This window comes from Trachypithecus francoisi, unplaced genomic scaffold, assembly GCF_009764315.1.
Source record: "Trachypithecus francoisi isolate TF-2019V2 unplaced genomic scaffold, Tfra_2.0 Lachesis_group8, whole genome shotgun sequence".
Lineage (NCBI taxonomy): Eukaryota > Metazoa > Chordata > Mammalia > Primates > Cercopithecidae > Trachypithecus > Trachypithecus francoisi.
In genome coordinates, this window is record NW_022681473.1 from 116240482 (window position 1) to 116312570 (window position 72089).

The window sequence follows — 72089 nt, forward strand, 5'->3', positions numbered from 1 at the left end:
AGTACCTCATCATGAGATTTGTGTATACCAGAGATAAAGAGAAGTTCTAACATCTTACACAGAAAGAGGAAATAAAGAAAGAAAAAACCACAATGTGAGAATCATAAAATAAAAATTTAATTAGACTTCTGAACAGTGTTACTGGAAGCTAAAAGGTATTAGAACAAGGCCTTGTTCAAGATTCTGAGGGAAACTGATTTTTAGTCTAAAATTCTATAACCACAAACCTAACACATCTGACAGAAGAAAAGCAATGTTTTCACATATTAAAAATCTAAAAACAAATTAAAGAAAAAAATACAGAAAGCCTAGCTTCTAATCCTATATTTCTGGAAAAGTGGCTGTAAATATGGCTACAGCATAGTGAGGGAGACTGTGTGTATATGGGGGCAGGGGCATATGCAGTATCTCTGTGCCTTTCTCTCAATTTTGCTGTAAACTTAAATGTGTTCTAAAAATCGTCTTAAAACTTTGCTTAGGAAAAGTGACTTAGTCTTTATACATTCCGCTAGAAGGCTAAAAATCCATCCTAGTAAAAAGAATACACCACTATAGTTTAAAGGGCTCATATCCTAGTAGAAATATTTATGCTCCAACATGCCTCAGATCTTGCTAGTAAAAAAAGTCTGAAGCACCACAAAGTTGACTTTCTTATTAAGGTCCTTAGAAGAGGTAAGCTGATGCACAAACACCTTTAAACTTCTTTCCTAGACAGATGGCAGGTTGCAAAACATCAGGTTAGCTTTGAGGCCGATTAATTCAGGTGGTGTCAACATAAATAGCTGTTGACTTGTTGTGGAAAACCAAACTCCAAAGCAAGACCCAAATATTTTATTATATGTAATTTTGTTTTCAGATCATATTTCCTGTGTTATTCCTGCACCCTGTTTTTCTTTTTTGTTATTACTACCAATATTTGCATGTAAACAGGATCTCCGTTGCTTAGCAATTCATTACTTCTGTTTTTTTCTTCTCTGCTGAAATTGGCTTATTTTTGTAGTAGAGAAGAGAGCTGTCTGATTTCTCTCCCATCTACAAAGTTTATCCCATTTTGAATTCTGAACATAAAGTTTGTTTGTAGAACAAGTCACTCAAATGTTCTTCAGACTTTTGTTTGTATTTCAGTTCTCACTGGAAAGGGATTGAAAATATCATCGCTTTTGACCACTGCTGCTTTCTGCCAATTTTATAGTTACTCTATACCTACATCAGTCAATGAAGATCCCTGAAAGGCATTCATTAAAATATGCTTAATAATTGGGAAAAATTAGAAGAAAACAGATTCCATGAACAGGGGCTAGATGTGTATTGAGTCCATGATACAAATGTCCAATGCAACCCTTGTAGAGCTATTAACCATGAGATAGACCTACGTGAGTTAAAATGGAAAAATGGCCAGAATATATTTAAAAGTAGGGAAGTAAAAGCAAGTGGAAATACAAAATGTATAGTATGATCTCATTTATATATATATAAGTTGGGTGATGAAGGGACCTATTCAGACCTTTTATTTTATACTCTGTGTCCTGTTGAGAGTGTGTGTGTGTGGGTGTGTGTGGGTGTGTGTGTGTGTATGTGCTTTTCCTCCACAATGAACTTGTATTGCTTTTATAACTAAAACAAAAAATACCCAATACAATCACTGACAGGCTGTTATTTTCTATCTTTCTGAGTTTTGATAGCTGTCATGACAGCAGGAGAAACAGCAAAGCATAAAGTTATGGGAAGTCATTCTTGGCATCCTTCAGAGTGATAGCCTCAAGGGGATTCTTTGTCTCTCAACAAGTCTCACTGACACATGAATATCTCATCTGCAAGATTCCCCTGGAAATGAGAATCCAAGGTTTAGAATATAGCCTCTTATGTTATAGAGTATACTTTCTAATGGCAGTGAACACTGGCTTCAGTACCAGCAAAAGGAAATGACAAGCAAGATACCTGCTCTTCAATAACTTCACAGGCCCATGCTTTTTCCTTTCATGTTCAAATAAAATAACATTTTTAGGCATCTTAGATAATATATGAAAATCAATTGCTCAACCACCCAAAAGAAGTACCCTTCCCCCCTACCCAAAGAGAATCAACGCATCATGTTTGCTAGTCTGAATATTTTTGTCTCCACAAAATGCATATGTTAAAACCTAATCCCCAAAGAGATGTGTTAAGATCACTTAATAAGAAGTGATTAGGCCTTTGGGAGGTGATTAGGTCATGGGGGCTCCACCCTCATGAATGAGATTAGTGCCCTTATAAAAGAGGTCTAAGGGACTTGTTCATACCTTCTACCATGTGAGGACACATGAAAGGTGCAATGTCTTAGAAACAGGCCCTCACCAGACATTAAATCTGCCATAGCCTTGACGTTGGACCTCCTAGCCTCCAGCACTGTGAGCAATAAACTTCTGTTGTTTGTAAATAACCCAGACTAAGAGATTTTTTTGTTATAGCAACCCAAACAGACTCAGGCAATGTTCAAGCAGAAAAATTTCTGTGCAAATGAACTCAGCTCAAACTAAACCAAGATCTTTATCTAGCAAAGTGACACTGCAGATTGATGCCCAGTGCTACTTTCCACTCTACGGACCTCTTCTGAATTCTAAGCTGACATAAATTGGCTGGAGGTATAAAGACTACCATGACCATTGTACAACTCTCTGGTGTTATATCACTGGGTATCTGCTGAAGAGAAGGAAGGCTTTGTGGTACTGGAGAAAAAACTTTGGACTAAGAGTCAAGTGAAATGAGTTCTCCTGGCCTTACCAATGTGAGTGAATGTGAGCTAGACATCATTATTTTCCTAGGCCTTAAGAATTTTTCATTTGAAAAATGTAGAACTAGAACAGATGATGTTATCTATTCCTTACAATTCTATAGAAACTTGGTTATGATGATTTCACAGGGTCTGTGTTGGTTGCACAAAATCCCCTTACATATAGTCTATTACTTGGTGGAATGCCTATGTGACATAGCAAAATTTCTACCCCACCCTCTCTCTGCTTATCTTGTAAAGATAGGACGCTTGCTATGAGACGTTCCCTTTGTACTCACACCAGTTGAGACTGGTTAGAACCAAGATAGCCAACCAACGACTTCAAAAAGACCTCAGACTTCATTAGAATCTCATTTCCATACTAAATGACATTCTCCTCGCACCACGACAATTGACAATCACCCATAACAGTGACTGGAAGAAGCTGTAAAAGAACAAAAAGGAAGGCAACACTACTTGTTCCAAGAAGTTCACTGCCTATTCCTGGAAAATACATGAATATTCCTCCCCTCATTTTTAATGTCCAATCCCTTCATTAAAGAAGCCATATCTTTAATTTTTTAATTGTTTTATTTTTATTTTTAAACTTTTAAGTTCAGGGGTATATGTGCACATGTGCAGATTTGTTACATAGGTAAACTTATGTCACAGGTGCTTGTTGTACAGACTAGTTTGTCAACCAAGTAGTATGCCTAGTACCCAATAGTTATTTTTTCTGATATTCTCTCTCCTCTCACCCTCTACCCTCCAGTAGGCTCCAGCGCCTGTTGTTCCCCTCTTTGTGTCTGTGTGTTCTCATCATTTAGTTCCCACTTTTAAGTGAGAACATGCAGTATTCGGTTTTCTGTTCCCGCATTAGTTTGCTACAGATAATGGCCTCCAGCTCCATTCATGTTTCTGTAAAGGAAATAATTTCGCTCTTTTTTTTATGGCTACATAGTAGTCTGTGGTGTATACGTACTACGTTTTCTTTATCCAATCTGCAATTGATGGACATTTAGCTTGATTCCATGTTTTTACTGTTGTGAACAGTACTGCAATAAACATAAACATGCATATGTCTTTATGGTAGAACAAATTGTATTACTTTGGGTATATACTCAGTAATGTTATTGCTGGGTTGAATGGTAACTCTGTGTTTAGCTCTCTGAGGAATCACCACACTGCTTTCCACAATGGAAACTGTATATTTTAACCCACTCACACTTCACTAGTCGAGATGTTGATTGGTGAGCCACCTTCCCGCTTCTCCATTACCTGGCCAGCAAATAAAGCTTGCTGTTACTGACATTCACTTTCAATTTTGTATATTGACTCTGCAACACCGAATGGGGAAAGAGCCCACCTTTTGGAGCTACCAAGGTTCTGGTAACAGGACTACACTCAGCTCTAGTTTCCACAGGCAGGTTACCGGTGGGTTCAGGACATGCTACCCAAAATATGGCACCTGAGAAAACAGCAGAAGGGTAGCCTTTACCTTCCCCTTACTCTTCTCCCCTGAAGCAGGTTATAAGCCCTTTTCAAGTGGTACTCTCCCTATACCCAAAGGAAACGAGCATCCTTATCTCTGAAGACACAGGGATACAAGGAAGAAACTGAACAAACAGACTTTGCTGAGTTCCTCCCAGCATATTATGATTAGATTAGACCCTTTGTCCTCCGTCACATTTCCCCATGACTGCCACTCTTCATCAGACAGAAGGAAAATGCACAGGCTTCCCTGTTTCTCTGGTTATCCATTTCTGAAGGCCTCTGAGTCACACAAAGCTTATGTTAAATAAATTCGTATGCTTTCCTTTCGTTAATCTGACTTTTGTTATGGAGTCTCACTCACAAACCTGGTGATGAGAAAGATGTTTCTCTTCCCCTATAATGCTAAGTTCCAAAGTTACCCTTTTCCCCACATACTCATATACCCTCTTCTTGCCATTAAACTCTCATTCTCAGTTATACTCAGTCAGTTATCTTGCAGATTAAATCTGCTAAATCAGGTCATAATAAGTTGCTTGCCAGTAGGAAGCAGAGTCCTCTCCTCTTTAAAATAATTAAATTAAAGTGAATCAGTTCTTGAAGTCTCATTTTCCAATAAGATACTATTAATATAAGTGTACTGATGGCTTTTATGCATTCAAATCAAAAGAATAAATAAAAATTGAGCAGTAGGCTTTTGATAGGGTGGAGCACTTATGCACCGTATGATGTTAACCCAACTTTGAAAGATAGGAGCACTAAAGGAAGTAAGAAATATTATTGAAAAATTAATCACTTAAAAGCAACAATTAAAAAACATTGGAGATCATCTACCTTTGGCCTGATGATCGATTCTGAGGCCAGCTTATTGCCATTGTTTCCACAAACAGGCTGTTCCAGACTGCCACAGGGAGGCTGTCTGGTGTGTAAAGACTTTGGCGGGTGCAGGGCCCACTCTTGTTCACTGGTTTGCTTTTTTTTTCTTTTTACTTCAAGAACCTTCACAAACCTTTCTTCACCTTAGCAAAGCGCCTTAACACAGGTGAATTTAGTTGCCTCCTTCCTTCTCCTTCCATTTTTTGTTTCCTTTGACAAGCATGAGCCTCCCCACTCAGCTCCCTCCTCTCCATGGAGGTAATGGGAGAAGGGAGGTTATTGTTGAATGTTTTGCTGTGACATCTAAAATCTAGGGAACAATTTGGAAGAGAGCAAACCACTTTGACTCTCTCCCTTAGACCACCACAAAATAGTGTCCCTTCGTGTTCTTAGGTGGCTTGTACAATTTCAGTTGGAGAGGATCATTCTTCAGTTGCTTTTGATAAGGATGAGAACGAATCATCCAAGCACCAGGATTTAAATATTTTTGATGGTTATAACTATGTCACTACCCAGAAAAATGTATGGGCATATGTACATATGCATGTATATCTATCCATCTATGTCTTTTTTATTCAAATGTGTGTGCGTGTGTGTGTGCATCTGTGTATGTGCACCTTAGAATGTTACCCTATCGTCCATCATCCCTTTGCCCATGAGCTTCCGTTGACTTGTAACTTCCACATAAAACACCTTGATGATCTCTTCATTAGCAACACAGTATAGCCCAGACTCCCATCTCCTTGTTTACAAGCTTGAAAGGGGGAAAGATAATCTATCTGATCACTAAAGAAACTAAATTTAGGCCCGGAGTCTTTGCAGAAGAGTGAGAATTGTTCTATGGCCATGATATGGTTAGGCTTTGTGTCCCCAACCAAATCTCATCTTGAATTATTATCCCTATAATCTCATAATTCCCATGTATCCAGAGACCAGGTGGCAGTAATTGGATCGTGGGAGTAGTTTCCCCCATACTGTTCTTGTGATAGTGAGTGAGTTCTCAGGAGATCTGATGGTTTTATCAGTGTTTGATAGTTCCTCCTGCGTTCACTCTCCTTCCTGCTGCCTTGTGAAGAAGGTGCCTTACTTCCCCTTTGCCTTCCGCTATGATTCTAAGTTTGCTGAGGCCTCCCCACCCATGCTGAACTGTGAGTCAATTAACTCTCTTTCCTTTATAAATTACCCAATCTCAGGCAGTTCTCTATAGCACCGTAAAAATGGACTAATACAGGCTGACAGTATTTCTATCAGAAGACATAGCACTAAACCACTACATTCTACTTATGGTTTTATATTCCCCTCATGTTACCTTCAAACTTTGGATGTTATGGTATTTCAAATGCACAATAGAATCACCTGTAATCCCAGCACTTTGGGAGGCCAAGACAGGTGAATCACAAGGTCAGGAGTTCAAGACCAGCCTGGCCAACCTAGTGAAACCCCCGTCTCTACTAAAAATACAAAAACTAGCCAGATTTGAAGAGGGATTCTCATAATAATAAATGGTCAGTTCAAAAGGGTTTCAAAGCATTCTCAAGTAAATTATGATAATTAATATGTCATGTTTTTGTTATGCCCTTTTAATAAGATTTAATATCATAAATTTACTTCTTTCCCAAATTAACAGAGCCGTTATGGTCCAAAAAAAAAAAAAAAAAACCCAAAAACACCAACAGGTATTTTGTGAAATTTAAAAAGTAATTTTAAAATTCTTTTGAAAATCTAATATCAAGAATAACAGGCCGGGTGCGGTGGCTCAAGCCTGTAATCCCAGCACTTTGGGAGGCCGAGACGGGCGGATCACGAGGTCAGGAGATCGAGACCATCCTGGCTAACACGGTGAAACCCCGTCTCTACTAAAAACTACAAAAAAACTAGCCGGGCGAGGTGGTGGCGCCTGTAGTCCCAGCTACCCGGGAGGCTGAGGCAGGAGAATGGCGATAACCTGGGAGGTGGAGCTTGCAGTGAGCTGAGATCCGGCCACAGCACTCCAAACTGGGTGACAGAGCAAGACTCCGTCTCAAAAAAAAAAAAAAAAAATAACAAAGCCACTCCTTAAGAAGAAATAAGATTGGCCTTCTGGATATCAAGGTACAAAGCCAGGTGTAAAACAAAATCATTAAGATAATTGGCCAAGGAACATATGATGAAACAGAACTGCAGAACACACATATAAACACTTAAATATGACCAAAATTATATTACAGATCAGTGAGAAAGTTTGGATAATTCAATAAATGGGGCTAAGGTAATTGCTTTTTTATAAAGGAGAAAACAAAATTGGATATTTAATTGATACCATACATTAAAATAGATTCCATGTTTCTCAAAAGTTTAAATTTGAAAGTCGGAGCTTAAAATCTTTTAACATTAGAGAATACTCTTACTACCACAGGACTGAAGATAATTTTTAAGACATCTAATCTGGAAATCTATGTGGCAATACATGTTTGTCTACATTAAAATTTAAACATATTCATCAAAGAGGCCATGAGTAGAGTGGAAAGATAAGCCATAAACTTGGAAATTTTTAAAATACATATAACCAAAAAGATACTTTTTCCCAAAATAGATTACATTGAACCATATGAAATTGCCTCCTTTGTCTACCTAAACTAATAGAATATTGCTATTTCTTATGGTTCAACCTAACAAAAGAATTTCTATGAATCATTCAGAATAAAGATAAATAGACCAATAGAAAAATAAGCAAAAGAGATAAACCAGCTCTTCTCAGAAGAAGAAATAAATAGCTAACAAATATTTTAATAGATGCCAATTTCACTAGAATCATAGAATTGTAAAATAAACCATAATTACATATAATTTCACATCCACTAAATTGACAAAATGTATACAATCTGACAATGTCTGAAATTCCACTGTGTTCTAAGCATCGTCAATGATGTGGGACAAAAAACACTGCATTCACTCTGGTTTTCCTTCTTGGAATCATGCAGGATTAAGTGCACCCTGTCACCCTCTCAGTGTCCTCTCTTTTCATTATAACAACACACAGCTGAGAGTTTTCCTGGGTAAACTATTTACCCTTGTGAATTTGAGCCATGTCTACATTTGCACTGTAAACTTTCATCCCCGGCACTCCTCAATCCTTCATGCAAATCTGTGATTCCAGTGACTATCATTCTTCTTCAGCTGGAAGAACTTCCTTTGATATTTCCTTCAGTACAGGGCTGCTGGTGATGAATTTTCTCAACATTTTTTGTTTGTTTGTTTGAAGACACCTTTATTTCCCTTTGTTTCTGAATGATAGTTTTGATTGATATGGAATTGTTACATGACAATTTTTTTTTTCTTCCAGCACTAAAAATGTGGCTCACTATCCTTCGGCTTTCATTATTTCCGATGGATTTTCCCGTATAGGTAAGTCATCTTTTTCTCTGGCTTCTTTTAAAATATTCTCTTTATCATTGGTGTGTCTTTCATTCACACAAATTTTTGGTCTGTTCATTTTGTTTTTGAGCAAACTAACATTTTACATTTTTCTATTATTACCATTTATCTATCAACTCAATAATTTTGGAGCAGAAGCAGGGAATCTGAAAGTATTTACTTATTAAGCCACCTTTCCTGAAGTTGTAAGTACACGTGTCACCAATTCCATACTACTTTAAGTATTACTGCTTTATATAAATCTTAATATTTGATAGAGTTGGTGAATTCTGGTTGTTCCTCTTTTTCAAAAATCTTCTTTAATTATTTTATCAAATTATTTTTAAAGAAATATTAATACAAAAAGACTTAGGCTGAATGTTTTTGGAATCATACTATATTTATAAATTAATATATGGATTTTACATGTTTGAGATATTTCATCTTTATTCCCAGAAACATGGTGAGATTCCCTGCTTCTGCTCCAAAATTACTGAGTTGATAGATAAATCATAACAACAGAAAAATGTAAAATGTTAGCTTGCTCAAAAACAAAATGAACAGACCAAAATGTTGATTCCAGGTTAATCTAGAATGGTTAAAAACACATTTATGTGGATTCATACCCAAATGCTTTTTGTTGCTGTAGCAAACTAGATCACATAGTAAATGTCTATGGTTGTCCAGTGGTTTGTCTCAGAGCCCTTCCCACAATCTTGTTCTTTTTAATAAGTTTATCAGAAATAAAAAATAATTTTAGGTTTATCAAAAAACATAAAAGATGTGTGTCTGCTGAGGAATAACTAATATACCAAATTACAAATCACTTTCACAATGGTGAATATCTTGGTTTCAGGAAAAAGAGATCTGGACTTGGGCAATTCTTTTCAGTAAATGCTTGGTACCATTTAGAGGACAAAAGGCTATTTTATCTAGTAAATACTATTTTCACTCTGAAGATTCAGCCCATCAGAGAGGTGGAGAATCAACGTTAGTCATTGTTGGGGTTTTCTTCCATCTCTTGGGTTACACTGAGGCTCTGGGGTCTTATTTAAGACCAGGATGACATTAAGACCTCCTTGCGCATCCATCCATAGATTTATTCCTGAGTTCCCATTATTCCTGCAGGCATATTCCTTTTAGGTTTGTGTGTTGTAACTTCTCTGCCAACTTACGGCACTGAATGTTTATCTGGAAAGAGCTTCTTTAGTTAATTTGTGTGTCTGCTAGAATTTTATTCACCTTCATTTTTAAAGTATATTTTTGCTAAGCTGAGAATTCTGAATAGCAAGGTTTTTGTTTTTGTTTTTCCTTTCAGCACCTTAAAGATCTTATTTTATTGTCATCTGGGTTTTATTGTTCAATTGGCATGTTCAGCATTATCCTTATGCTTGTTCCTTTAAAGGTAATGCACATATTTGTAATCTGTCTGCTTTTGAAATTTTCTCTTGGTCTTTGCTTTACAGAAGTTATAATACCATGGCATAGAATATTATGAATAGGGTTTCCTGAGTTTCTTGAATCTCTTTCTTGACGCCTTTAGTCAATTTGGAAAATTCTCTGCCAATATTTCTTCAAATATTGCTTCTGTTTCATACTCCTCCCCCTCTCCTTCTGGGACTCCGAGAGCAGATATGTCAGTCTTTTTTTTTTCTTTTTCCACCATGACTCACTTATCTCTTATGCTCTTTTCTTCAGTTCTCACCCTGTCTTCTTGCTGGCATTCAAATTGTGTACTTTCTACTATTCTGTCTTCAGTGTAAAGATCTTCTGGTTTTGCTGTGTCTAATTTTCCATCAGATCCATCTATTGAATTCTTTATTTATTATGTCTTTCAATTCTAGAGTTTACATTTGATTTGTATTCATGGATTGAAGTTTTTACTGAAATTCTCCATTTTACCCTCCTTTTTCTAAACACAATCATCATAATATTTTACAGTCCCTCTCTAATAGGTTCAATCCTGAACCTTTGGGGATATATTTCTATTGCTTTAGATGGTGTTTTCTTCCTCTAAAGAGGGCTGTGTTGTTTTGTTTTGTTTTTGTTGTCATTTGTTTGCTGGTTTGTTTTTCTTGTAGGCAGGTAGGGTACATAGGATCACTGTAACCCTTTTTATAATGGTAGGTAAATACATTGTGAGGTGTGCAGATCAACTCAGTAGAAACTAAGCTGATTTAAGACTTCATATTAAATTTAGCCAGGCTAAGCCTGTTTCTAGCTCACCTCTTTCTTATGGTGTTAATCAGGGCTTTTAACCAAGAGCTTGTGTGTTCACCAGGTCTCCTCTTCCGGTTAGATTTGTCTTCTCTCATTAGCAGAGTGGAATCCTCTTCTTTTTGGAGGTTTCTAACTTAGCTCTTTAGTGTTCCATCCCACACGGCTTTGTAATTCAGTGTCCATATCAAAGACTGGTCTAGATGTGTGTTTAAGGCACCTTAAGTCTTCCATCTTGTCACTGTAGCCCAAAGCTTCGATAATTACTCTGCCTCCAGCCATATATCACTTCCCTGACTCAAGCCTAGGGTTGCTAGGGGAAAAATTACAGAATACACAGTTAAATTTGAATTTTAGGTAAACAACAAGTTTATCTGCACCAGAATCAGAAACTACTTCCCAAAGTACCTGAAGATGATGAGCTCACCTCCCTGCAATTCCTCCTCTCCAGAACCTTCTTCTCTGACGACTTTGTTGCATCCACCGCTCCCTACCTTTAAATGTTTTTTTTATTTTAATCTGGCTTTTTAAGTTATAATTTATTAGAAACATTGCTTTGCCATTCATTATTCCATCTTACTGGAAGTTAAAATTTACCCTTACATTTTTAACTTACATACTCATATACACATTCTTTTCCTAACAAGATGTTTTTTGATGTCTCTGTCCTTCTCTGACAATAACAGAAAAATTAGCATGCTTCATATTCCCCCTCTCCTATCACATCCTTGTTGCCCTAGCAGCATGGGTTTTAAGCCCATGGAACCCCTGGGACTGCCTTCAAGAAGCAGAGTTTATATTAGCAGTTTACACACGCTGTTCCATTGTGATATGGGTGAAATTTTCAACCTGGTTCATGAGCCAGAGAGCAGCTGACGGTGACTGTCCTCCCATTCCTATGCTTAAGTCATAACCAGCAAATAGAGCTATTTTTGTTCATTCTTATTTCATAAGCTTTTTGTCCCACCCCTGCTGTTAAATCATAAGCAATGCTCTGGCATCCACAATGCATAGGGCAATCGCAATCCCCAGAACCCCAAATGAGCTTTAAAAATCCAAAGAAATGTTCCCACCCCACCCCAAGCTATCACACACAGCAGACTTCAGACTTCAGCCCAGTCACTGCTCATTATTTTCTCATTGATTTCTAAACTCTCTTTATACATGTTTATTCTGCTTTCTCTCTTTCTTGTTAAGCTATTTTAATTTTATCTGTTACTGCTAAGTGTTAGCAACGCAGAAGGTTTCTCAAATTACAAAATAACACTATATTTTTTTTTTTTTTTTTTTGAGACAGAGTCACTCTTGTCTTCCAGGTTGGAATGCAATGGTGCAACTTTGGCTCATTGTAACATCTGCCACCCTGGTTCAAGTGATTCTCTTGCCTCAGCCCCTTGAGTAGCTGGGACTACAGGTGCCTGCCACCACTCCTGGCTAATTTTTGTATTTTTAGTAGAGACAGGGTTTCACCATGTTGGCCAGGCTGTCCTCGAACTCCTGGCCTCAGGGGATCTGCCCACCTCCACCTCCCAAAGTGGTGGGATTACAGGCATTGAGATACTGCGCCTGGCCTAAAATAACACTACATCTTTTTGTTGTTGTTCTTCGGAAAAAAATATTTTATTACAGGTATAAACTATTTTAAAGAGAAAGTGGATCATTTAAACAGATACAGCTATTTATGGGCAGTGCCAAGATCAGAGCTGGATCTTCTGACTTCTAACTCCTAGTCTATTGTACCATGTAATAGGGCTGAAAATAATACTACATATTGACTGTAAGTTCAATAGAGTTTACTTTCTTTTATTCCTTTGCTGACTTGAAAGACATATATTCTACTTCTATTTTGTTGGAGTTTACATTTTTAAAATTAACAATTGGATCTTCTACTTTTACTAACAAAAATAAATTATTTTTTATCTTCCCTGTGAAGAAGGTAGTGACTTTAGAGTACATTAATGTTTCCCCTAAACCCTCTCTTTATATCTCCTAAGCTGTATCTGTCTAATGTTTTATTTCAATCCTGATTTTAAGCAGAAACCATTATTTTTACATTCTATATGAGTTTAGATTGATTAATATGTTTTAACCAATATTTTTATCTACCATTTCTCTATGAAATCCATTTTTTCTCTTCCTAATTTATTTTCTTCTTGCTGTAGTATAACTTTAATCATTCTTTAACTGAAACTTTATGAATTTTTAGATGTCTAAACATTTCTTCATCTTTTTCTCATGTTTAAGGCTCAATTAGGTAGGTATACAATTTTAGTTTCAAAGCTATTAACACATTAAATGTATCCTTTCTTTATTTCTATCATTCAGAGTTCTTTAGGAGAAGTTTTATATTCTCCCTTTATAGGTAATATTTCTTTTCTCCGTTGTAGTTTTTAATACTTTGTTTATCTTTGATATTCTTATATTTTATTGTAATGCCTACAATGTGGACTGTTAAAAATTTGTCTCTATACTTTGGGCACTTTTCAAATGTGAATATTCATGTCTTCAAATCTGAAAAATTCTCATTATTTAGCTTTTCAAATATTGCTTCTTGCCTATTCCCTGTGCACTCTTTCTGGAATATCTACAAAAGAGTGCTGGATTTTCTGTACGATGTATTTCCTAACTTCTGTTTCATTTAGAAAAACTTGTTGATGTGGATTTTGGATGATCTCTTCATGTCTATCATTTAATTCTCTAATTCTTTTTCAATATGTAAAAAGTCTCCATTTTCTAACCCATCTATTGAGTTTTCACTTTTGATGACAACATTTTCCAACTTTAATATCTTTCTTGGTCCTTTTCTATATTTGTTTATCCCTTCTTATAATATTCTTCTTGTTTTATGAATTGTATTTCTTCCAGTATTTTTGATTTATTATAAAGTCACATATCTCTAGGTCTTTGAATGTAAATTATTCTGTTTATTGGATCAGTAGACTGTATTTTCAGGTACAGTCATTCCCTGTTATTTGTGTCTTCGTCAACTCACTAAAATTTATTTGTAACTCCAGAGTCAATCAATATTAAAGGCAGTTTTGCCACGATCCATAAACATGTGCCTGTGGCAAGCAGAGAGAAATAGGAGTCGCCCGACATCTATGCTTCCAGCTGAAGTCACAAAGGGTGTGACGCTCTGCCTTCTTGTTTGAACTTGCCTACTGCCAACAAATGTCCTTTTCACAGAGTATTTAGTTCTATGCTCTTTGCGTTTTGTGCTTCTTGTTAGTCATTACTCTGTTTTAAATGGCCCTTAGTCTGTGCTGAGGTGCTGTGCAGTGTTCCTAAGTCAAGAAAGCGGTGATGTGCCTTATGAAGAAATACGTGGGTTAGAAAAACTTCCTTCAGGCATGAGTTAGAGTGCTACTGGCCATGTGTTTAATGTTAAAGAGTTAAGAGTGTATATTAAGTAAGGTGTCTTTAAATAGAAACATACATAAAACAAGGTTATATATTGTTTAGTTGACAAAAAAAATGTGACCAGCAGCTCAGAGTAACTAATCCTATATTTCCCCTATGGTCAATAATTCAGTATTCAGTAATGTGGTGTTTGTGGCTACTTCATAGAAAATAACTACCGTGACAAGTGGATAAAGAAACTGTGGTATATATATACAATGGAATACTACTCAGCCTTAAAAAGGAATGAATTCATGGCATTTGCAGCAACCTAGATGGGATTGGAGACTATTATTCTAAGTGAAGTAACTCAGGAATGGAAAACCAAACATCCTATGTTCTCACTCATAAGTGGGAGCTAAGCTATGAGGTTGTAAAGACATAAGAATGATACAATGGGCCGGGCGTGGTGGCTCACGTCTGTAAACCCAGCACTCTGGGAGGCCAAGGCGGGTGGATCACGAGGTCAGGAGATCGAGACCATCCTGGGTAACACAGTGAAACTCCGTCTCTACTAAAAATAAAAAAATAAAAAATAAAAAATTCAGCCAGGTGTGGTGGCAGATGCCTGTAGTCCCAGCTACTCGGGAGGCTGAGACAGGAGAATCACTTGAACCCAGGAGGCGGAGGTTGCAGTGAGCCAAGATTGCACTACTGCACTCCAGCCTGGGTGACAGAGTGAGACTCCATCTCAAACAAACAAAAAAAGAATGATACAATGGACTTTGGGGACAGGGTGGGAAGGGAATGAGGGGTAAAAGACTATAAATTTGGTTCAGTGTATACTACTCAGGTGAGGAGCGCACCAAAATCTCACAAATCACCGCCAAAGAACTTACTCATGTAACCAAATACCACCCGTTGCCCGAAAACTTATGGAAATTAAAAATAGCTATATTTAAGACTGTAAAAAGAACATAACTGGCATGAATAAAAATAATCAACTGTGTTAGATTTCTCTATATACATTAAGGATTTTTGCTTAAGTGTTTATCTTCTATTGGTACCATCTGCCATAAGGGTCATGTAGAGTCCCAGATAGTGATATTCCTTAGGGGACACTTTTACAGTTTTCCTGGGCTGGGTCCTTTGTATTTCAGGAGACCTGGACCAGTACTGAGGTGAGTTTCTCAGCTCAGACTTTCCCCACCTCAATATTGTTGTGAATTGAGACCTTAAATCTTCTCATAATACAGAAAACAGATTCTGGTTTCCCATGAGTGGTTCTATTTCCATCTGTGGTCTAGAATGGGTGGCTTGCATCTTAGCTAAGGTTTCAGCCCAGTTCTTAAAGATATTTCAATCTCAGTTTACAGACAAGCCAATATTTTACCTTCTCCTGGTTTTATTCAGAGCTCCAGATTCAGAATTCCTGCCACATGAGAGATCTGTGCTTCAGCTTTCATTCCGGATGGAGGTTTACACTCTGGCCCTTAGTAGTATGCGGTCTGTCTGGCTTTTCCCCATGGCTGTGTAGTGCCAGCTCCCTCCCATCACTATCACAATGGATTTTTTCTTCTTAACATGGAATTGTCCATTTATGCTTATAAGGCCAGTTACATTATCTATTTAAAACTTTAAGAAATCTGGCAATGGCATAGCTTTGGAACAGAGTCAGAGAGATTTCTATATCTGCTTAGTCTAAAATCTTTAACAAAAGTCCTGTAAGGCACTTAAAAAAATTCCATAATCAGAGATCAATTATCTGTCTTATATATCTTCCAAAGTACCATGGCAAAAGCTCATATCCTTTCAGGTCATGATAGCTAATACTTTTGAGGACTTATTATGTGCCAGACACCATTCTAAGCACTTTATGTTCTTATTTAGCTTTACAGTAATACCATGAGGTGAACTTTACTCTTGTACTCCATTTTGCAGGTGGGAAAGCTGAGGCACAAAAGGTTGAAACCTTCCCAAGCTTACATAGTTAATAAGGAGTGGTTGTAAAACAACCCAGGCTTTTAAACTGCTAAGCTATCCTGAAAATATATTTTCAGCTTTTTTTTTCTCTCTTTCTGTAGTATCAGTCACCCCATCTGTCCTCCTGTCTTTTACTCATCTATTGAGACCCATCTCCCTGCGGCACATGTCACATCCTCTGCAACTTAAAACAGATACTCTCTCCCTTCTCTGGATTCCATAGTTCTGTGTTCTATTAATCATTTTAGATTGTTATTATCTACTTATAAGTTTGTTTTCCCCATTAAATTTTGAATTCCTCTAAGGCATGGACTTCGTTTCATCTCCTTTGATTGGCAGTGGTCATGCGGTGTATGGCCACAGGGTAAGTCTTTGGCAAATCTTAATTGGATAAAGAAAGTTCTAGAGAAGCAGCTTGCTCAGCCATTTTTACAACCATATTAAATTATTTTAACAGTTCAGATCCAAGTTTATATATGACTGTCAACATAATAATATTATATCACAGTTAAATGTGCTAGGAAACACACAGATTTTTGGAATCAGGCTGATTCCAAATGGACACATTGATTTTTGCTCCATTTCTGAGAGCCATGGATTTGGGTAAATTGAACTCCTGAGAGAGTATCAGTTTCCCATCTGCAGCACGCGCCTCATATGACTCCTCACGTGTGGGAGTCAATCTGTGAGACGGTCCCCAATGGCCCCTACCTTCTGATAGTCATACCCCAGGTACTTCCCCTCCCTTCAGTGTTGGGAGGACTTAGTGACTTGCTTCTAATAAATAGACTACTGTAGCAATGATAGGAAGTCACTTCCAATATTTGTTTATAAGAAAACCATGCCTTCAATCTTAGGTTCTCTCTCAAAACTCTCTTAGATCACTTCAGTTTGGGGGAGGCCAGATACCCTGCCCACTTGGCATGCAGTTGAGGGCTGCTAACAGCCATGTGTGTGATCTTGGAAGTGGATGCTCTCTGAGTGGAGCCTTGAAATGACTGCAACCCTGGCCAACATTTTAGTCACAACCTTTTGACAAGACCCCATGTCCGAACGATGAGGCAAAGCCGGATTCCTGATCCAAGGAAACCCACGGAAAGGAAGTGTTTGTTGTTTTCAATCAACAGCTAAGGTAACAATCAATAACTAATAGCCTATGCCAGTGGTATTCTTATTCAAAACCTATATGCTAAGCCTTTGAGAGAGAAACAGCAAAACAAAACAGAAAGAAGCAGGCCTTGGGAAACTTACAAAATTAGAAAAGAATACAAACACCAATTTATGTCAATTTAGAAACATACTTATTACAACTTGCTCGTAGCTCATCAGTTAGCGAGGTGCCACCCTGCCCTGTGTGTGGGGTTTCAAGAGGAAATGACAGATGTTTCTGTTAAGATTTCCAGGAGAGGCTGAACTAAAGAGAGTGCCTGGCTTCACAGGACAGGATGGTTATCCACTCATTGAAGGACTCATTACCTCGGAGGGTTGCCCAGTAGGTCATCTGAGGTCCTTATTGAATCTCTCTTAATTTTATTTCCACTTTTAAACTTGCATGAATAGTTCTGATGATAATTACCAAATGTTGATATGTATGGAAAATCAGCATTCCACAAATATCCAACTTGGGCAGCTTTCATACACGTGTGGCTGCTTGAAATTCAGCAAATTTCATTAGAATCACATGTTTGCTTAGAGAAATAGTAGCCAAAAGCTGTGCTGGAAACACACACACAAGCACACACACACACAAGCAGATGCAAAAAAGAAGAAATCTTAGGTTGAACATGTGCAAATTGCAATCTCTAAGCTGGATCTTCTGAGGTCCCTCTCTGCCACTCTTTTACGTTGTAAAATCTTGGATCGATCCCTTGATACTCTGCCTCCATAGTTACTGTATTAATGCTTTCACCTACTGTAAGGTGTCTGTCTCACTCCCTACATTTGATTTTTTGTGTACCTATGCTAGCAAGCCCTTTGCTCAACTGCCAAAATATTGTTGTTCATATTGTTAAGGAAATACATTTAATTTTTATCAACTGCTACTATGTATAGAGTCTACCTCCATATCCCTTTCCCAATTATCCATTATCTACTAGCCTTTAGGATGTCATTAGGACATTCAACCTTTGTTCCTTGCAATTTCAATTCAAGTTTGTTGTTTTAGTTTTGGGTTTTTCTTCTCAACCGGCATCCTGCCCGCATCTGTAACAACCTCAAGATATTGAACAAGAACGATATTTACGATTCATATTGCAAGCTAAGTTTCTTTACTCTTAATACTCTGACCTTAAAATCCCTTGGCCTTCATCTGTGCTCTCTTTGTGCCTAGAACCATTTTCAGGATCAGCATTTGAGATCTTAATGTGGCAAAAGAGAATTCCTGATTTTCTATAATACCAATCCTCAACCACTTCAAATCCACTCTGTAGTCTTTCTCATCTCCAAACAGGACCTGCAGCTGTTTGAGCCAAAAGTTTAGAAGTTATCCTTGATGCCTCTGTTACTTTTATCCTCCAATGCTAGAGCATTTCTTGTGATCTCTTATTACATGGTTGCCTCTATCTAGTCATTCGGGTGTTGACTTAACTGCTCTTTGAGACCTTTCTTTCCCAACTGGTATATGGTAACCCCAGCCACCTTCAGTCACATCACTCTTTTTATATCATCATCACCACCTGATATTTCTCTACTAATTTTTTCCATACTGTGTGTTTCTTTCTGCCTCCTGCCATTGCTATAGATCACAGCTCTGTGAGGACAAGGAGCTTGCATGTCGTATTGACTATTAGGATCACAATAGTGAGGTGCAGAGTTGATGAGCAAAACTCACATGCATTCATGCTTTTGGAATTCACCTTAATCTCAGGCCTCCCGCCTTCTGATCACAATAAGTCCGCAGCAGTTTCTCTCCCTTCATTGTGATCTGTTGTCCTTCAATGAATACCTGGTTTCCCATTTTCCTGCCCACTTCTGGTCCTGAAGTGGCCTTGTCAATGCTTCTCTCTTTCAAACGCTGGAATCCTCATGTGCTTGGCTGTTCTTCTTACTTCTAGTTCTATCTTCTGCCTACTGTTTTCTCTTTTCCCACTCCCCAGCAGCCAAGAGTAGCTCAAGAAATTCATAGCATGGTGCTGATTTGATCCATAATAAGCACATGTTATCTAAGGACCCTTCTTCGTTATGCTTTGTCAGCTCTTGTTACTAACAAATGAACTATCTTCAGACCTTCCTCTCACGGTTATCCAGAAAGAGGCTATTTATGGTTCTGGCCTCAATTGTCTTACTATCAATTCATTCATTGACACCTGGCTGTTTTGTTTTACGAAAGCACTTGACTATTTTGGGTTCCTCTAACCTTTGAGTTCTGGCTAAGTCTTGCCTGATAATTTTCTCTAATGTTCTGGTTTGAGTCCACTTTCCTTCTTTTTTCTCCCTTGGATATTGTGCTCACCCCGATGGCTTCAATTACTTTCATTAGAACAATTCCAAAATCTGTATGTGTCACTCGGACTCTCATCCTTAATCTCAATACTAAGCCTACAACTCCTCATTATTTTATTAGGAATGTTCCTTGGATATCTTAAATATGTCAGACTTCACTCCAGACTTACAGTCCTTATTTCAAAGATACCTCTCCTTTTTCTTATTTTTGTTGTTGTTAACGATTCCCTCAAATTCTTGTTCAACTAAGTACAAAACTTGGGAGCCGTCATTTACATCACTTTTTTTTCTTTCAGCCTCCTAATCCATCATGTTTTCAGGTAAGCCTGGAATACACAGGTTGTAAAGTACCAATCTTAGAATAATATCAGACTTGTGTATAATGGTTACATGTCCGTAATGCAATGACAAAAATAAGACAGTCCAGTGGGTTAAACACAAAACTAAAAACTAACATTAACCTAGAGGATTGCCCTTTGTAGCAAGATTATGTCCTGTCTGCCTTTTCATGTGTTAACACCATCTCGTTTTCATAAAGCAGAATTGATAGTAGTGTTCATTTGTTTTAATGTCCTCATGGGACAAAATTACACAGAGTTATTTTTAAAAAAATCAGTTAAATCTAAAAATCAGGTGAACTCTGCTGTAAATTTCTCATACTCAGTTTCTCTCATTGGTCCTCTCTTTCCATTCCCACTGCCATCACCCAGCTCAGGCTTTTACTACTATTTTTCTTGATAATTACACAACTTCCTAACCAATATCTTGGTTTCCATGGCTTTACTCTTTTCCAGTATCCTGCAAATAGACCACTATCAGAAGCAACATCTAAAACATAACTTTGGTCATATTACTCTCTTTCACAACATCCACTGCCGCCACCATCAGAGCCACCGCCACCAACAGCAATCTTTTGCCTACTACGATTCAAGGTTCAGCTAAATGCAAGAGCTGGCACTGAGAGCTCTCCGTGGTCTCTGCGCTTTGTCCATCCTGACATAGTTACTGCCTGGCTCACTACCTTGTGTTCGTGTCTTCATAACATTATCACTGTCAGGAATACTCATGTGTTAGTTGCTGTGTACCATCTGTCTCTGTTGTACACATATACCAGAATACAAGTTACTTGACAATAGGAATGTATGATTGTTCACTATTGATCCCTAAGGCCTACTCCACAATTTAGGTCTGCTATAATTGTTGAAAAATATAAACAGAAAAAAAGAAAGAATGAAATCTCTCTCACTCCTAGTACCTCTCCTTAAGTCAGTGGTTTTAAACCAGGGACAATTTTGCCCTCAGGGTAACATAGTATATAGGTCTTCCTTTCTACTGCAGCGAAGGAAGACAGACCAATGTTTCGGGGAAATTAGCACCGACATGTTCTTTGTTATGATCCACTCTAGAGGACAAAAATGTATCATGTGCTACTCTTATGCCATAGGGAAACCGCATTCTAGTCTCCCCATCAGTAGTTGTTGAAAGTTGGATAAGCTGTGAGCAGAAACATACAAAAATGGTGAATGTGAATGCAGAGAAAAGGGCGGTCAGAGACGAGGCTGTTACTCTGGAAAACCAACCAGTCCTTCCGCAAAAGAACTCATAATGAATCAATTGTCAGTTTAGCTGAACTCTTTGTGAATGGAATGCTTTCTGTTGAATGAATGAATGCAGTTCTGTAATGTGCAAAGTCTGAGTCAAAATGGGCTGTGATATGAGCATGATTTAACTGATTGATGACTTCACGCGTTTTTCCCTCTGGTCACCCACAGTCGTTTTGGTTTTAGTCTGCAGCTCAGTAACAGCCAGGTTGTAGGAGAAATCCAGTCATTTATGGTATGACTAGATAATTGTCCATTGACTATTTTCCACACTGATAAGCTCTGCTAATCAGAGGACTAGCATCTCCAGACCAGTGACAATCTTTTCATTGACAGTTTTCTTCCAACCAGAGAAATGGGACTGGATTGTAGAATCCTGTAATTGAGAAGGAATGTCTACAAAAAGTTGTTTCATTTTGTTCTGTTGTCATTTTGTGATTGTACCAAATTCACTAAGAAATAGAATGATTAGAAATATGATTACAACTTTCAAAAAGGGACACCCTTTGATGCCTCTTAGTAAGGTGTTTCTAGTCTCTCAAGTCTTACAATCAGAAAGCTTTATGTTGTTTTGTTCTGTTTTCTTCCCAATATTAGACTCACGAGTCCCTCTTCTAATTTGTTCTTCCTTATTCCATCCGCTTATTTAGGAAAATGATACATAGTACAAAATTCATGCAGGTCTTGTTTAGGGAATAAGTTTTATGTAATCAAAGATATCCAGCAGTTTTACTGTAACCTTTTTTTCAAAATAGAATTTTATTCGTCAAACCTTCCAGGGATAAGACAATGAGGCAGAAAGGTTGTCCTATTATTCCTAACACATGTTTGTACCTATAAACTTAGGATTAAACCTGTCCTTACTTGTCGTCAAACTAGAAGCCTAAATGTCAAGTAAAATTGAGTTATCTCAAATACCCCAGCCATTATAGAATATGGTTATTAGTCAGGGTCAAGGCAGTGTCATGTCTTCTAAAATCATGCCGCTAGAGGGAGTAAAACCCAGCAGTCTGCAAACCATCCTAGGCCAAAAGAGCAAGGTTGTCTGTTTCACCTTTCTCTTTAAACAAATGATCCTCAGCTTGGTTGCCCCAGAAAAACACCAGATGCTGGTGAGTGGTGTTTATTCTGAGGTTACTCTTTCTAAAAATAGTTTTCTGAAAACTCTCCCTGGTCGGCTGGGAAGCACACAGGCGGAGTGGCGAGCTAGTGAGTGGGAGGCTGTCTTGCCGCGGGGGCACCTCAGAGGCTGGTTGTGTGGGCCAAGAATGCACTCGAAGAGCAGGAACAGAGTTTACAAGGGAGGCTGGCGATGTCCACGAGAACGTGGCAGGCCAGACACACCCATCCCTGGAGAAGCAGAAGGTCGGCTAGGAGTTATGAACATCCCTGCTGAGCCCCAGAAGTGAGGAGCAACAGGGCAGGAGGGAGGCTCCTATCTTGAAGCTGTTGGGCACCTACGCAGGTGGCACAGGGAGGGGCAGGGTGTTGGCTCCGAGTAAGAGATTTGCTTCAGCCAGATGGTGGCCGATGAAGGAGGCCTCAGCAACCCCCTCTGGTCTTCCAGACAGCACCACAGGAGTGTATGTGTTACGGGGGGCTGTCTGTCCATCCACAAGCACATGCCAGAAAGAAGAGGATGGAAGAAGTCAAGATTTTGGGGGTTTCTCCTCATTTTCCTTTTCCAAGTTTCATCCTTATCCATGCTTCTAACCACATGGAGACCATTACCACTGGAGGAGTCATTTTCATTTTTCTTTAGATTCCATTTTAAAATCCCCTAAAGACCTGAAGTAAAGAACGTCAATAGTGGCATTTCTGTTCCTCTGAAGGGTATTTTAAACGGTAATTTTGGATAGCCCCAAACTACACAAAGTAGGGAACTGCATGCCCTTCCTGCTCGGGGAGCCCAGCCCTGCCTCCAGCAGCTCCAGCTTCCTTTCCTCTCTATCATGGTGCTGCCTTATGATGAGCAAGAAGTTAGACCCGACTGGTCCTTGGTGAACTGGGGCTTCTAAGAGAAGAGGGACCGGGCTCCCCATTTGAATCCTGGATAATGACACACAGGGAACGGGAGAAGCTGATGCACAAAACATGCCATACTCCGCTGCTTTTCTCTCACTCAGATCCCAAGTCAGGTCGGAAGCAGCTCTACCAGACCTCCCCCAAGGCAAGTTGCTAGAGGATAAGGCTTTTATGTGTTTCCCTGATAAATGTATGGGAGAATCCAGCCTCATTGGACATTGGAGAAGTCTCCTATCTGGAATTGCAGTGTTATTGCTGAAATGTGTAGTTTCTGAGCCTTTGTGTTAAGGCAGAAAAAATAGCAAACCCGGTATTGAAAGAATTCTGAGTTCTCATGCTTGCTCTGTTCACAGCAAACTCTGATTTCAGACAATTCATTGAACTCTTCCAGGCCTCAGTTTCTTTGTTTGTAAAATAAAAATGTTAGACAAGACTTTCTGTGAGGGCCTTTCTGGTTCAAAATGTCCATGATATCTGTCTGGTGAATGTACATGGGGTTTTATTGCTGTTCGTTTTTGTTTTTTCTTTAACTATGTCTAGCCTACTACCCCACCTAAAAGTCAATAGAGAGAGCTCTGGGGTAAAGTGCATGCCAGCCTCAGAGTGCACAGCCATACTGTGTAGGAGGAAGCAAATTTGGAAGGGAACAGGCTTCATTTATTCTGCCTGATATGGTTCTCTCTCTCTGAGACTTGTGCCCGTGCAAGCGAGATGAGAGTGCGGAGGAAGGCGGGGGGACACACTGTCAAATGTCAAATGTTTAGCAAAGACTTTGAAGCCTGACAATTGAGTCTTCCGGTAACTTTTGTCTCTACTTTTGCAAAAATGGAAGAGCAGAGGAAAGAAAAAGAGAGAGAGGGAGAGATAGGGAGAGAGAGAACAGAAAATGATTAAATATGAGACCATGGTCCTGTAGGTTTCTTGCAAAAATTAGGCAAATAATATCTAAATTACTTGCAAGGAATTTCAGCCTCATTTCTTTGGCTGACTTTCAGAAAATCCCTGATAATAACTCTGAACTAACACTGAATTCCAGGCCGTCATGATACTCTGCCCAGCACGTAGATGTGGGGCCACCATATCTGTCCATGTGCTGGGAAGAGGCACAAATGTCCAAACCTACTGAGAATTGTGCCAGTGTAGGATGAGAACATTCCTAAAGCCTCTGCCCTTGTGGGCCACATATCTGTTTGAGGAAAATAAGGCATGTGCATACACTAATGGCCAATGAAATGGAACAGTGCAAGGTATGATAGGGGGCCATGTTTTATAAAGGTCAAGTACACATAGGTAGGAAACACACCTAGGAAGTCTCATAAGCAGGGTGGGAATTAAACGTTAAGGTGGGTGTGAGTTTATGTATAATGCGGAAGGGGTGTATTTTGAAGAAGAAATCATGAAAAAAGAATTGCATTTAGTTGTCAGCCACTTCCTCATCTGCGTGTTTTTCCAATCAAGGACATAAAATCTATCGTTCTGTGCTTCACATCTCCACATAGTAACTAGAAGACACAGAAAATTCTTATTCACTTTGAATTCTGATAATTTGGTGCAGGAAATGGGTGATGGCAAAACTGATTGTGTACGAAGAGCCCTCATTCTGTCGGTGAAGCCTGAGTATGCCCAGCTACTAATAACAAGTGGCCAGGCAGCTATGACAGCCTTTCTATGTGAATATAATGCTAAATGTATCTAAGCGAATTTAGGACCACCTGCTCTGAATTTTTTTTTAATCCTTCAAATACAGCATGGAGTTAGATGGCTTATCCATCAAGACTTCAATCTCAAAGGGCAATACTGTGTGGCAAAAGAAGAGTTGGCTCCTGGAGGACCTCTGGGGCCCCAGGCATGGAGCAGTGTTGGCATCAGAAGAGAGAGCCTGTCAGCAAAGGAGGCGCTAGAGAATTTCTGGAAGAGGGGGCCTCATTCGAGACCACCAAGGGACTGCTGACTGTTCTTGTTCATGACGCCTCTCTTCAAGGAAATTGACCCTCCCAGAGTGCCTGATGGAGAAAAAGGTTCTTAACCATTTCCTCTGGAAATCACCACTGAATGGATGCCAGACAATTCTAGAATCTCCACTCTCTGGCTTTTCTGGCCTCTTGGATGGGTGAGAGGTGATGTGCAGATCTGATGGGAAAAATGGCAGAGACCACAGCTACTCTCCTAAACCCTCTTTCATTGCCTACCAGACAATTCTCCTGTTTCCGATCCTGTAAGATCACAAGGATTTCTCATTTCAGGTAGGCCAGAAAAGAAGCCACTGATGGAATGCTGCAAGCGGGGGTTTACCATGCGGTATGATTTCTGGGACCCCTTCTTCCCTGCTGAAAATATTTCACAGCCCCCCAGGACTTCCCCCAAAAGACAAGGGCAGAAACCAAAGAAAATGTGCTGTTCCAATTTTGTCCAGGCTGCCTGTGGAATGAAGAACCCATGAGAAAGTTATTGAGACTTCAGTTTTCTATTCCTCTCCTTATCTGGCCTCATTACCTCCCCAACCCCAGAGAGAAAAAATAAATAATTCACAAACAAAGGACGAGGGTGTGGTGGATTGAGAGCAGGTTTGCTTGGCGACAGGAGGGCTCTGTAGAGGGGTCTCTTGGGAGGTGGGCAGGAGGGAGTGGCTGCTCCACAGCCCAAAGCTCCATCCAGAAAGGTGGAAGTAACACAGGCACCATGAAGGCTTCCAGAGGCAGGGGATGAGCCCTCCCACCGCAAAGACCACAGAAGCCAGGGCTGAACTCCTGGCCGGGGAAACTCCAGTCCCATGGACTCTATCCCACTCCTTTGTCTCTTTCTCCCTCCTGCGCCTGCCCCGCCTGCCCCTTGCTCTGTCTTCATCCTGAGGAGCCAGCTGCAGTATGTAGGAGAGAAGGGCCCTGTCACGGCTGTCTCTAGTGTGTTATTGTTAGTGTTACATTACAAATCCCGTTTCCATGCCAGGGTCCCTCGGGGGTCATAACCAGGAGAGGCCATGACCCTGTCAATAAACAGAACCCCAATCCTTAATGTAACCATTTTGCATTCACTGGGCTGGCTCCATGGGTTTGTATACCAGATTCTGCTCCAAGGCAGGATCACTTGAGAGGGGCTCTCATGGAAGTCAAGGTAGAGGGCACGTGGAGGTAGACCAGATGCTACCCCTGCTGGCAGGTGGAAGTCAGGCATAGGTTGGCTTGTGCTCCTCCAGAACCCCCAGCTTTTCAGACCAAGCTGCCTTAGGGGTTCAGCCATCCCTCTGAAGTCTCTCTTGCTGCTTCCTTGGTGAAGTTTCTTTTCCCTTAGAAGACCCTCAGCAACAGAGGGACCTTTGCTGATCTGTCAGATGTTTAGTGATGGGGCTTGTAAGTAAGATCATTGAGCAAAAAGGAAGCAGGGCAGGGAATGACCTGGCACACATTACTCAACCAGGAGATGTGGTTGACTTCAGCCCACTCGCAATTTTTTGTGCAGATTAATCTGCCCAATATAGTGTGTTTTCCTTCCCAATGCAGAGCCAGCTGATGAATGATGGGTAGAACCAAGCAAAAAAAAAAAAAAAAAAAAAAAAATGGAGAAGAAGAACAGAAATAGAGTCTGCTCACTCATTCAACAAATATTTCTTGAGTACACAGTTCTGCACATGGATACCAGACAAGGAAAAGAATTATAGGGCAGTTTGATTGGCGCTATGGGTTGGGAAGCAATTTCTTTTTTTCTGTCTTGGATCTAACACCCAGGTATTTCAGAAGCTCTTGATGCCAATACTTGGCCTTCATAGCTATGACTCTCCATAGATCCCCTCTGCTTGGCCTAAAGAGAAAATATTCCTGGGTGTCTGTTGCAGGGACTGAAATATTCACATTTGGAAAGAGATAGTAGTGTTAGACTTTGCCCATCAAACACAACCTCAAAGTTAGCTACCATTGCCTGGCTTGTTTCTAAAACCACCAAGTGCTTATTTGAGTGTTTGGGGGGAGAATAAGAGAGCTGGGCTAAGTGAGGCACTATTATTTCTGCTGAATTAATTAGACTCAATTACAGAGTTAGATGGGGCCTTGCAGCTCTAGGGACCAGTCCTTGTTTCTTAAATATGGGAACCAAAGCCTGGAAGGAGAAAGACGTTTGTCCGTAGTCACAAACACAGTTCCTGATCCTGGAAAAATGTGACCTAGGTGGAGAAAGAAACAACCAAAGACAGAAAAAAAATGGAGGCAAAAGAGAGGAGCCAGTGACCAAAGGCAAGTTTCACTTCTTTATCCTGGGTCTGCTCAGGACTCTAGCATCAGACAGTAAGAGCCAACATGGAGACAAGTCAGGCCAGTGACGTCAGAGGCAGGTGACCACTAGAATGATGCCCCCGATGGCATGAAGCTTTGTTCTCTGACATACTCTAAGCATCTAGCACAGCGCCTGCCTACAGGAGGTGCTCAGAAACTAGGGAATTAACAAAACTGCCTTGCAGATCTTTGTGACTGAAGATGAGGAGTGAGGGAAGAGAAAGAAGACTACTTAATTAGGCCCTCAGCCCCTATTTCCAGAACAGCTCTGAGAGTGTCTGTTTCAGAGTTAGAGTTCCCACAACTGCCTTTGTTAGCAGGAGGGATCTATAAAAAACCAATGGTTTGGACCAGGAGCTCCCACTCTGAAAGTCTGTGACTACCAGGGGCAGTGGAGTTCTTTCACAATTCGCCTAACATTGTTGTCTTAGAAATAATACTGCTTATACAAAAGCAGCAGGACTATTTCCCAAATAAATGTAAATGAGGCTGGAATTAATAAATTCATTTTTTTAAAATTACAAAATATATAAAATCCTTTTGCTATTGTCAATGAACCATCATGAGTATAAAAATTATCGTATGTTTTGTGATTGTATTGATATTTGGAAGGGATTTCCCACTTATAATGTTTGGAAATCGCTGCTCTGGACCTGTCCCTTAATTTATAGATAACGCCTTATAAACTTCTTCCAGAGGGGAAGAGGGATGTGGCCAAAGCCACTCAGCCCTCTAGTAGCAGAGCTGGGTATCAAATTCAGGTCATCTCTATCCTTTCCTCTACATCACATGCCCTGCAGTGGCATTTTGTAACACCTTGATCCAAAAGGACCACTCAGTTCAACTCAATTTATTTCCAAACTGGTGATGTTGGTAGCCTAAATGGTGTGCCAGGCACTGCATCCTCTACATGCATTATTGTCACCACCCTTACGTCAACTCAGTGAAGCAAATCCTATTATCGTTTCTACTTTAAATGCTAAAGAAAAACAGGGGACCTCAAAGAGTTACACAGTTTTTACCAGGCCACGTGATTAGCAAGTTGTACAGCAAAACTCAAATTCTCTGGCTCCAAAGCCCAGGCTCTCATGCACTTTACTGCACACAACTTAAGGAACACATTTATAACAATCACTGGTGTCCACTGAAATAAAATGTAAGGGCATTAAAGGCAGCCCTCGTCAGTGCCAGTGATGACCCCACAATGACTGCTGTGGGCAGGGAATGGCAGGAGGCAAGAGGTCCTAAGAAATGCCCCTTGAGAGGTCATTTCTCGAGTGGAGAATGTGGACCTCAAGACCAGAATCACCTGAGTGTTTCCTGAGAATGTCATATGTTAGGTTTCATCCAGAGCAGCTCACACAGGATCCCTTGAGTGGATCTGGAGTCTCTACAGTTACTACAAAAACCCCAGATGCCTTTGAGCACACCCAAGTTTGAGAACGAGAGGGCTGAGAGACCCCAGGAAGGGTGTCAGTGTGAGGAGATGATGAAGCAAGAAGTAAAAGTCAACAGCAGGCCCAGCTCCAGCCGCGGAGGAGCCTAGCTGAGCCTCAGACACACGCCTGAGACTTCACACGGGGCCGTTCCCCACAGCCTGGCTTTCTGCAGAGGGAGGAGGGGTGCCTTTCATGGTTCTGGGTGTGCAGAAGGTTTGCGTGTGTTTGTTTAGAACAAAGCCTATACTTAACTGGCACAAGTGAAACAGATTTTATAAATAGATGTGAGCATGAATGGTTTTTATGATTAGCTTGTTTTTAATCACCATGCTTGACCGGTGTCTGTGTTCAACTAAGTAAATATTTCTATGGTGATAGTATACACAATACAAAGGCCATTATTTAATGTTAATACAAGTACCATATGGGAGGTCTTATCATGCGAGAGCCCCAAAGCATAATAAAAGCAGATAGGAATAGATAGGCAAGGGTGGGCCTTGCTGTACAGTCTGCTTGATAAAACATCTGCTCTTGCAAATGTTGGCCATGCAAGTATTTATGCAAGATGGTTCTCCTGGAGGATTTGGGGGACAAGATCAGAAAGCCATGGATTCCAGATTTTTTCTGTTACTCATTTGGTGACCTTGGATAAGTCTCTATACTAATTGTTTAAGCATTTGTGCCTCAATTTCTCAATTCTTACGTCTTTGCCTGCCTCTCCAGAGACTAATGAAGATTGATTAACACCTGGCAGAATCCTTGAGTTCTATATTTAGAACAAAGAAACAGGGAAGGGTGGTGCTGAAATAGTGCCTCATTATTTTAACATATAAAAGGGAGACAATCCAGTACATTTTTCACTTACAACTGGAAATTTGAGAAACGTTGAAGCTTCCTGAGATTAGTAAAGCAGCCTTGTCATGAACAAAGCCTCTTAGGAAATGTACTAGGTTGCAAACTTTGCCAGCTGACTTTTCACTCAGGAGGAACAACTAAGATGGTAAAGGGCATGAAACTAGAATGACTGTCTCCTGAAAAAGAGCAAATGGGAAGGTTACAGCTTTTAGTGTCCTGGAAAGGGACATTTGCCTTTTCACAAAAGCGTTACTACTCTGATTTGCCTTTCATTTTTGAACTTGACGATACTACAATGTTTAGTGCAATCCAGTGCTCCTAGCCTGTTTATATATTATCTGGCATCATCTTCGGCACTTGCTCTGAATAGATAAGAGCGTTCTATTCTATGCCTTAGTCTTCTGCATCTATATGTTCCAATGAAAAATATCAACAAGAACTTTTAGTATTTCTTTTACACTTCCTGTCTGTAATATGCATTTGCATTCATGATGTCATTATAGGAGGTGGGTACTATCACCACCCCCAATTTAAAACTGAAATGACCTCCAAGAGAGGATTTATCTAAGTACGGGGTTTAGTCAGTTAGAACTGGAGCTCAAACCCAAGACCTGTGCTCTCTGAGTGCAATGCTTAAGGAGACTCTGCTCATTTGTGAATTAGAAACTGGAATTTGGCCCCAGGAAGAGGAGCCCTCCTGGGTGGTCAGGCTTACTATGAGGAACTCTGAATTAGATTTGAGGGTGTGGGCTAGTGCATGTTTTCCTTCTGGAAGTGCTGGCCTCTCGCAGGCACCCCATCATCTCCCTGACCGCTCTGGCAAATCAACAGAGGGTTAATTTGTTTCATTTACTATCAGGGCGCAAGTTAGACATAGGTGAGAAGAGACAGTGCCTCACAAATGCTTAAGGAAAGAGATGTGAATTCCCATTGTGTTTTCTAAGGTCATAAGATTCTTTCCAGTTGATTTACTATGGTGACCATAAATCTAGAAACAATATGTTCTTAAATATATTTGGAATGGCCACTGGGGAATGGCTGGTTGGTGTAGTGCATGGCATGTGGGCTGAGAAGGAAATTATACATGTCTAGGTGGGTAGCTGTCTAGGTTAACCAACTGTTCTGCCCCATTCTCCGGCTTAAATGTACTAGCGAAAACTGAGAGAAGGGCAGGCAGGTGTCCACGTTCCAGGCAACATCATGGTCCAGTCCCTGTTCTGAAGGCGTGTGCCTCATGCTTAGTCCAGAGCCTGCAGTCAAGAAAATCACCCTGTCTGACCCAAGGAAACAGCTCAGCCTAGTCAGAAACAGGGACTCCTTTAAGTGGCTGTGAGAATCATGTGTGCTTGTATGTTCACATGCTTGTGGCTCATTTAGTCCCAGAAGGAAAGAGGGGGTGGCAATGCAGGGTATTAACAGGATAGGTTGAATAGCATGACCGGTCTGTTGCTGATTTCTGCTCTGCTCTGCCTTCTTGACCCAACCTCCATGCATGTTTCTTATTATGCTGTGGATTTGTTTTGCACTGATGGGTGGGAAAAGACCGGTGAAGCAGTAATCGTGTAAGTGAAAGCAATGACTCTCTGGTGTCCTCTGCAAATTTCCCACAGTCTTTGCTAAGGCCTCAGGGCCCTTCAGGGTTTAGAATTACAGCTTTCAGTAAATCTCCTTAGACTCACACTCACATGTGCCGTTGTGAGACAGCACCAAATCTGTGCTGACAATTCTTCACAAAGCCAGAACCATGCCCTGTGTCCAAAACTGATCAGAGCCGAGGAGTAACTGTGACAATAGCAGCTGCCATTTATTGTGCAGGGAGTGCATGGCAGGCCCTATTCGAATCCCTTAAATGGATTCATCAATTTAACACTCACAGCAATTTTTGGTAGTGAGTGCCATCATTATCCACCTTTGACAAATGAGGAAACTTAGGCACAGAGAGAGGTGAAAGACTTGCCCAAGCTAGTTAACAGAAGAACCAGTACTCAGGCCTGGAGCGTCAGATCTCAACCTATCAGCACGACCTCTTTTCAAGGACCCAAGAATGAAAAAAACACAGAGTTGGGAATTATTTCACTTTAACCTTAACATCACCCATTAAGGAAATGAAACATTCATTGAATAAGAATAAGAATGTTTTCCTTTACCAATGGAGACATTTTAAAGTAAGAATTGTGCTTAGTTTCTGTTCCAATAGGGTTGCCAGCCATAGTTTATGGTGTGGTTATCATATTTCAAAAGATTTTAGTGGAAAGATCTATGGGAAAGCTGTTGAGTGGAGAAATCAGCTGTGTTTTGCCTATCAAGATGACACTATTGACCCAATGCAAGTTAGGCTTCTACGCTAAGTAATTTTTCTAGTTGTGTTGACAAGTTATCTCGAACCATCCAAGCCTCATCTTTTCTTCCCTGTTGATTAGTTGGGGATGAGAGACAGATGATCTTGGTCTTTGGAGAAGTGTTTTATTTTCTTGTATTCAAAACTAAATAACCCAAATGAGGCAGTTTTGCCTTCAACTAATTTTGTGTTTGTACCCACTGAACTGTCCTCTTGCATTCATAGGAATGAAGGAAAAGAATAATTTTGTGATGATAGCTGGCAGCCTCTCAGGTATGGAACTTGAGCAAAACGCTTCTAGGAAGCATTTGGAGACAGATAACAGCAGGTAGAATGCCAGTTAGAGGGTTCAGTTATGAAGACAAAGTTACAGTTTTGATGTTTTCACCCAGCTTTTCTGTGGTCTCTTTTTTAAAAAATGAAAATACATACTCTTGAGAACCTACTTTATCTTCAGTGATAATATTCATTTAACTCTTGATGAGGTAAAGTGTATCCTAGGATAATATTGTTCTAATCTGATTCTAAATGTTACGTTTTTAAAAAAATGTTGTAGTGTTAATCCACTTTGTAGATCTAATCAATATAGACAGCTCTGATGAGTAGATCGCTTCCCTACATTTTTCTTATTTTTTAAGAGCGAATGTTCTTAAACTATTAGGAAGGTATGTGTCACGTTATTTTTCGTCTTTAGCCACATTTCCTTTGAAATTAAAAGGAGATAAAAGTCTCATCTATATACTGCTAGCAGAAAAAAATCGCCATGAACTTTCCCCAAAGACAATATTATGAAAAGCCTTAACAACAAGCATACGCAAGAAAACCACACACAAAAAACCTTAGAGTCAACCTAAATGTCCATTAATACGTAATATGTATATAAGTAAATAAAATAAAATAATATATAGCTGCGAAAAATAGAGAATAGTTAAATAACATAGAAACATGGCCATACTGCACTGTTCAGTGAAATAGCAACTTGCAAAGCAACAGTATGTTAGCCCAATTTTTAAAAGCAAAAATATTTGTGTGTGTGTTTGTGTGATATGTGTTGTAATATGTGTAGAGAAGGACAAACTGAAAGCGTACTAAAACAGTTTTTTGTTGGTTGTAAGACTGTGTGATTTTCAGGCTCTTTTTTGTTTTGTATTAATTTTTGACAATAAAATGTAAAGTAAATCCTTGAAGATCTATATTTAGAATTTTATTTTGCAGTACTTGCACATCACTGTAATTCTTGGTGTTGCTATAAAGGTGGCTATATTTACTACCATAATTGATTCTCAACATTCTGTCCCATATTCAATTCTATGTAATGATTCTCATTCTGACCAGGCCTTTTAATAAAGATGGTAGCTATCTGGCCAGCTGTACCACTTAAGTTATAGCTTCTGCTGCTGATCATCATTAAGCTTCAAAAACCAATACTTTCATTAACATTTATAATTTTTTAAATTTTTTCAAGGTACAATAAATCATTAATTAGCCCATCTTCACAGTATGTTTTCCCATTTCCTGGACCATGTGATTTCAGTCTAGCTGCAGTCACTTCAAACTGCAGCCTCCTAAAAGCAACAGAGTGATTCAATTGAACAACTATTCAACTATTACTTGACTATCCACAGGTGCAAAACATGACACCAGGAAGAGTGAGAATGACACCAATAAACAAAAATGAGCCACTGGTGTCACGGAGCTCAGTCTAGGGAGTAAAAAACACAGGCCTAAGTAATCCCAATGCAATGGTTTGAAAAGCAGTAGACAAGCACTCATTCCAATTCCTAAATGCATTCTGCACCTCTGCCAACTTCTTACAAAATGCCCATTTGCTTCACTCTTGTTAACATATTACAGATTGGAAATGTCTCCGAAAGGGAAGGCATGATATTGTACATCTTCAATAGATGTAAGTGCTCAGAAAGCAGGGACCTACTTCTATTTTCCCGTGATGGTGATTTATTAACTAAAATCCAACCCAGCCGTTTGGTAGCCAAATTAGATAAGCTATCTCTTTGTGTCATCCCAGTTCACTGGTGCACCACTCTCTAGCCATATAAACACTCTGTTTTATTTTGCAGATGAGGAAATTAGAAGACGGGGGAACCTGAAGCTTGTCCTTTTCTCCTCAAAAGCCTGTTTCAAAGTCCACATTCGATTGCGGTGGACTTTAAGAGGTGGGCTTCAGATCTTCAGTTACTTATCCAACTGCAGGATCTCCTGCACTCCAGTCGGTGTTTGAGACTGGACAAGTGAAGAGTCTTAAGGCAGAGCTGACTCCACCTACTGTTACACTGTTGAGCAGATGAGAAAACCAGGCTTAATGTTTGTTACCAGTGTCTCTTCCTATTTCTTACTGTGTGACAGTGATCGGTATCTGGTTGCCTTAGAGACTGTCAGACCTGGCATCTCTGCATATCTGCAGAACACTCAGTGGTTTCTGAAAACAGGTGTGGCCTGGTTAAGAGTAGCATAGCCACAAGTTTTTTTTGTTTTGTTTTGTTTAGGTTGCTTTGACTCTGGCGGCTTTTACCAACTTTCCAAATGTCACTAAGTCTACCTCAGGGGCTATTTGTCAAAGTTATTGGTAAACTAGTTTCTTACCTGTTTTTTCTCTATATTTTAAGAGATAAAATACTAGATAGAAAAAAACAAAAAGCTTACTGAAGCAAAAACTGGTTTTAAGTGACAATTGTATGTTCGTTGTGGCTTACACTTTGACAATTAGTTCTGGTCCCCTTGCTGATGGTGTGGCTTTTGAGGTAAATTGCATGAAGAAAACCAGTTCTCATTTGGTAAGCTCCAGTGGGTTGCAGAGTTAAGGGAGCTGATACTATCACCCACCACCATATATTTGGCCTCACTGGTATAGAGCTAATGACCAGTAAAGGTATTGAAAGTACATTAATATTGGGTCAGATTAAGTGGGAAAAATAGACCCTATTCAGTTATGAACATTTCTCCACAAAAAAGTACAAAAATGGGACCATTTATAAAAAGTCTTGAAAATCAATGAATTTAGAAAAAGTTGGAGAAGCTGGTTATATTTTGATAGAGAAGAGACAGTTTAAGAAAGTCAAGAGAGCTGACTTCAAATATTCGAAGAATAGCATGTGAATGCACAAATAACCATAATCTTTAAGGCCAAGAAAATGGACTGACAGCTTAAAAGGGGAAATAATTTGATTCCAAGAAGAAAATCCATTCTAATAACAAGAGCACATCTCACAGCAGTGCAATGGGTGCCTCGAGACAATGAAAATTCCTATCTCAGGAGCCAACACCAGGTGGTGATTTGTCAGACTTGCTAGGGAAGGATTCTTGTAGTGGGAGGGAGATTGGATGAGACCTCTAAGGTCTTTCCCAAATATGAGATGCTATCTGTCTAATTAATTGCAGTCAGACTCTTAGGTATTGTCCTGGGCTCTCATCTCTGTGTCGTTGAACTAGAGATTCACTTCTTCCTAACTGTGAGATAATTGAGTGGATTCACATCTTTAAGTCAGCATTTAGCAGAAGCAGTGATGGTGGTGAGATAAATTCCCAGACTTTCCATCTGATTAATTACTGTCCCAGAGCCTTGGTTTAGGAAGATCCAGGAGACCACGAGGCTCATCAGAGTTGAGAGCTAATCCCATATGAAATCAACCAGGTGTCTGTTTCCACTTGCTTCCCCTGAGGAAAAAAAATAATTTCCTTTTATTTTCTGGATGTTTGGGTTTGAGGATGGGTTTGATCTTTAGTGCTTCTTTGTTTTGTTTTGTTTTATATTTATTTATGTTTGGTTTTAGGTCTGGAGTTCCAAAATGCAACATAATAAACACTTGCATATCCAAAGCACTTTTGTCCGTTTTGCTGGTGAGAGTTGAAAGTAAATAATCTGCAGTCAAGTTTTGGTATCAGATCAGTCCCCTGTGCAGCGCGTGGTCTTGTGCATGCTGCTTTATTTTCTGGGCCACCATTTTCTCATTTCTGAAATGGTGTAAGCACCATTTTATAGGTTTATAAGAATTCAATGAGAAAATGCATGTCAAGGTACTTTCTATGCTTTGAAGCACCTTTAAAATTTTAGTTAGGGTTATTTAAGTTTTCTGAACTGTGTGTTGTGGTCAGTGTAAGATATAAAAAGCTCTCTTCACTCTTTGCATTAGACATTTTTTTTTCTCAGAAGTGACATTTCTTGATCTTCCCGTAGGTTCTGTAGAAAAACACATGATTGATTAGAACCGTTGTTTTGAGTCCGCACTTGTAAGTAAAACAGAACATGAGTGAACACCTGGAAAATCATGTCTTTCTCAAACTTTCAACTCTAGGTTGGTATAAAATGACCAAAGAGGCAAGCAGCAGGAACTATTGAGTTTCATTAGGCAAGGCTAACAACTAAGGTAACAAACCTGGAAATTCACAGGAAAAGGAGATTCTCTCGATCAAACCCAAAACTTTAACTATTTGTGTGTATTAATGATTAGGATTTGACATCCCATAATCAGTTTTGCTCTAAAGGGAAAATGTTCATAGAGAGTCCCTCAAACACCAGGCAGCGAAAGGAAACGCCCCCAGCAGAAGATAGAAAGCGTTTCACAGAGTGGGCTTAGCAGCGCTTCTCACATGCTTGTGGAAAATAGAATGTGTGACCACACTGTACTAATAATCTCCACAGACAAATATGTTGTTGCTTGATTCAGGCCTTGTGTGCATAACATTGTCTATATGTTTTGTTTTCTTTAAACAGAATTATAGAAGATAAGGAGCCACAAAGGTTCACTCTGTTTTCAAAGGTGCAGTCAAAATGTTACACTTCTAAATTGTGGCGATGAGACACGCCCTGAAGAAAAAGAGCGTTACACCTTCACAAGAAAACAGAGAAACCAAGATACCTTGTGATGTCTTGTACATACCGAGAAAAATATGTCCTAACCTTGAAAGCCCATTTTGGACATGAGGAGAACCACGTCATCACAAAACCGGAAAGCAGTATCTTTCTCATCCACTATCCCCTTTCTTTTCCAAATGGACACCTGAGACTTTGAGCTACTTCATACAACAGAGTTTCACACTGGGGCCTCCCACCGCTACCTGCATTTCAGGCCCAAGTATTTGCTGGTGTCAGATTCATCATCAAGAACCTTTCTGTGGTCCATTTCTTGGGGCACAATTCTCTAGCGATGGGGACTAATCCCGTCAAATCATCCATTTTTGTTAACATTAATTGTGATGTCCATTCCAGGTATCTGCTTTGTGTATAAAAAGGAAATTTCTGAAGATACAGTTTTATATGAAAAGGACTGATTTTAGTTGCAGAGGTTTCATACATAATGGGAGGTCGGTAAAAAGATTGTTCCTTGCTGAAAAAAACTCTGGAAAAACCATGCCATGCAGAAAGCTGCCCACATGGCCTATGCATGGATTCAGTGTTGAGGGGGAAGGACATTCTCTTTACACTTTTACAACTTCCTGGTATAAGTGGTTCACTCACAGGAAAAGGAGCAATGACTTGATACTGACACTTTCACCCCAAGTTTCCAGACTGTGGAGTGTAAGGTAAAATTAAAGGATGGGTAATCAGACCATCATGAACAAAAATAGAAAACAGTGTCTTGGCATGCAAATACTGTGAATTTCATTTCTCTCTCTCTCTCTCTTCTAGTCTCTCTCTCTCTGTCTCTCTCTATCTCGCTCTCTTTCTCTGTCCCCCCATCCCCCAATCTTTTGAACAGTTCCAATGTTGCTAGTATATAATTATGACAACTGGACTTAATTGAATACTAAGCTAATGCATTTTGACACTCTATTATTCATTAACTAAATTTCAGTTATTTAAGCATGAGGTTAACAAACACTTTTGACCATCTACTATATACTAGACATGATGATGACTACTGGGGATATAGAGAGACAAGATGTGGTCCTTTCCCCAAGGAGCTTACAGTCTACTGGACAGACATAAATGAACAGTAAATGAAAATGCAGTTGTCCTGAACTCAGGGTACTATGGGAACTTACAGCAGAAATAGCCAGCAGTCTTACAGAGTCAGGAAAAGCTTCATGGAAGACCATAGTGTATATGTTGAATCCTGAAAGAAATAGAACAGGAAAACCTGCGAAGAAAGACCAAGGATTTGCATTGGTGGCAATTACCCAGCCTAAAGGTAAGAGATATCAGGGTACCTGAGGGAAACTGTGAGTTTCCAACTTGACCAGACACAAACACAAAGAGATAAGGGAGAGTTGAAAGAGAAAGTCTGGAGAGCAACGCATGGGGAAGATTATATCAGATTTTGCATGTTTTTTGTATCATTTCCAGCCAAAGGCCTGGTTGGATAGACCTTCTCAGAGGGTATGGCTTGAATGACTAAGGTCATAGAATTATAATATTGTAAGGAATTTAGAAATAACTTAGTTTTAACACCTGCCCTCTGTGCATAAGTACTCTGTACAACAACCAGACGGGTACCCAGAGCCTCTGCACTACCTTTGGAAGTAAATACCTCCAATGAGCAGGGACACACTATTTGACAAAGCAGCATTCTCCCTCCCAGTCTAACAGCCTGTGATGTATTTGACCTTTCTTTGAGGAAAGATAATCTTATGGTCCCTGACCTCAAGATGTTTACATTTTAATGAATGTGTGGCTTATCCATTAATCTGAAAAGAATCACAGATAAAGTAGATAATCACATAGACCAGGAAGTAGCATTACCAGGTATTTCAGATTTGGGGATTTATCTCATCTTATTTCTGTGACTTAGGATATGACAGAGGACCAGATATAGTCCCTGCCATCAGAACCCTTATGATATAAAGGCCAAACATATAAGTAAGCATGTAGGCTAGGTGCGGTGGCTCACACCTGTGATCCCAACACTTTGGGAGGCCGAGGCAGGAGGATTGCCTGAGCTCAGGAGTTCATGACCAGCCTGGGCAACACGGTGAAACCCGGTCTCTACTAAAATACAAAAAAAAAAAATTAGCCAGGCATGGCGGCGTGTGCCTGTAGTCCTAGCTACACAGGATGCTGAGGCAGGAGAATTGGTTGAACTCAGGAGGCGGAGGTTGCAGTAAGCTGAGATTGAACCACTGCACTCCAGCTTGGGCAAGAGAGTGAGACTCCGTCTCAAAAAAAAAAAAAAAAATAGTAAGCATGTAAAGACACTTGATGTAATTCATGTGTGTGAACAATATGAATGCATGTGAACACTGACCCACTAAAGTAAAGGTAGTTCGGAAATCTTGGGCAGTTCCCATTAGAGCTGCCTGATGGGAGGCTGGGAGGATAGAAAGGAGATTGAGCTACAAAACACATAAATGTGAGCTACACAGAAAAAGGGTCAATTAAACAAATCTTGTTGACTCTGGAGTCTGGCTCTGCATCCCTTTTAAGTGAAGGCCAGCGGCTTCCCACTGGGTTTAGGTTGGAGCTGGCCTGAAGGATAGCTTGTGTACTGGAGGTTGTGCAATCAAATACTATTTGGAGGACCTATTAACGGGCCTCATGTGGTGTTTTTCATAAAGAAAATCACCCTCCATTATTTAATGGAGGTCTGTAGACTTTGAGTCTGTTTTATAGTGGGGATGTTCTTTGTAGGTGATAACTACAGGGATTGGAGACATTACTTTCACCCAAACACTGTGGCTGCTGGGAAAGGAAGATTTTTGGAGCAAATGGGACTTGGAGAACACATCACATCTCGCCATATAAAAAGCTGTTCATAGATTCTGTTCTGTACCTTCCTTTATTCTCACTTTGTGTGTAAGTTACTTGCAGATATTCTGCTCCCGATCCATAAATTGTAAGTCAACTTCCATTTTAGGTTTCTCAGACCAAGTTTATGGGGTCAAAATGAGCATGGAGTTACAAGCTCTTAACTCTGTACTTCTGCCTCAAGGGAACATGTTTTTCTGCAGATGTTTAGAAAACTCAGCACTCAGTGTGTGCTCCACATTACAGAGCTCCCTTTTCTTCTCAGATAATCCAGTTCTTCCACTTTAGTGTTTCAGAACTACCATTATTTATACATTTCAGATTATACTGCCAGACCCTGAGGTTGTTCCAGGAGCTCTTGGCTGCACTGGACCCTTGTATTGTCTTCCTAACAGTGCTGTAAGAAATGGCCAAAAATTAGTGATTAAAGCAAAATAAATTTACTATCTTCTAATTTGTAGTCAGAGGTTCTAAAAATCAATGTGTTGGTATGGCTGCATTCTCTCTCAGTGGTCTAGAGGAGAACCCATTTTCCTTCCCTTTTTAGGTTCTTGAACCTACCTGCATTCCTTTGCATCCCTTGACTTGTGGCTTCTTCTTTCATCTTCAATGCCCACAGTGTATCATCTTCAAATTTCAAGTTTCTCTCTCTCTTCCTCATTCTCTATCACTTTTATAAGGTAAACAGTAAAAGCATAGGGTCTTGCACCTCCCAGCCAAAACATAATCATTATGAAGGGCAAAATAAGGCATACAAATATTTTATATGTGGCCTCATTCTTTGGCTCAATGACAGTCTTTTCTTTAACTTCAGCGTCTTCAGGCCAATTAGTGGGTATTTCTAGACATCTACAGGAAAGCTTTGGAATTCTTGTGTGTTGCACAATGTTCCTAAAGATTGGTCATGCTACAGATTGTGCGGATTGTTTCTGTACCAGCCAGTCAGTCAGCCAACGGATAATCAAGAAATATGTATTAAGTTTATATTATTATACCAGGTACTCTGCTGCATATAGGATACAGTGGTGAATAAGACAAATGTTCAAGCATTATCAACAGACAGCATCAAAAAAGCAAGCAGAGTAGCAGAAAGTGAATTACAGCTATTTACAACGCATATCTTTAGGAGCAGAATAGCAGAATGCAAACTAACACAATGCAAAGGGGGAAAGATTGGAGTCTGTGTCTATAGTAAAACTCCACTGCACTGGTTGTTCAAGAATAATAGATAAAAATTAAAAGACGTAGACCCTGCATTCAGAAAGTTTTCAGTGTAAGTGGGCAGACAGAATATTATACATAAAATGACAAAAAGGTTAGTCAATTATAAATATAAATCAAGGGCAGGAACAAGGATACAGAAGGAAGAATTGTCTAGCAAGGTGAGGGAGCAATGAGCTCAGACCTGAAGGACTGCTGTGAACCGTCATGAAAGGAGACTGGAGGGTGCCACATGTAGTGGGAGTAAAGAAAGATCTGGACTTTCAACAAAGCATTTTCAACGCTAAGGAATAATCATCGTTGGTAGGGCAAAATCATTCTGCAAAGTACATCTGCACAGGTGTTGACAAATCTAGAGGAAAGTGGCTGCATAGATGTCAGGTGTGGTTACAAAGTCTAAGCTCCTTGATGGATGGGACTTTGCTTTATTCACCACTCTACCCATAGAACTCAAGCTACTGCCTAGCACAGAGTAGGCAATCAGTAAACATTTGTTGGTGGATAAGTGAGTGAACAAATGCAGAGACAGAAGAATGAGCAGGGAATTGCACTTTGGACCAGGGACAGTAATAAGTAGACCCCTCTAGCTTACCACTCTGGAATGCGATACTAATCACCCAAAGGCCGGTTATCATTACTTACCTTTGCCTACCTGGAGAGCCAAAGAAATCAAGGCCAGACATGGAGGGTTTTAAGTCACAGACACAGCTTGTCCCTGCACACCGGAGCAGGAGTGGAAGCTGGGAGGTCTTTTTATTACATACATCCTGTAACAGTTCTCATGGGCTTGGCTTAAAAATCCTACAAAAATAAGAATGAGTAAAAGAAGTGGGGAGTATTTCTAGGAACTCCCTTGTTCTTCCAACACCCTATTCTTGTCTCTTTCAAGTGATCTGCTAGACGGCTGCTCCATGTGGTATAAATCCCCCACCCCAGCACTGAGAGCCACAGTGTCACTACTGGAGGAAAAAACCTGAAGAAAGGGGAACTGACAGAGTCAAGTGCATTAGACTAAATCACAGCATCTAATGAGGTTCCACAGCAACTACTTGCCATGCTCTTTAGGGAAACAGTTTCCTGTCTCCTTCATGTGGCCTCAGCAGGCCTTTCAGTATCTTATGCTGTGCAGAGTCCCTGTGAAATTTTCCCTCAGCCTTTCTCAGGGTGCTCCCGTACACCTTGGAGTTTCTTTTAGCCAACATCACAATCAGCTAGGGCTTTGAAAATGAATTCTTGCGAATAAAGTGAATTATGTAACACTATTCTTCCATAGGACAATTTTTCATCTATCAGGCTAGGCCCTTCATGCAGGAGAAGGTGACAGTGAAGGATCTGGAAGGGGTGTCTTTCTGTGTCTCAGCTGTTTCCTGGAAGTTTGTTCCTGGGCACCTCCAACTTTTGTTCACCTCTACCTTCCTTCAGTAGGAGAAACCAGAATGGTCCCCGACCACCCAGAGCAGGTCCCCAACAAGGAGCAAAGAAACAAAATACAAAGTAAATAAACACTGGGACAAGAAGGCAGCAGAGTAATGATAATGCTGTGAGCATGAAAAGCACTGTGGCCTCTCACTCCGCATCTGATATGTTTGGATATTTTATCCCCTCCATACTCATGTTGAGATGTGATCCCTCATGTTGGATGTGGGCCTGGTGGGAGGTGTTTGGGTCGTGGAGGTGGATCCCTCGTGAATGGCTTGGTGCCCCCCTCATGGTAGCAAGTAAATTCTTGCTCTGTGAGTTCACGTAAGATCTGGTTGTTTAAAAGAACCTGGAACTTCCAGCTCCCTCTCTCTTGCCCACTCTCTTCCTCATGGGACATCCAGGCTCCCTTAGGCTTTTCACCTTGACTGTAACCTTCCTGAGGCCCTCACAAGAAGCAGATGCTGGCACGATGCTTTGTGTGCAGCCTGCAGAACGGTGAGCCAAATAAGCTTATTTTTGTTATAAATTACCCAGCCCCACATATTCCTTTACACCAATGCAAATGGACCAATGCACCATATCCAGTGTCCTCCTCCCCATTCACAACCTGCTAGCCAAGCATGGGTGGTGGAGGCAGATTTGAGGGTGAGCCCTGGGATATGAGGCAACTCGCACATGTGACTGACTGTGGCTTTGAAGCAGCTGCAATAACTTTTGTCTCCTGGGCAGACTGAGGTTAGGAGTTCAATCCATGCTACGGGGTGAGGTCAGAACACCTTCCCTTGCTTTGATCTCATTGGGCTCCAGCCTCCCTTGTAAAGTCCTATTAAAGGGGGCTATTACTGTCTCTGTCTTGGCCTGCCTACTCTTTGGGAATTTTCCTATAATTTTGAATTATTTCAAATCAAAATTTAGTATTTGGAACGGTTTATTGAAAACCCTTCTGAAGGAAAGGGAAGGGCTAAGTGAGGTCTTTGGGGTTCTCCTGTACTGCTACTTTCAGTGGAGCTCTTTCTGCCCAAGCGCTTTTTCAGTCAATTGCCCTGGTTGACTAAACCCAGTGGGTTTCTTCCTATCACTATATACTCCTACAGGAATTTCAGAAGAATTATTCCTTTTTGCTTCCTGAAATGAGCATTCTATGAGCCTGTGTTTTTAAATAAAATAGCCTGGAATCATTTTCATTAAAAGATAGTTCTGAGGTACAGTGCAAACATTTAACTTATGAAAACTAACAAGCAGATGAAACAAGAAGAGTTGAGGGCTCTCAGTGAGGAATGCTCACTATAGGGGTGTTAGTCTTGAAGCAGTGAAGAGAGTTTGAGAGAGTTAAGGGAGGTGTTCTAAGCACATCTGCCCTGAGCATGTACTGTTTGTCTAGTATGTGAGGTTCTGGACCAAGTCTCAGCAAGGAGAGCAAGGAGCAAGGGAATGCAGTGAGGTCTCTCCTCATAGTGCCCAGTCCAGGGGCAACCTAGAAAGGAGAACTTCAGGGTCACCCTAGGACTATTTTTGAGGGGGGCACCAAGCCATTCACGAGGGATCCACCTCCACGACCCAAACACCTCCCACCAGGCCCACATCCAACACGAGGGATCACAGCTCAACATAAGTATGGAGGGGATAAAATATCCAAACATATCAGATGCGGAGTGAGAGGCCACAGTGCTTTTCATGCTCACAGCATTATCATTACTCTGCTGCCCTCTTGTCCCAGTGTTTATTTACTTTGTATTTTGTTTCTTTGCTTCTTGTTGGGCACCTGCTCTGGGTAGTCGGGGACCTTTCTGGTTTCTCCTACTGAAGGAAGGTAGAGGTGAAGAAAAGCTGGAGGTGCCCAGGAGCAAACTTCCAGGAAACAGTTGAGACACAGAAAGGCACCCCTTCCAGATCCTTCACTGCCACCTTCTGCATGAAGGGCTTAGCCTGATAGATGAAAAATTGTCCAGTGGAAGAATAGTGTCACATAATTCACATTGTTCACAAAAATCCATTTCAAAGCCCTAGTTGATTGTGATGTTGGCTGAAAGAAACTCCAAGGTATATGGGAGCACCCTGAGAAAGGCTGAGGGAAAATTTCACAGTTGCACAGGGCATCCACTCAACACCATTTTAGTTCAAAAGAGACACTTGCTTAGGAACCTCCTTGTGAGTAACTCACCTTGCATTCACCAGAGAAAGGGAGAAAACCACTAATCTACAAGTGAAGGGACCTGTAACACAGAAGCTTCTGTATGACACTGCCAAGGCTCAAATCCCAACTCTATTCCTCATAATGTCCATGCTTTGAGGCAAGTTATCTGATGGTTCCATGTATTCTTTTACTTCTTTATAAAATGGTAATGATAATAGTGCTGACACTGTCAAGTTATTGTGAAGATTACATGAGATGACATATTTAGAATAGAGCTTAGCCATAGTTAGAATTCAATAAATTTTGGTCATCACTACTATTAATCTTTCTAGCAATATTTCTTGTGTAAGAGGTATCCTATAATCAGGAACCAGGAGCAAGAGAGTGAGACTCCATCTCAAAAAAAAAAAAAAAAGTAAGCATGTAAAGACACTTGTGGGAGCTCACCTTTTCCCTTTACACTACCCTAGTAGAAGTTCTCCATGAGGGCTCCACTCCTGCAGCAGACTTCTGCCTGGACATCCAGGCATTTCCATACATCCTCTGAAATCTAGGGAGAGGTTCCCAAACCTCAACTGTTGCCTTCTGCATACCTGCAGGCCCAACACCAAGTGGAAGCCACCAAGGCTTGGGACTTATACCCTCTGAAGTCACAGCCTGAGCTGTACCTTGGCACCTCTTAATCATGGATAAAGCTGGGATGGCTAGGATGCAAGGTGCCATGTTCCAAGGCAAAACCATTTTTCCCTCCTAGGCCTCCAGGCCTGTAGTGGGAGGGGCTGCCATGACAGTCTGTGAAATGTCATGGAGACATTTTCCCCCATTGTCTTGGCTATTAACAAATTTCTGCATCTGGTTTGAATTTCACCCCAGCAAATGGGTTTTTCTTTTCTACTGCATGGTCAGGCTGCAAATTTTCCAAACTTTTATGCTCTGCTTCCTTTTTTAATATAAGTTCCAGTTTCAGATCCTCTCTTCATTCATGTATATGAGCATACACTTTTAAAAACAGTCAGATTACATCTTGAATGCTTTACTCCTTAGAAATTTCTTCCACCAGATACTCTAAATATTCTCTCTCAAGTTCAAAATTCCATAGATCTCTAGGGCAGAGGCAAAATGTGCCAGTCTCTTTGCTAAAGCATAGCAAGAGTGACCTTTACTCCAGTTCCCAGTACGTTCCTCATCTCCATCTAAGACCACCTCAGCCTGAACTTCATTGTCCATATCACTATCAACATTTTGATCAAAACCATTCAACAAGTCTCTAGGATGTTCCAAATGTTTCCACGTCTTTCTGTCTTCTTCTGAGCCCTCCAAACTGCTCCAATCTCTGCCCATTACCTAGTTCCAAAGTTGCTTCCACATTATCAGGTATAGCAGTGTCCCACTCCCAGTACAAATTTTCTGTATTAGTGCGTTCTCACACTGCTATAAATAACTACCTGAGACAGGGTAATTTTTGAAGAAAAGAGGTTTAATTGACACACAGTCCTGCAAGCTGTACAGGAAGCAAGAGGTTCCTGGGAGGCCTCAGGAAACTTACAATCATGGTGGAAGACTAAAAGGAATCAAGCACCTTCTTCACATGACGTCAGAAGAGAGAGAGCAAAGGGGGAAGTGCCACACACTTTTAAACCATTATGTCTCATGAGAACTCATTCACTATTATGAGAATAGCAAGGGAGAAATTCGCCCCCATGATCCAATTGCTTTCCACGAGATCATTCTTCAAATTCAACATGAGATTTGGGTGAGGACATCAATCCAAACCATATCAAATCATTATTCTGATTTTCTCAATTTTAACTGAATTCTCAAATGATACTGATAGATTTATCTTAAAGTTTATATTGTTGTCATGTCTCAAAGTTATATTTCTCTTGAAACAAATAAATGTGGGTCCTTTAGAGGTGCTATCTCCATTTTAAAGTCTGTACTAAAAAACTTATTTTCTGATGATCCACTCATCTAAAATGAGTGTGTTAAATCATAAAAGGAAACAGTTGGTCAAACTTACCAGTAAGCATAGCATAAATGAGTGTCCATGTAACTAGTGTAATGGTGATATACTCAACACATTTGATAAATATTTTCTGCATCAGTCAGTGGAATATTAAGATGATAATATGTTGAACCTATCTTCAAAGAGTCTGTAGTTTTATGAGGAAGATGACACATAAGCAGTTAATTTCAACATCATGTGGTAATTTTCTGATAAACAGCAAAACTGGGTGCAATAGGTGAACAAAAAAAGGAACCAGACCCAACTGGTTAGTGTGTGTGTGTATTTGCAAATGCATCATGTAGTGAGATGATGGAAGAGATAGGCAGGAACAAATGTTATATCTCCAATTAAGAATCAATATTATTTATTATTGAATAATTAGACATTTTTGTTTATCATCATCTTGATATGCTAGATTAGTTGGAAAGTGATCACTTCCTTCTTACTGGGACTTTCACTATAACTGTTCAGAGTCTTCTTGTGTTAATAAGGAGTAATGAGATCAAGTAGATAAGATAGCTATGATGAAGATTTTCTGCATTTCTTTACTTTCTAAGAAACTCTCTGCCATCACAGAAGGAAAGACAACTTCTTCCTTGTTGCTAATGGCATGTTTTTACTAAGTTATCCTGGCCAGGACTGTATGATCTTGCTCAAGTGCCTTCCTGAGCATTGCATCAAACCTAAGGAAGCTTCCAGAGAAAGTCTCAATCCTGCCTGTAGGATTGCCCTGGGACTCATCTTTGGAGGAGATGGAAGAGCTTACGTTTAGGTGAAAGAAGAGACCAGCCTTCTCAAATGCCAAAATATCCAAAGTGGCTCATATGCAGGTCTAGTATCAAAAGCTTATGGAAATTTGTTCATTTGGGAAGCAGTTTCTGGATACTGCTGGAGACTCGAAAGTTAAGTTAGAGAATTTCAACTGCAGTCATAATCATAATGCTTATTCATAGATAAATGAATTTGTGTTCAAGGAAAAGAGGTTCAAGGTATTCTAAATTTAGTGATTTCTATCAAACTAGACTACTAGAAAGCAACAGGCCTACTCCCCTTCTCCCAATGCAAAATGTCTTGTACCCAATATTTGATACAGTAAAAATAAAAAGATAGAAAATTATTCTACATGTACAATTAAACCATTTTTAAAGGGATACTTTATTATGTATCATTATGTGGTTCAATGACTCTTTGCACTACATAATTAATCCAAAAATTTATTTACAACTTAGAATCTGAAAAAAAAGATAGACTTGTATCTGGTTATAAAACAATAGCCCATCATGTTTCTCTAACTATCTTGCCTGCCAAGAAGCACAGGCAGTGCTACTGTTCAAGCAAGCTAGTTCAGTGTTTCCCAAAGGGTGCTCCACAGAGTTCTACTGCATGATGATTTTAAAAACATTTGTTTAATGACATAAATGTGAGAAAAGAAATGTACAATTCCATCAGCATATTAACAATTGTAAGAGATCTAACAATAAATGTTTATATTTGTGTATTTGCTTATTTATTTATTTTTATTTCAATAGTTTTTGGGAAACAGATGGTTTTGGTTACATGGAAAAATTCTTTATTGGTGATTTCTGAGATATTGGTGCACCTATCACCTGAGCAGTGCACACTGTACCCAGTGTTAGACTTTTATTCCTCACCCTCTTCCCACCCTTCTCCCTGAGTCCCCAAAGTCCATTATATCATTCTTATGCCTTTGTGTCCTCACAACTTAGCTCCCACTTATAAGTGAGAACATACAACGTTTTTTTCTTCTTGTGTTACTTCACTTAGAATAATGATCTCCAACTCCAACCAGGTTGCTGTGGATGCCATTATTTTTTTCCTTTTTATGGTTGAGTAGTATTCTATGGTACACACACACACACACACACACACACACACACTACATTTTCTGTATCCACTCATTGGTTGGTGGGCTGGTTCCATATTTTTGCCATTGCGAATTGTGCTGCTACAAACACAAATGAGCAAGTCTCTTTTTTCACATAATGACTTCTTTTCTTCTGGGTAGATACCCAGCAGTGGGATTGCTGGATCAAATGGTAGTTCTTCCTTATCCAACTATAGACTTCTGCCTTTGCATAATATCTGCTATTTCAAAGCTCACAAAGTTGGGAAAGGCCATTGACTGATTTATTTCCCTCTTCCTTCTAGAGGTCCATTTTGTTTTTCTCTACTTCCATGCCTATCTTCCATATATGGATTATAAGGCACAGATAATAAACTGTGAGTGGGGGCAAGTCTGTATGTATATGTATGTAAACACACACACACACAAAAGGTGTATGTTCTGCTCTGCTTCTTTCCTCCCCCCACCCCTGCTTTAGCTATTGAGCTCAAGCTTGTTCCTGGCAGGACCTGCTCATAACAATATAGCCTTCTAGGGAAAACCCAAAGCCCTTCAGGAAGTGGTATGCGATGATGCACTATAGTAGCTGGTGTGTTTCTTTCTGAGTCAGGGCTGCCACAAGGGGGTCCCCAGGAATTGACACCTCTCTGAAAAGATGTTAAGATGCTAGTGCTGAGGTCATGACTGCCTCTCCCTTTGTTAAGGGCCCTCTAGGGCTTTTCCCAAGACACTGAGATTAATAGAATCCAAACCAGATTTCAGCCCAGGTCCTCCCCTCTCTTTGAATTACCGTTGCTTCCTTATTTTTTTTCCTTCTTCTTCTTCTTTTTTTCTTTGAGATGGAGTCTCGTTCTGTCACCCAGGCTACAGTGCAGTGGTGTCATCTCAGCTCATTGAATCTCTGCCTCCCAGCTTCAAGCGATTCTCCTGCCTCAGCCTCCTGAGTAGCTGGGATTACAGGTGCGCACCACCATGCCTGGCTAATTTTTGTATTTTTAGTAGAGATGGGGTTTCACTATGTTGGTCAGGCTAGTCTCGAACTCCTGACCTCACAATCCACCTGCCTCGGTCTCCCAAAGTGCTGGGATTACAGACGTGAGCCACCGTGCCTGGCCTGCTTCCTTGTTTTAATGCTTCCTTGGAGTATCTTTGGTCACCAGTTTACGGTTTCACATCCTTTTACCGTAAAAGGCACACTTCTGTGCTGCATCCAAAGCAGTGTCATAAAAATGTTCCCGTGGGTTCATTTTGCATTTGCTCCCAAATCTTCCTCATGAGAAGACTAACTTAAAAGGGTGCCTGAAACGTACCACATGCCTGGAGCAGCAGTAATGATGTCGTTTCACATGTTCAGAGATCTTTAACTCTTCTTCCCTGTGCTGGTCAGTGCACGTCTTCAGAGGCTCAGTTCTATAGGGCTGTGTCAGGCTGATTCCTCTGGAAAAATACTCCCATGCTGCTTTATAAGGAATTAACACTACTGTGAAAGAATCCTAGAACCATTGTCATTTAGTTGAAATCTTGCTTCTTTTATGTAAAGTAATAATAATACCATTATTAAGAGAGTTCAGAAATGCTGGCCAATTTCTCTTTTGTCAGCAGCTGTCTGGAAAGCTTTTACCTAGAGAGCAACTTTACATGCTAGAGCTTCTTTTCTCTAGAAGACTCCAGATCATTCTCAAACCATTCTCTTTGAAAGATGGAGAAAACTAGGCCCAGTGGAAGGCAGTGAATCTCCACAGGCTGCTTTTGAACCTGTTCCGGATTCAGCGTACAGTACCTCAGTCCGAGGTCAACTTTCCAACGTATGGCACTGCTTCCTGGACCCAATCTGTCATTTAAAAAATAATGCTTATAAAACTTTGACCCATGAACCAGAATCTCCTGGAGTGCTTATTATAAGACTATATTTTAGTGGAAAAATTGGTGAAATCTGAATAAAGTCTGTAAATAGTAAGTGAATAGTATGTGAAAATTAAGTGAATAGTAATGTACCACAGTTGTATATGAAATTAACATTAGGCTTTTGGGTATTTACCCGAAGGAATTGAAAGCAGGGACTTGAACAGATATTTGCACACCCATGTTCACAGCTGCATTATTCACAATAGTCAATAGGTAGAAACAATCCACATATCCATCAACACACAAATGAAGAAAGAAAACGTGGTATATACATGCAATTGAATATTATTGAACCTTACAAAGGAATGAAATTCTGACACATGCTGCAATATAAATGAACCTTGAAGACACTACGTTAAGCGAGATAAGCCAGATACAAAAGGGCAAATATTGCATGGTTCCACCTATATGAGGTACCTAACAGAGTCAAATCCATAGAGAGAGAAAGTCGAATGATGGCTGGCAAGAGAGAATGGGGTGTTATCATTCAATGGCTACATCGTTTCCATTTGGGAAGATAAAAGATGGATGATGGTGATGGCTGTCCAGCAACGTGAATGAATATTCTTAATGCCATTGAACTGTACACTTAAAATACTTAAAATAGTAAATGTTATATTATGTATATTTTACTACAATTTTTAAAATTAAAATTAGGGGAAAGGGAATGGAGGTGAAGGGTATACTAAATTGACAATACTATGTGTGCAACTTTTTTTGTAACTCTAAAATGATTTTCCAAAATAGTTGATTTTTTTAAGCCACTAATGGAGTACTAGACATTCACCATCAACAACAACAAGAAAAACGTATTTCTGGCCTCCACACTAAACTATCAGAATCTCTAGAGTTGGGAGGTGGGCAAGGCACTTTCTTTTTAATAAGTTTTAAAATTTAAGAACCACGTTTTCTTCAAGATATTTCTAATAATCATCTTATTTCTTCCTACCTCTTTCGTCAGTGATGGAATGAAATCTGTGCGTGAATTTCCGGACCACCAATTTTGTAGGTAGATGTTGCTTCATGACTGTGCGCTGGTTAGGCTTTGGGCTCAGCAAGGGCCACTGGGAGTGCATGTAACCCCGGAACTAATGGTGTCGCCAGGCCCCTATTCCTTCCCCAGACCCTCTCTCTGTGGCTCCTGCTTTCTTTCCACCTCCACTTCTCTACCTTAGAAAAAAGGCTCCATTCCTGAGAAACTCAGTAACCATGGATTGATCAGGTCACGCCCAAGCTTATTTGCCTCTCCTTCCTTACCCTCTCTCAATGACCCCTTTCGAAAAGGGTCAGGGGCAGATTTGTAATGGAATACAAGAACAACAGGCAAGAAAATGTGACAAGAGCGTTGAGCTTTAAAGCTTTCTTGTCTTGATGTTACACTCAATAAAAAGAAAAAACAGTGATCATGGGCATGTCAGGCTGGGGGCTTGGAGGCCAGAAGTGAGTCCTGTTTCCTCCATGAAAGCTATAGCACTTTACTTCTCAGTGACTCAGTTTCCCACTTGTAAAATGGGAGAGGTGGAAGAGAAAGACTCTAGGACTTCCCCAGCTTTGAAAGAGTGTGATTGAACAATAGACCATCCTGACCTGAAGTGGCCACTATGCTTAGGAACAAAACTTGCACATTTAGCAGCTCAATGATCAACATTTCTTTTCTTTTCTATATACATATATTTTTCTTTTCTTTTTTTTTTTTTTTTGAGACGGAGTTTCACTCTCATCAGCCAGGCTGGAGTGCAGTGGCGTGATCTCGGCTCACTGCAACCTCCACCTCTTAGACTCAAGCCATTCTCCTGCCTCAGCCTCCCGAGTAGGTGGGACTACAGGCATGCACTGCCATGTCCGGCTAATTTTTGTATTTTTAGCAGAGACAGGGTTTCACAATGTTGGCCACACTGGTCTCAAACACCTACCTCAAGCGATTCACACACCTTGGCTTCCCAAAGTGCTGGGATTACAGGCATGAGCCAACGCGCCCAGCCAGCAGCTCAACATTTCTTAATAAAGATGGAACACTAAGATGATTCAAACTAAACTTCTAAATGAAGATGATATGACTGAGTCAACTTTTCCAACACCTCTACAAGAGTGTTGGGAGGAGAGAGGCACCGGTGGCCTCTGAGACACCATGAGGCGACTCCGTTTTTTGATGTGTATGTAAGTGGCTCCTGTCTTACTCTTTATTGAAGAAAAAGAAACTGTGACAGGAATGAGTTTGGTGTTTAGAAGAAGAAAAGAGTGTGGGGGCTTGCTGATGCCCCCATGCTCTCTTCTCATTTTTCTCCTCACTCGTGATTTTTGGCCAAGCAAACAGTCCCCTGGAGGATGGCATGACCTTGAGTGGGCTCGCCTAGTCTTTGGGACTTTGGAAGCCGGGATGCTGAAGTTTGGAGACAGCATGCTTGCTGCTCAGGGTTGGAAGCTTAGGTACTTAATAAAGTCTGAAAACTGTTGTTCCAACAGGGATAGCCAGCTGAGCAGCACTGAGTTGTCAGCTCCAGCCAGGCCTAGAAGAAGGGAAGCAGGTCAACTGAGAGCTGACACACAGAGAACAAAGCAGAGTGGGAGAAAAGGGTGAAACACAGACAAATTGAGGTGAGAGGGCTCCCTTCTGCCAGGGTTGCCCTTCCCACAGAAGCCAGTGACATCTAGGCACAGCTTCCTTAAGCATCCCCAGATTCACTTTCCTGGGCTCTGGGGTATCCAAATCTTGTAAGCAGTCCCATCAGCCTGCCAGAACTTTGTCACTCCTCCTGCTGCCTTGGCTAACATTGGGAACTGGATGATCCTTCTGTCTGGTTTACGGACTCTTGATTTTATTCTTGCTGCCACTAAGGCTGCTATCATGGTTGTCGGATTTCTTTGGAACTTGAAGATGGGCAGGGGGTGCTTTCATAGTTACTGACAAGGTAATCTCAGGAGCACTCATTTCCCTGACTCTGGAGATGAAAGCAAACAAAAACAAAAACAATAAGCAGTTTATATTGGGCCAACCATCTGTGGCTAAGGAGAAAGGCCAAGCAATGACTACAGCTTCCCAGCCCAAAGAGGCTCCAGGAGAGGGCTCAATTCACAGGCTGGGAACATGGACAGCCAGAAATGCTAAGGCTGATTATGAGCTTTCACGAGTCTGAGCTGGAGCCTCATCTGCCTGTTTTGCATTTCAGACGGGAGGAGGCAGTGTGGATGAGACTGTCAGACCTGGCAGCATTTCCCTTGCAACTCTAGGACTTATTTGCCGAGTGACCTTGGACAAGCCCCTTAACCTCTCACAGCCTTCAATTCTCTGCCTATGAAACAGAACTAGCAACATTTCCTTAAAACTTAAGGAATCTGAAGCATAATGGCATTTCTCTATTAGAGCTTTCTCTACTTGACCCTTGGTAATTTTTGCCTTTCAGCACCTTTCTGGAAAGAAATGAAATGAGTAGCGTCTTCTTGTGAACAGGAGTCTTTTATGGAAAAAATAATTCCCTTGCCCCGGCACCTTTCTTTCGTGGCTAGTTGTGCCACTGACTTGTTGCATATCCCAGACCCAGGCGCTTTTCTTTTCCTTGCCACTAGACCAACACTAGATCTTATAGCAGCCCCATATAGAAATGATTTCCACAGGATCCTCATGCTGTGGGTTCTCAGGCTCCTAATAGCGAATGTGGAACCATCAGGCCATTCAGAGTTCACTGAATATGACTTTTGCAATAAAGATTAGATCCCAATAATCCCTGCTCACAACACGATTACTAGTTAATCATCCCAGTCGAGGGTTCCTTTTCTCCTTTGAGTCACAAGGAATCCTTATTACATGAAAGATGAAAACTTGAAATGCCTACCAGAGACATCACCACATGCACCATCCCCCCAAGCAGGCCGTGGGGTCGGTCGATGAGTCTTCCCTGTGGTTTGGATGCTGACGCCTGAGTGACTCCCCTCATGAGCTCAGAAGCAGAGAGAGGGAACTGTTTTCAAAGCAGAGGGGTGGCTTAGAGGAAACAGGTACAGGCCTCAGCAAAGAACTTGACTCCATGTGAATGTTCACTCTGTGTGAAATTGTTCTTATTATAGTGATTTGTGGGGAAGAAATAACCAAGGAGGGAAATAAACAACCACACTGACAAGATAAAGGAAGAAACCCAGGCCCTAGAAAGGAGATTTTTCTAGGCTGATTTCTGTGCCTGAAATGCACCCATCGACTCTTCTGGAAACTCGGCTGTGTCTTCCACCCCTGAGGCCAGCCCCTCCCAGAGCTAACTGCAGCCCAAGCAAGCCCCTGTGGCAGGAGTGCAGCAGGGGCCTTCAGCTCACCCACCTCTGCTCTCTGATCATGGCACACGGAGCCTGTCAGACCACTTACAGCCTTGCTATTTGATCTTATCGGGCCCTGTCAGGGAGGTGAAGTGCATGCGTCAAGAAGTTCGTGCCTGTTCATCATTGTGGTTGCCCTGAAGTGGAGCAGGCAAGGTAACACTTGAAGCCATTTTTGCAGAGAATTGCACAAACAGCAGCGGGTGTCATAGACTCAGTGGTTCCATTTCAGATCGAGAAAACACCCACAGAATGGTAGAGGCTTCTAAAGAAACACCACAAAACACAGAGCAGCACATACTCATGCACACACCAGAGCAGTGTGAGCCAAAGCCCTGGGCGGGAGGACGTGCTGTGCGCCAACAAAAAACAAAGCGGGAGATGCATTATTTGTTGGGGGTTAGAAAGGTTGGGAGACTGAGGCTCTGCTGCAGACGAATGGGTGCTACACTTACTTGTTGGGTGGCAGAAAAGTTGGGGGACTGGGGCTCTGCTGCAGACGGATGGGCACTATATGACTTTCTTTGAGGATGGCAGTTCTGAGAGTGAGAAGAAAAAAGACTGATAGTTCTTGGAGCTTGAAACTGAGAGTTTCTACTTTGGAGAATTGCAAACAATTTCCTTCTGAGGGAGGTGGTAGATGGAGCAAGGGAAGGTCCAAATTAGGGCCCTTTTGGAGGTGACAGATATTTTCACCCTGCTAAGCAGTGGAGCGGGCAGGAACTGACAATTGTTACAATTATTCTTGTATAAAGTAAATAAGATGTTCCTCAAAGTAGAAAGCACCTGTTGACTGGGCTAAGTTAAGCATTAGAAACACCTAAACTTACCATTACACATTTTTCAATTTGACAAACGCAATACAAGAGTGAATGAGACAACCTTGACTTGTTCACATATAATTTATTATCTAGTAGAAGGGCAGACATTAAGGAAACAGCCACTGAAATACATAATTATCAATTATGATTTGTGTTTTGAAGAGAGAGTATTCAGTGTCTATGAGACAGAATATCTGTTTTTACCTAGAAGTTTGAGTGTCTATTCAATATGCATTTTGAAAGTAGTTATTCCATGTAAAATTGTAGGGATATACAGGAATTATTGATGTATGATCCTTACTTTCCAAGAGCTGAAAACCTTTTAAGGGACTCAGGCACATCGATAGACAAATAATAGTATTTAAAAGTAAAAATAAGACCGGGCACGGTGGCTCATGCCTGTAATCCCAGCACTTTGGGAGGCCGAGGCAGGTGAATCACCTGAGGTTGGGAGTTTCAGATCAGCCTGACCAACATGAAGAAAGCCCGTCTCTACTAAAAATACAAAATTAGCTGGGTGTGGTGGCGTATGCCTGTAATCCCATATACTCCCAGGAGGCTGAGGCAAGAGAAACGCTTGAACCGAAGAGTTGGAGGTTGCAGTGAGCCGAGATTGCGCTATTGCACTTCAGCCTCAAAAAAATCTCCATCTCAAAAAAACAAAAATTAGAACAAAATAAAACAAAAACAACAACAAATAAAAGTAGAAATGAGAGATTTATCACTAAGTTATTTTAAAACTTACATTTTTTTCTAGAAAAAAAAATGTGAATAGGCTTTGTGCTATATACTTCTTCCTGTTATCCAGATCTGAGTTGTTTTTTTTTTTAAATACAATCAAGCTTAACAAACATAAAAGATATTACTATTCACTTGGTGGAAACCATCCAACTATGGGCATTGCATTTTAGAGTAGCGCTTCTGAAACTTCAATGGATGTGTAATTACCTGTGGAATTTGTTATTAACAAAATGCAGATTCTGATTCAATCTGTCTGGAGTGGACCCTGGGATTTCACATTTTTTGTAACAATTTGGCAGATAACGTGGATGCTAGTGGTCTACAGAGCAAGGTTGGAGTAGCAAGGTCTTAAGGAAAGAATCAAATTCTACAACATTATGTCCAATTAGCATTCTTTCACTCAACGTAAATTTATTGAGTATCAGCTATGGAGTCTGGTTCTATGAAGCCTTAATCATCCCTTCCCTTACAAAAGCAATTAGAAAACAAACTTAAGTTTTTTACAAAAGAGTTCTGAACTCCATATTGGCTTGACTCATGGTTGTGTTGTGGTGGATGATATAAATTTGTATTGACATAAATTTATTTGTCAGAGGTTGTTCTGAAACTCAACACAACTCACAGACACTCTCGAGGGAGCAGAGACCATCCCTCTGGAGCAGAGAGCACAATGTGCCTTCCCCCCAACTCATCACCTTCCCTCTCAACATCCTTCTGCCCAGCTGCCCCTCAGGCAGGTGGCCCCAGAGGCCAGGGCATGCTGCTGTCCCTCCCCAAGGTGACACTCATCACCAAAATGAAACCTGACACCAGAATTGTCATGTTACTGAGAAGATGATAAAACTCATTTCACCTTTCCACTCAATAGGTTGATAATTCCCTCTGTCCTGATGAACGTTGGTGAGGTTCACTGAAGACTCAAGTTACCAAGGGCATGCTAATGCAAGGTTTACTCTTTCCTTTTCACATTAGGAGTTCACTTCCACCCAATCATTTTCAAACTTCACGGAAATGGAATTTCCATACTCAGATTTGAAGAAAGCACCTTGATTTCCTCCACCTTCGCATCATGAAGACCATCAAAGCTGGGATGAATGATGAAAGGAGGTAATATTCTAGGCATAGACAAAGCCCTTTCTCCACTGCCTTCAGGCTGTCAGGGAAGTAATTGATGTGTCTCCCAGAGCACAATCACTTCACACTGCCAACACCTTTTTGACCTGCTGGGAATTAAACCGGTCACTTTGTCTAATTCTCCACTGGTAAGAAGCATTCACTGCCTTGTTGTTGGGGGTGTGATTCCTCGCACTGATAGCAGCTGTAATATTTAATATTCCCCAAATGAGGGACAATCCTGAGAAGATAGAAAAAAAACTGGCACATTTTGTAGAAGGAGCAGGTGTTCTTCATTGTGTAACTTCAAGGGAATTACTGTCTACACTGTCTGAACTAACTGGATTCAAATCCAAATTTTTTAACAGGAAGAGCTAGCCAGAGATTTGAGAGGCAATTTGAGCAAAATGACCCTAGGTGTGTAGTTGGTCACTCACGATGCTTACGAACCCTTTCCACGGGAAGGCACTATTACAGACCCTTTCCAGTGTTTTAGGGGAAGATACTTTGAAAAGGGGGAGGGTCTGCTAAGAGAAGATATAGAGAATAGGATATACATAAAGGAGAATATGATGAGGCTGTGGGTGAGGATGGTTGGACTCTACCTCGAGTTCTACCCTCGGCAGGCTGTGAGAATTTGAGCTCAACCGGTTCCCAATTACTCCATTTGTTTAATGAGGAGAACTGGATTCTTGGTAAAGCTCATGTTTTATGACTTCATTTGATTAAAACCTTCTCATCTTCTAAGGAAATTGTGTCTCTCCCAATTCTTTACCTTGCAAGTGATTTCTGGTCTGGTACTAAATCACTCAACATAAGAAGCCCCGGGGTAATTAGCTGGGCACGGTGGCATGCGCCTGTAATCCCAGCTACTTGGGAGGCTGAGGCAGGAGAATTGCTTGAACCCAGGAGGCGGAGGTTGCCGTGAGCCGAGATCGTGCCACTGCACTTCAGCCTGGGTGACAAAGCAAGACTTCATCAAATAATAATAATAATAATAATAAAAAGCCGGGGAGAACGTGATATGAACTTCACAACCAATAACTCATCCTATACTACCTACATATCTCAGTGGGTGTCCACGGAGGGCAAACTCTATCTGCTTTAAGAAAATAAAAACTAACAAGATGACCAAGGGAAAAATAAAATTTCATTCTCCTATTAATCTTACTATGAATCAGTTTGGATACTCAGGATAGAGCAGCTTGAAAGAGGCACCCTGATTTCGCTCTGTGCCAGCTTTCATTTCTGAGTTTAACAGGACAGTTGTGGAAAGAATATAGACATAGCAGAGTAGAGTTAAATGTAGATTTAAATGACATGATGTATATACATGTTTAACTCAGAACCTGGAGCATGGGAGATACTCAAACTTTATTCCCTTTCCATATATAAGGAGATTAGGCCCATAGCATGAAACTGAGAGATAAACATCCTCACTAGAGAATGGAAAGGAAGAAAAGAGCATTGATGAAGCAGCTCAATGAACTCTTGTAAGACCTTTCTCCAAGTGAGTTATCATTGCAAGGTTCCTGTTGTTACTTTCTGAAGGGCTTTGTGCTTATGAAGCAGATAGGGACAGAAGGGTGGGCCAGACCCCACGGTCATCCGGCAGCCTTGCGTGTGTTGGGTCAGCATATGCCAGCACTCGTGCCCCTGGGGGCGTGAGCACCCTTTCTGGAATCTTGAAAGGAAATGCAACCTCCCCAAACCCCACCACTCTTTCAAGGAGTCATGGGTGATGAAGATGTTTCCTGCCATTCTCTGCAGGACAGAGAGTTGCTTAACCCTTGTTTCATTATCAGTGGAGGAGCCAGCAATTGGACCCCCACCCCTTAGAGTGAACCAGCAGCCAGAACTAGCCCTTTGGCATCCCCCTGTCTTGATTGCAAGCAAGCAAACCTGTCACCTTCCTGTTTTATCTACTCATGGTGTTTGTTTCCTTTGACGTGGATTCTTACACTTAGGGTAGGAGGGATTTCTCGAAAAACATTTGTTGTATGCCACTGATCCTGGCCCCACAACACCCCTTTCTCTTTCCTTTTCAAGGCTCCAGGAATTGCTAAATGGCACATCCTGAACACCCAGCACTCTTGGGCTAAAAATACCAGAGGGTGTGTTTATCTAGATTGGGGCTTCCTCTCTAGGGGCTTTACAGACGTTATCTCATTTATCCTTAAAAACACTCTGCGAGGCAGCATGTAGTCAAATAACTTTACCCCAGAAAGGTACGGAAGGCTTGAAGAGGAAAGGTCATCGGTGGAGGTTCTATTCTGAGGCCCAGTAGACAAGCTCAGGTCTTTAATTTCTCAGCTTAAAATTCCATTCACTCTGCATTTCCCCCTTAGAACTGTGGGAATCCTTAAAAAGCAAATACAAACCCATGACTCCTGGTACATAGAAAAAGGCAAGGTTGACATGGTCAGAACCCCCAGGCTACCTCCTCTCGGGTGTCTTCTTCATTATATCTTTACAAATCCGAGATCCCCTGGCCTTTGGTCATCTCTTCTAATTGCTCCACATGCATATGCTCCCTAGAGACCTCGTTTGCCATCATGGTTTAAACTCTCACCTATCTAAACTGATGGTAGGCACTTTCTGTATCTCTCACACCCTCTCCATAGTTGATATAAAATAATTACCTACTAGAAGTTGTACATGAATTTGTTACATACACAGCATTTTCCCCTCATTTTGCACAACTTCCATATTCCCTATCTTAAGACTTAGAAATAATGGCCCATACCCAAAGACCTGAGACTCCTGGCAGATTCCATCCCCTCTCTGACTGCCACATGCGAACAGTTACCGAGTTAGCTATCTTCCAGGTGCACCCCCAGATGAACTTTCCCTCCCTCCAAAGTGCGTGCCTAAGGAGCCTGACTTACAGGCTCCGTCTTTGCCCTCTGGCTGCTCCCTGGGGTTGGTCTTTGGTGAGCACTAGCAGGAGAATGGGAGGAGGCAGGAGAGGGATGATGCTGTATTTATTGTCCCACTCTTCTCCCTGTGGGGTTGCCATGGACCGGCTGCACCCTGGATACAAGGTCAGGTCCCATCAGGCATCCTTTTCCACACAGCTGCTTTCCCGGTGGCCATTGGACCTGGAGGTGGTAAGAGCTGCTCCCTGCTGATGGCATCAATTCCAGGACACCGTGCAACCCCTGCTGCATGTTTTAAACTCTACCCACACATTCTGTAGTCATATATGACAGTTATTACCACATCCAGCTAGAGTAGGGTCCCCTCTCTTTCTGGATGCTACCCAAACTAATAGTCACCAATTTCTATATTTTACCATTCAATTCAGATGACGTTTTACATATATATGTACATATGTGTCCAATATATATGTACAATATATAAACATGTATGTATATATACACACATATGTTTATATATTTACTTGTTGAATTAGAAAAGCCAAGATGGCATTCTATTTTAAGCCAATACATCTGACTTTGGTATATGTGTTACTTCCAAACCTCTCTCCCTGTAGTCTCCTCACCACGGCTCAGATTGTCAAAGTGTCATTTCCAAAATACCTGTGAAATTACGTTAATCTTGCCTAAGTTCATCAGAGGTCCCAGTATCTTTCAGCATATCATTCACTTTTACTTATGTCTGTCTTTCTAGAGTAAGTCTTTTATCTCTACTTCCAGGACATCCTCACATGTTTATTGAACATTTGTTAAATAGACAAATACTGAATGGAACTTTAGGTCTTAAATAAGTGTAGCTATTTCCTTTTACAATATTATTTTCTTTTAAACTGCAATTTCTTGTCCTACTGAATGAGTCTCCCTTACGTGGCTACAGGAATGCAAACACCTGGGTCTAATGTGACGCTTTTCTAACTGTGCAGAACTGTTATCAATGAAGGCTTAGACTGTGATGTAAAAGTAAGGGCTCTAAACTAGATTCCCTAGATCCCTGATTTCTCCACTAGTCCCGCAACCTTGGGCAACTTACTTAACATTCTATGCCTCCATTTCCTGACCTATCAAATGAGGGTAGTAATATCATCTAACTCATGGGTTTGCTGCAAGAATTAAAGGAGTTACACACACAAAACACTTAGAACAGTGCCTGGTGAAAACACAATAGAGTTAACTGTTATTTCTCAACTCATTCTTAGTTTACTACCATCATCCTCAGGCTGTTCGCCTGTAGTTTGTTTAGCTCACCTTGGGTGAAAACAGACCTCTACCTGAAAACATTCTGATATCAAAACCTGTCATTTGTGACCATGAGCGCTTCACTGGAAGTCGGTGCATGGACTTCCCTTAGCCTCTGCGGCAGGCATTCTGCATGAGCACTCTCAGCAGTCCCCGCTTCAGTGGCTGGTCAGAAGCCAGGGGAAAAAATTATCAGTACTTAAAATGTCTTTGTATATTATGTTTACGACCCCCCCCCATGAGTTTTTCCAAAACAAAAAGAAAATTTCCTTCCACATGCCTGCCCTTTTTCTTCTTCTCCCTTCCCTTTTTTCACTTTTTGAAAAGATTCACTCCCAAGTCTTCATTCCTTGCAAAAATCGATAGAGTAACCTAAATTTGGAATTTCAGAACTAAACTTACCGAACCAAAGTTTTACATAGTTTTTATTAACTGATGATAAAATATAGGTTTATTATTTGAATTTTAGAGAAAGTATCAAGAAAAATGTCGAGAACTACCATTCCAACACCCTGAAAAAATCACCACTAATGTTTTACAGTATTGTTCCCGGTGTTTTTAAATTCACATGTTTTTTATCTTTGAGAATATATCCTATACACAGTTTTTATGCTGCATTTTTTCTTTTTGTCAAATAATATCACTGATCTGAATTACACATAAAAGTAATTTTAATGAAGCCATTAATTTAACAGTGCCGTCATTATATTCTATCATTTGTTTTTAATTAAACATCCTGTTATTAGAAAACTTTTTTACTTTTGAAATTATTTCTATAAAGCTGTGATATGATAAACCTCTTTAGTTATAAATTGTTGTCCAGATTTTTATGAAAGTTTCCAAAAATAAAATTGCTGGGTTGAAAATACAAATATTTTAAGACTTTTGATAAACCATAATAGAAGAAAATTGCTTGCTTAGAAAGTATAAGCATGAATTTCATTACCGGGTATATACCCAGAGGAATACAAATTATTCTACCATAAAGACACATGTACATGAATGTGCACTGCAGCACTATTCACAATAGAAAAGACATGGAATCAGTGTGAATGCCCGTCAGTGACAGACTGGATAAAGAAAAGATGGTGCATATACACCATGGAATATTATGCAGCCATAAGAATAAGATCACGTCTTTTGGAGGAACATGGATGAAGCTGGAAGCCATTGTCGTTAGCAAGCTAACACAGGAACAGATAAACAAATACGGCGTGTTCTCATTTATAAGTGGGTGCTAAGTGATGAGAACTAATGGATACAAAGAAGGGAACAACAGACCCTGGGGGCTACTTGAGAGTGGAGGGTGGGAGAAGGAAGAGGAGAAGAAAAGATAACTATTGGGTACTAAGCTTAGTATCTGGGTAACAAAGTAGTCTGTACAACCAACCCCCATGAGATGAGTTTACCTATACAGCAAACCTGCATATGTACCCCGAACCTAAAATAAAAGTTACAAAAAAAAGTATATGTCTGTTTATAGTTTCACCAGCAGCATATCGAGGTTAAAGATAGAGTTAGGATGCCCTTAGTAGGATCTAAATTTACATACTGATTAATCTTTTCTCGCTGGAAGTCAAAGTCTATGTATTTTAAATACATGTTTTAAATAATAAATATTAAAATAAATATAAAGTGGCTTGCTTAACCTCCATTTGAATTTCATATGTTTTACTTCACTAAATGGGACTTCGAATGAGACCGCATTTTAATTTATTATATGTGCCAGGGGAAACAGAAGGAACAGCGACTCCCATCAGAGACATCCCTGGCATGGTGAGCCCTACAGTCTTGCAGGGCACCCTGAACACACACCCGTGGTTAAACAGCCCTGGACGACCATGCTCAGACACCTGGAATACACATGCACCCCAGGTCCCAGCTTCCAGCTGGCTCCTGGCAGAGACTGAACACAAAACAGAGGCACTTAGAGAGTATTCATTCTCCTGCTCACTCACTCAATACCTACTAAGGGCTAATTCCATGGGAGAAATTATGCTGAGCACCAGGGAAACCATATCAACAGGAGAGGCTCAGGGCCTGCCTTTGTAAAGCTTACATTTCAGAGAAAGAAATGACTGTTATATAATTGATTACCTAATTAGATTTTTAATCATATTTCTGATGAAACACTCTAAAACAGAATAATTGATACAAGGAACATTCAATCTAGGGAGTTCATAATTTCTGCAAAAGGTATATTTTATGTCACAAATATCTTTGTACTTGGAAATCATCCTATAACTTATAAACACCTGGTATGCTTTAACATGGCATTTGATGATAACTCTCCTCTTTTATCCTTCTTTGATATTCCGGCAATCACACATGCTCCATGAAGAAATGGAGCACGTGCTAACTCCCCTAACTCAGTCTGTGTGTCAGGGTAAAATATATATATTTCCAGTGCTGAACAGATACTGGCTGGGCAAAGATGGAAAAGAAAAATAAGTTGATCTAAACTCTTTTCATTTGTGTAAGTTTAGTGTCTCATAGATCCTCAATGACCAACCCCATGTGGTGAGGAGAAATGAAGCCTAAAGAATGTCAGTCGTCTATCTTTTGCATAGCTAATCATAGAAAGAACTGTCCCACCAAAAAAAAAAAAAAAAAAAAATCTGGGTCCTTTAGGCAGCTTTGCAAATAGCCACTTACTCACCTGCTTGACCAGCAAGTAATAATTCATGCTGGACAAGTAACGAAGAATCCCACTTTTGTTTATTGCCTTTCCCATAGCTCTTCAAATGTTAGATCTCATTTGCAAGATTATATTCGGAACACAAAAAAGCATCTCTCCTCACGGCCAGTGAAGGGCGGCATACTAACCTTCCCCTCCCATGCACACACCAAGTGGGTCTGGGGAGACGAAAGCAAAGTTCAGCTCTAGGGCATGGTTTGTTTCCCTGCAGACCCTCTTTCCCTTCCTTTGGTGCCTATTTGCTTACCAGGGTGAACACAAGGCAGAAAATGCAGCCCCTAGCCCACTGTCACCACTGGTGAGGAATGGTGTCCTCTGAACACGCAACTGGCTTCCACCAGCTTCCGGTAAGCGAAGCAAAACAGAGACCTTTGACATGTAGAGACCAGGAAGAGGTTCTTGAAGAAACAAGGGAACATACTGTGGACTGTTTACAGACCCTGCTACCCTCTGTTGTGGCTACTGAGTCACCGGCAATTTGTATCATTTGATTCACAACCCCCAGGCCTCCCTGGACTGCCAGCGCCAGCGTCTGCTTCTGCCCCATTATTGTCACTGATGGACTCATCCTGGCCTTCCCCGCCCCCCACACCCACTGCTGCCATCATCATTTCCCCTGTTGTTTGCCGAGCCTGGCCCTGACCCCTGGGTATTTATAAAGGCCACTTCCCACTGCATCATTGTGTGCTCCGTGGCCCTCAGCTCCCCACATTTCCTGACAATGTGGGGGTGGCAGGGAAGGGCTTGTTAACAACCCGAGTCCAGCTCCCAACTTCCTCCATGTCCTGTTTACTGCACTCTGCAAGCATCTCCCTGGCCACTCCTCAAGCGGAGTCCACAGGCTCTGGCTTACCCAGCGCGGGCTGCAGTGAGGGAAATCCTATTTCAGCCTAGCAGTTTGCCTGCAGTAAAACAAGCCAAAGACCAAAGGGCTTCTTGTGTAATGGGATGGGACTCAAAAGGTGCTTCTGTCTCTGGATTAAACCAGTGGTGTTTTCAGTTCAAGCTGGAAATGTTACACCTGCAGCCTCTTTCCCTGTGTTTCTCAGTGTGTGAAATTGCTGACAATTGCAGTCTCCACTTTACATCTTGGGTTCTCTGGAGCTTGAAGCCTGAGGGTATACACTGCCAGGGCTATCATACATTTAGACAAAAGTCCTGCCCTGTGGACAAACATGAGGGAAGGTAGACATGTCCTTTACAGAAATACAGCATTTCTATAGTTTCTAGAATGTATTTTCTTTTTTCCTGCAGCCTTTCCTTGCTTTCTATTAGAAGCGTCGTCCCCTTTTGTGGAATGATGCATTAAATTACACACATTGGTAAATAGAACGAGGAGTTGCTTTGTGCATCTGTGACTATAATCTTTCAACACTTCAGTTTTTTGTTTTCTGACTTAATTTGATAGGGAGCTCCTTTCATTTTTCCAAACCAAGAAGAAAGAAACAAGGCTCACTCGGAGAGTTTAAAAACGCACTTAAGGTTATGAGCCAGTTGCAAAGCCCCTTCCCTATCTAAAAGTGCTAGAGTTTGTATCTTTGGTCATTCGCTATTTCTTCCCTCGGTGCTTTACTGTGCCCAATCTGTCCATCCCTCCTTTCCCCATTGATGTACCCTTCTGGGAGCTTGATGGGATACCTGGGGTTACATCCACCCAAAGCATGAACTCTGTTTAGAAGGATTCATGGCTGAGCCCTTGAGACTCCCAGCTGTCAGACAAGAACTTTCAAGGTTCCATCCACTGGGATGAGTTTCCCATTAAATCAGATGCCAGCCCAGGCTAGCTGTAGTGATGTGTGGCCTCTCCCACTGTGGAGCCTCTCAGCAACTGAGGTTTCGGCTGCCCCATGTTGTTTATTATTGCAGTCAGAGCTCTTCCTAGAGCGGGAAACAAGGAAAAGGTGACTGGAGCTCCCAACGTACCCTCCAAGACTACCTTCATCCCTGGATTGTTTGGTTGGGCAAAGCCACAGTCTTTTCTCAGCATCCAGGTACCAATAGCCAGACACTTCTCCATGCATTCATTTGGCCACTCCCTCTGTCTCTGATCATCCACACTTCCTTAGACACACAGCTGAATATGGATGAGCGTTTGGCCTGAGCTGCCTCATCCTCCCAGTCCGATAGTCTCCACCCCCGCTCTCTCTCTCAGCACGCTTCCTGTTTCATTCCCAGCCCAGCAGCTGTGCCAGACTGTGAAGCTCCCAGCAGGCAGCGGGCCAGTCTCAGGACCATGACAGGGTGAGTAATGCACAGGCCAGCCAGTAGGTCAGAGGGCAGCTGCTCCTGGAATTGCATCTCCTTAGATGAGGAGGCCGGTAACTGTGATCACCCAGTGGAATGAGTTCCCAGAGCTGATGGGCAAGATAAAGCACATTAGCGAAATGTGTCCTCTTTGACTTTATACCACAGGGGGCAGGGCCTTGCCTGGAGGACCTGGACTCACCACTGACTCTCCCCTAAGGCTCCCGCCACTCCATGATAATCTTTATCAGCACCATCATAGTCATGTAACTGTCATGTAACTCTAGAATGTCAGAGCTAGAAGGGGCCAGACAAACCCCTTTTATAAATGAGGAGACAGTGCCCCAAAGGGCTCAAGCAGATTCCTGAAACTTGCACCCCGCTGTCCTGTCTATCTCCGTGACCCCTTCACTACATTTTGCCACCATATTGTGAGAGAGCTCCCTGGGGTAAAAGGAGCAGGTTGGAAGTATGAGCTACAGAGGTGAGGATGTCCATATTTCTCAGATTAGCTTCAAAAGAAGGAAATGCGAGGGAGGAGCTCTGCACCCCACAGACATATCCTTACTTGCAGGCAGGGGGAGAGGTAGTACACTGCAACTGCCAGCCCTAGAGACCACCTTCTTCCCCATCCGTCTCTCTAACCTACTCCATGTAAAGCTAAAGTCATAGAGCCACAGAGAAAAATACTAAAAACAGTAAAGAAACATGCCAAAAAAGACAGCAGTATCACCAAATAGCCTATAAATGTCCACAGACTTGTGTAATCAAGCAAACACCACTCAACTCAAACTAGGTAGGTACCAGTTTCCAATGTAAAATCATATTCATTCTTCCATTCATTCAATCAACAAAGACATATATGAAGGTTCAGTCTACACTTATTCATATTTTATGCCAGCCACTAAATAGTTAACAGGATAATTCATCTGTGCTGTAGTTACACTTGGTGCCTACAGTTTGGTAGGAGTAATAGATGTAGTAAAATCAGTATAGCCTGATGTAAGAATATATCAAAAAGTACACACACACACACATCAATAAAATAGAGATGTGCACAAAGAGATTAGGCTTGATGGGGATGGATGAGGAGAATATCAGGAATGTCTTTGCAGAGGAGATAGTATCAGAGCCAAATTTTGAATGAAGACACACTCTGCGGAGAAGACTAGGGATCGAGCAGGCATAGCAGACAGGCAACAGCAAAGAGAAGAGGAAAGAGGGACTTTAGGCTGCTCAGAGAGTCATGCAGCATAACTGGAACAGGAGGTAATCATGGCTCTGTGGGTAGAGCTCAAATCACAAAAGGCCGTATTTGCAGGAGCATGGCCTTCATGTCGAAGGTACTGGAGAGTCATTCGAGACTAGAATAAAAAGAATGGCAGTATTAGGCTTGCAATGAAGGGATACTCTGCTTCTCAAATGAAAAGTGAATTGAAGGGGGGTGAGGCTGACGGTCAGGAGGCTATGGAGCAGTCCAGATGAGGGCCTCCATTTGTAAAGTGCCTGATCATACTAGATACTAAACTCATCACTTTTATGACAACAAATATTAATGAGCAGATGCTAGTTTCCAGACACTGTTCTGGGCACCACAGACACAGTGGCTGATAAGCCTGACAGAGTCCCTGACCTTGAACAGCTTACGCTCTACTAGAGGAAGATAAATACATAAGACAATCTCAAGGATGGATAAATGCTAGAAACTGAGCATCCCATTATGTTACTTGCCCATGATCATATGGAAAGTAAGAGAAAGAACCAAGATTTGAGCCGAGAACTGAATCCTTAGAGTCCACATAGGATAGAAGAACAGCCTGGGCTCAGATGCAGTGGCAAGAAGGTGCAGAGGAACTGGGGAGATCAGAGTCTGGAGGATCCTAACAGCAGACTCTGCACGTGTTATGACTAGGTGTGGGTCAGCTAGCTGAGTAAGTTTATAAAACAGAAGAATTTGCTGTAAGTCTTAGAATTTTCTGTTAACTCATTTATTAACTCATTCACTTATTCAACTCACATTTAATGAACATTTACTCTGTTCTTGGTGCTTGATCTCTAAGAATGGAAATACACAGCCTCTCCCCTCAGTTTGTTCATGAAAAACTGGGAAATCGACCAAAAAAGCAGAAACAGAGAGAAAAGCAGGATAGGTGCCCTTAAGATAGTTAATACTGTACTGAACTGAATAGTTGCTGCCTGCCAGATGCGGCATTACATGAAACATGGCACGAAATATCAAAAGACACTGTTTGCTACAACAGTTTGCTACTGTTACCTTTATTTTTTGAGACGGTGTTTTGCTGTTGTTGCCCAGGTTGTAGCGTAATGGCACGATCTTGGCTCACCACAACCTCTGCCTCCCTGGTTCAAGCAATTTTCCTACCTCAGCCTCCCAAGTAGCTGGGATTACAGGCATGCACCACCGCGCCCAGCTAATTTTGTATTTTTAGTAGAGATGGGCTTTCCCCATGTTGGTCAGGCTGGTCTCAAACTCCCGACCTCAGGTGATCCACCCACCTCGGCCTCCCAAAGTGTTGGGATTATAGGTGTGAGCCACTGCGCCCAACCTGTTACTGAGTCAGGCAGAGAATGGCAATCAATCCAGGAAGAATGTGGGAAGGCCAAGATATGTGTAAGACAGTGTGAGAAAACGTGTGAGGCTTGAGAAACTTGAGGAAGATGTTTAGACTCTAGAAATATCTGTCATTCCAAATGGCACTTCCACACATACAGAAATGTAGCTTATTTCTTATACAGAGTTTTGTTTTCTAAACCAGAGATGCCAGAATAAACCAGCCACATAAGAGGTTTCCTCTTAAGGAGGTCCAGTCCGTATTTGGTTGAATCGTGTTCACATTACATAAAAGAGTTCTAAACCTAATCATTTAAAATTGCCCCCAAAGTCTGAAGCATACTGTCCCAGATATCTCTTCTAGTGCTTCATTTTTATTCTTTCAAGTATAAATTTGATTTATAGAGATAGCCTAAATCTGTTAGAGCTAGGTATGAAGAATATTAAGAACAACTTTGTGGGATGAATAATGTTTGGTAAAAAAGAAGAGCAATAATTATAATCTGAATTCACCGAGTGCCTTCTCTGGGTCCGATACTGTAGCAAGTGACTTTTGTTCTCAAAAAAAATCTATGGTATGGATACAATTATTTTTATTCCTACTTTATTGGTGAGAAAAAGATCTGAGAGGTAATGAACTTGTCCCAGGTCATATAAAGATTCTGAATCAAAATCTGTGTCTGAATCTAGGACTTGAGTTTTTAACCATTATATCATTCTATTCCTCTGCCATACGAGATTCTAAAATGAGGGCTTATAAGTTAGACAAGCAGCAAGACCATTTTATAAAGCTTCCTTAAACTTAACATTCTAACTTTTGGAGACCACACATCATAATACATTACACATATGACATATGAGTAATGTACCTATATTTTGCATAGATATGGCTTACGGATAGTCTCTTGAAATGGCCAAACTACATAAACAGGTACTCAGCTTTAGTAATCTTTAGGGAAATACAAATGAAAACAACAATGAGATATCATCTCATACCTGTTAGGATGGCTGTTATCAAAAACCCGAGATAACAAGTGTTGCTGGGGATGTGGAGAAAAAGGGAAATTCTGTTCACTGTTGGTGGGAATGTAAATGGGTACAGTCACCGTGGAAAAAAGTATGGTGGTTTCTCAAAAAATTAAACGTAGAACTACCCTATGACCCAGCAATCCCTCTTCTAGGTACGTATCTAAAGGAAACAAAACCAGTATCTCTAAGAGATGTCTGTGCTTCCATGTTTACTGCAGGATTACTCACAATAGCCAAGACATGGAAACCACCCAAGTGGCCCTTGGTGGATGAATGAATAAAGAAATTGTGGCATATGTATACCAAGGAATATTATTCAGCCATAAAAAGGAAATCCTGACATTTACAACTATGTAAATAAAACCTGAGGGCATTATGCTAAGAAAAATAAGTGCAATGAGACAGACAAATTCTATATGATAAGAGAGAGACAAATACTGTATGATCTTACTTATACGTGGAATCTAAAAAAGTCAAATTCATAAAAACAGAAAGTAGAATCAGATTGGTGGTTGCCAGGGGCTGGGGGGAAAAAGAAAAGGAGAGATGTTGGTCAAGGGGTACAAACTTTCAGTTACAAGAATAGGTTCTAGAGACTTAATGTACAGCCTGGTGACTATAACAATACTATATGATATGATAGTTTGTTTTTTTTTTTTGAGACAGAGTCTTGCTCTGTCACCAGACTAGAGTGCAGTGGCATGATCTCAGCTCACTGCAACCTCTGCCTCCCGGGTTCGAGTGATTCTCCTGCCTCAGCCTCCCAAGTAGCTGGGACTACAGGCGCGCACCACCACGCCCAACTAATTTCTGTATTTTTGGTAGAGACAGGGTTTCACCATGTTGGCCAGGATGGTCTTGATCTTTTGACCTCGTGATCTGCCCGCCTCAGCCTCCCAAAGTGCTGGGATTACAGGCATCAGCCACCACTCCTGGCCTTGAAATATTTTTAAACAGTAGATCTTAAATATTCTCACTGCACACATACACAGAAGATAACTATGAGGTTATGGATCAGTTAACTTGTTTGTGGTAATCATTTCACAACGTATACATTTATCAAAACATCATGTGGCACATGATAAATATACTCAAATTTTATTTGTCAACCATACCTCAGTAAAGTAGGGGGAAAAAGATAATCTGTGTTGAATTGTGACAGTCTGACAAAATTATTAATATGTTAAATATCTATTTATTTTTATTTACAGCTATATTTTTACGTTTTGGGACGAGTCATTTTTTTTTCTAGTCTCATACTTTGTGGAGACATTGAAAAACATGCAGAGCGTAGGAGCAGCACGGCTATAATGACTTGCCTGCAGTTTGTTTCCAAGGAAAAGCCTTAGAAAGGATCAGAATCTCACAGTTGGATTACGTTTGTAGACTCTTAAAATGAATACTGTACTTTGCCAAACAACCTTTAGTCTCCTTGCTTAAAAGCCTCAAAAGTCAGATGTGTGGTATCTCTTACTCTGAGGAAATGCAGGGGCGTGTCCCTGGTGATCATCTTGATTGAGTTTCCTGTCTTGGCTCCGTTGCCTGAAACCTCATCCAATGTCACCTTTTAGTGAATCTAAAAGCCACTCAGAAAACAGGCAGAATCTACCTCGTACTCTGAATTATTCATGGGCAGGGCATAGTGTACCCATCTCCCAAATCACACTTCCGTTTTAGGATTTCTACATCTTACCCCCATAGGTACTTTCAGGAGCAGGGCAGCCTCTGTCGTGGCTTCATTTATTTTGCTTTGGGAAAAGTGGAAAGAGATTTCCCTAAGCACTGGAAAGAATCTGAGATAGGAAAGAGAGCACCAGAAGAGAAACAAACTTCAGACAGCAGCATGGAGGAAGGAAGTGGAAACAGAGACCAGATGAATTCCGCTCCCGCACTTTCAACCCAAAACTGCCCCCTGAGCTGCAGGGTCCCAGAGGCTCCCGGGTCCTCCAGCAGGAATCAATGTGCACATTTCCATATCAAAGAAACAAGCTTCCCGCACAGGACCTCAGTGAAAGGAGATCTGCACTGAGAAAAAAGGGAAGCTAGGCACCTCTGCAAGCATTCAGAAATAACTTTAAGCACCAGCAGCTCAGGCCTCATTTTTCTAATGCTCAGTCACAGATCACCTATTG

At 40.9% G+C, this 72089-nt stretch overlaps 2 long non-coding RNA genes across 5 annotated transcripts; one reads left to right on the forward strand and one right to left on the reverse strand.

Moving 5' to 3' along the window:
* The first annotated feature begins 22143 nt into the window (after positions 1 to 22143).
* LOC117079930 lies at positions 22144 to 33969 on the forward strand. Of its 3 annotated transcripts, none has more exons than XR_004435656.1 (2): positions 22144 to 22202; positions 24863 to 33969. It is a non-coding gene; the product is annotated as an uncharacterized LOC117079930 (long non-coding RNA). The 3 variants fall into 3 exon arrangements; XR_004435654.1 differs by lacking the exon at positions 22144 to 22202 and adding an exon at positions 22211 to 22495; XR_004435655.1 differs by lacking the exon at positions 22144 to 22202 and adding an exon at positions 22211 to 22455.
* Positions 33970 to 34102: 133 nt separating this feature from the next.
* Positions 34103 to 54651, reverse strand: LOC117079931. Of its 2 annotated transcripts, none has more exons than XR_004435657.1 (3): positions 54093 to 54651; positions 40270 to 41730; positions 34103 to 36204 (listed from the first exon to the last, which is right to left on the reverse strand). It is a non-coding gene; the product is annotated as an uncharacterized LOC117079931 (long non-coding RNA). The 2 variants fall into 2 exon arrangements; XR_004435658.1 differs by having other exon boundaries at positions 41572 to 41730; positions 54093 to 54633.
* Positions 54652 to 72089: the final 17438 nt, after the last annotated feature.